Source organism: Carcharhinus amblyrhynchos, chromosome 16 (genome assembly GCF_965287045.1).
Source record: "Carcharhinus amblyrhynchos chromosome 16, sCarAmb.v2.hapA, whole genome shotgun sequence".
Taxonomy (NCBI): domain Eukaryota; kingdom Metazoa; phylum Chordata; class Chondrichthyes; order Carcharhiniformes; family Carcharhinidae; genus Carcharhinus; species Carcharhinus amblyrhynchos.
This window is the reverse complement of record NC_137339.1, coordinates 7091846-7163934: the sequence shown is the minus strand read 5'-3', so window position 1 is coordinate 7163934 and position 72089 is coordinate 7091846. Positions and strand designations below refer to the sequence as shown.

The 72089-nt window shown below is 48.7% G+C and overlaps 1 protein-coding gene across 3 annotated transcripts; it reads right to left on the bottom strand.

The window, feature by feature from the left end:
* Nucleotides 1-20928: 20928 nt before the first annotated feature.
* On the bottom strand, nt 20929-51138 carry LOC145353611 (neurensin-1-like). 3 transcript variants are annotated; one of them, XM_080204375.1, is made up of 4 exons: nt 50886-51138; nt 46904-47010; nt 34019-34204; nt 20929-21610 (listed from the first exon to the last, which is right to left on the bottom strand). In XM_080204375.1, the coding sequence occupies exons 3-4, from the start codon at nt 34193-34195 to the stop codon at nt 21215-21217; spliced, it is 573 nt and encodes a 190-aa protein (XP_080060501.1). In that variant the 5' UTR covers nt 34196-34204; nt 46904-47010; nt 50886-51138; the 3' UTR covers nt 20929-21214. The 3 variants fall into 3 exon arrangements, with proteins under 3 accessions (XP_080060501.1, XP_080060500.1, XP_080060502.1); XM_080204374.1 differs by lacking the exon at nt 46904-47010; XM_080204376.1 differs by lacking the exons at nt 46904-47010; nt 50886-51138 and adding an exon at nt 50031-50075.
* Nucleotides 51139-72089: the final 20951 nt, after the last annotated feature.

The following is a 72089-nucleotide window of genomic DNA, read 5'->3' as shown; positions in this document are numbered from 1 at the left end:
TACCCACTTACACACTTACCCCCGGATTTCTCGCTGAGATCAACAACCTGAGGTCCCTGTCTGCTTCAAGAAGATGGCCATCATCTCGATATCTAAGAAAAACCAGGCAGCATGGCCTTAATGACTATTGGCCGGTGGCTTTGACATCCATCATTATGAAGTGCTTCGAAAGGTTAGTCATGGCACGAATCAATTCCAGCCTCCCGGACTACCTGGATCCACTAACGTTAGCCTACTGCCACAACAGATCCACAGCAGACGTCATTTCTCTGGTCCTGCACTCAACCCTGGAACCTGTAGATAACAAGGATGCCTATTTCAGATTCCTATTTATTGACTACAGCTCAGCCTCCATTATTCCCACGAATCTCATCTCCAAACTCTGTGGCCTGGGCCTGGGCTCTTCCCTCGGTGACTGGATCCTGAGCTTCCTAACTCACAGACCACAATCAGTAAGGATAGGCAACAACACCTCCTCCACGGTCACCCTCAACACCTGAAGCCCCACGAGGCTGTGTTCTCAGCCCCCTACTATACTCCTTATACACGATCATGTGGTCAAACTCCCCTCCAACTCGATTTTCAAGTTTGCTGATGACACCACCATTAGTGGGTCGGATCTCAAACAGTGAAGAGACGGAGTACAGAAATGAGATAGAGAATCTGGTGAACTGGTGCGGCAACACTAATCTCTCCCTCAATGTCAACAAAACGAAGGAGATAGTCATCGACTTCAGGAAGCGTAGAGGAGAACATGCCCCTGTCTACATCGATGGGGCTGAAGTAGAAAGGGTTGAGAGCTTCAAGTTTTTACGTGTCTAGATCACCAACAATCTCTCCTGGTCCCCCCCGTGCCGACACTATAGTTAAGAAAGGCACCTGAAAGCACAGCTACGAGACTATACCTGACATATAGCTCCTTTCTGATCATACTTCCTGGGTAGAATTTTTTTTACTCTTCTCAACCTTTTATTTCTTTATTGTCTTTCTTCATTTTCCTTCCCCCCCCCAACTCTTTCCCCTTATTTCATCCCCCTCCCCTCATCTTTTCTCCCCCTTTGCTTCCCCTTTTCTACATTTTAGCTCTGTCCCATCCATTTCCCCCACCTCCCCTCCTCCCTCCCCCCTACATCTTCATCTGTGCGGAGATGAGGGGGTTAGTTTATGAGGAGGGATTAAATAGACTGGGTCTGTACTCATTAGAGTTTAGAAGGCTGAGGGGAGATCTTATAGAGACGTATAAGATAATGAAGGGGGTGGATAGGGTAGAGGTAGAGAGATTCTTTCCACTTAGAAAGGACAGCAGAACTAGAGGGCACAGCCTCAAGATAAAGGGGGGTGGGGGGGGCAGTTTGGAACAGAGTTGAGGAGGAACTTCTTCTCTCAGAGGGTAGCGAATCTCTGGAATTCTCTGCCCATTGGAGTGGTGGAGGCTGCCTCGTTGAATATGTTTAAGTCACAGGTAGACAGATTTCTGATCACTAAAGGAATTAAAGGTTATGGAGAGCAGGTGGGTAAGTGGAACTGATCCACTTCAGATCAGCCATGGTCTTATTGAATGGCGGGGCAGGCTCGAAGGGCTAGATGGCCTACTCCTGCTCCTATTTCTTCTGTTCTTATCTGTCGCAGCTTATCCTCTCATTTTAGTTTCTCTGCCGTTTGGCCATTCGCACCCTTTATTCTCTCTGTGGACAGCTATTAGCAGCCTTTTCCCCTGGTTTCTGTGTCTGTATCTCATCTTCTGTTCCCTCACCCTGAAGTATAAAGTATCTCCCACTTTCTGTGCCTTTTAGCGTTGACAAAGGGTCATCGGGACCTGGAGTGTCAGCTCTTTTCTCTCCTTCCAGATGCTGCCAGACCCGCTGAGAGACTTTCCAGCACTTTCTCTTCAGGTTTCTGAGTAGAGAGTTGGGAAATGTCACATTTCAGAGGCCAGTCCTCAATGGGACAGAATACATAAGAACATAAGAAATAGGAGCAGGAGTAGGAGTAGGAATAGTGAGTTAATGTTTGCGCTTGGGGATAGATTACAACAGAAAATTGAACTAACTCTTGAGCAATTGAAGGCTTGTAGAATTTTGCTTTCGCAGTTGAATACCACTCCTTATAATTAGGGGCGGCACAGTGATTAACGCTGCTGCCTCATAGCGCCAGGGACCTGGGTTCGATTCCCGGCTTGGGTCACTGTCTGTGCGGAGTCTGCACACTCTCCCTGTTTCTGTGTGGGTTTCCTCTGGGTGCTCTGGTTTCCTCCCACAGTCCAAAGATGTGCAGGTTGGGTGCGTTGGTCGTGTTAGCTTGCCCCTAATGTCAGGGGGATTAGCAGGGAAAACATGTGGGGTTATGGGAATAGGGCCTGGGTGGGATTGTGGCAGGGTCTATGGGCTGAATGGCCTCCTTTTCTGCACTGTAGGCATTCTGTACAAGTTTGTAACAGGATCTGGTGAAGATTTGCAAACTATTGAACAAGTTGGGGCTGATTCACCCAGTCTGTGAGGGTGAAAGAACAGAATGTATCCATCGCTGTGCTGTTGATTTCACTACTTTTGGTGTTTCTCTCTGCAGTTCAGTAGACAAGCTGTTATACCGAACCACAGCGATTTAATGTGCTCTGCACTTCCCTCTCTCTCCCCTGGTGAAAGCACTGAGTCATTGGGCCACAGTTCTCGGAGATGAGAACCTGACAAGAAGGAATCATGGGCCGCTGCATTGGACAGTGATCACCCCACACCTCACAGGATCATCAACATCTACCCAAAACAGCAAATGGTTTAGAACTCTCTCATGTGGATGTTGCTGACAAGTACAGCTGCCAACCCTCCAGGACTGGCCTGGAGTCTCCCGGAATTGAAGAACCTCCAGCACCCCGAGGGAAGAGTCACTGGGGTAGTAAATTATGGTGGCACAGTGGTTAGCACCGCTGCCTCACAGCGCCGGGGATCCGGGTTCGATTCCCCCCTCGGGGGTCACCGTCTGTGTGGAGTTTGCACATTCTCCCCATGTCTGCATGGGTTTCCTCCAGGTGCTCCCATTTCCTCCCACACTCCGAAGATATGCTGGTGAGGTTGATTGGCCATGCTAAATTGACCCGTAGTAGCAGGTGGATATGGGGATAGGGCCTGGGTGGAATGGCCTCCTTTTGCACTGTAGGGAATCTATGACAAAGAAGACTTTGTTCCTTTTATTTTTAAATACTCTCTTTCACTCTTTCCTTTTACCGGCTATACCAATGTTGAAAATGGGGGGAAAGGCAGATTGGCTAACAGTCCAGCAACATTCAATTGAGTAATGAATGTTTTAGCTTTCCAATTAGCGTAAGAAGGCAGGGTGTCACACACAGGGACAGATGTGTTGGCCAACTAATGACTGGAACATTGGCACAAGATATGTCATGAAACCTCCAGGATTACTTCTCATCAAGTGTGGCACAACCTACTGACAAAGAAGGCCAACAATTGGTGCCCATCCCTAATTGCCCTTGAACTGAGTGATTTAGTCATAGAGTCATAGAGATTTATAGCATGGGAACAGGCCCTTCGGCCCAACTTGTCCATGCCGCCCTTTTTTTTTTAAAACCCCTAAACTAATCCCAATTGCCCGCATTGGGCCCATATCCCTCTATGCCCATTGTACCCATGTAATTGTCTGAACGCTTTTTAAAAGACAAAATTGTACCCGCCTCTACTACTACCTCTGGCAGCTCGTTCCAAACACTCACATAAGAACATAAGAAATAGGAGCAGGAGTAGGCCATCTAGCCCTTCGAGCCTGCCCCGCCATTCAATAAGATCATGGCTGATCTGTCGTGGCTCAGTTCCACATTCCCGCCCTCTCCCCATAACCCTTAATCCCCTCGCTTATCAAAAACCCATCAACCCGCGTCTTAAAAATATTTAGCGAGGCAGCCTCCACCACTTCAACGGGCAGAGAATTCCAGAGATTCACCACCCTTTGAGTGAAGAGGTTCCTCCTCAACTCCGTTCTAAACCGTCCCCCCTTTATCTTGAGGTTGTGCCCCCTAGTCCTACTGTCCTTTCTGAGCGGGAAGAGTCTCTCCACCTCTATCCTATCCATCCCATTCATCATCTTATACGTCTCAATGAGATCTCCCCTCATTCTTCTAAACTCTAATGAGTACAAGCCCAGTTTATTCAGTCTCTCCTCATAGCTCAACCCCCTCAACTCCGGTATCAGCCTAGTAAACCTCCTCTGCACTCCCTCCAAGGCTAAAATATCCTTGCGTAAGTACGGCGCCCACCCTTTCGGTGAAAAAATTGCCCCTCTGAGCACTTTTGTATCTCTGCCCTCTCACCTTAAACCTACGCCCTCGAGTTTTAGACTCCCCTATCTTTGGGAAAAGATGTTGACTATCTAGCTGATCCGTGCTCTGGATTTGCCCAAACATTTCAGAGGGGCAGTTAAGGGTCAACCACGTTGCTGTGGCTCTGGAGTCACATATCGGCCAGACCGGGTAAGGACGGCAGATTTCCTTCCCTAAAGGACATTAGTGAATGAGATGGGTTTTTACAACAGTCGATGATAGTTGCCATGGTCACCATTTCTAAGGCTAACTTTCAATCCCAGGTTTTATTAATTGAATTTAAATTTCGCCAGCTGGGATTTGAACCCACGGCCCCAAGCATTCAGCCTGGGCCTCTGGATTACTGTTCCAGCAACTCCTGCCTTTTCATTCAAAAGGCGATGAGTAATTCAACACAGTTTCCCGACACACACACACCCTTTATTGTGAAGCAGAGGAAAGAGCCGTGCCTGTGGTTTACTTTCAGGCAGTCCTCAGCTCGGGACCTACAACACAGTGCGGGTAAAGTTACAGCCTTAAAAACCCCCGCTGGCTTGGATGACCTTCCCGCTCCCTCAATAAGGCAGCTCCTACTCCAGGGTGACCATGGGGAGGTCCCCTGTGGTCTTTGTGGCTACACCCCAACAGGGAGTGTCTGAAACAGCGCAGCACCGCATTGGAGGGTCAGAATTCACAACGTGCTCAGGTTTCGCGCTCTTCAAACTCAGAGGCGAGAACACCTCTGAGCTGACACACCCTGTCCACTATACCGACCCCCAGACACTGAAAGCCATGGCAGGCCTGGATACAGTTCCATAGCAAAACACCATCACATAGCAGACCCCAGGGGGCAGGGCAACCTCTTAAAAATATACGGGGAGTCCGTGTTGCTCTGATAACAATCACTTCGACAGTCTGGAGCCATGGACAGTGATGGTCAAGGCTCCAACTTTGTTTACCTTTCGGGTGGCAGGCTGGTTAGCACTCCTGCCTCACAGGGACCCTGGGTTCGATTCCCGGCTTGGGTCACTGTCTGTGCGGAGTCTGCACGTTCTCCCCGTGTCTGCACGGGTTTCCTCCGGGTGCTCCGGTTCCCTCCCACACTCCAAAGTTGTGCGGGTTAGGTGGACCGGCCATGCTAAATTAACCCTGGTGTCAGGGGTAAATGTGCGGGGTTATGGGGATAGGGCCTGGGTGGGATTGTGGTTGGTGCATTGGCCGTGCTAAATTCTCCCTCAGTGTACCCAAACAGGCAACGGAGTGTGGCGACTAGAGGATTTTCACAGCAACTTCATTGCAGTGTTAATGTAAGCCTTACTTGTGACATTAATAAGTAAATAAATGGAAATATCCTTCACGTGGTTGACTAGGTATCTCCCCCACTCCCGCTGCTTGTCATTGCTGCGTGTTGGAAGGATTTGCAGATTGATAATCTACCTGGTTGGCCTCGTTACAATATCATCCTCAGGCCATCAGGTTCTGGGGTGACATTCAAACCCTGAACGTCTAGCTCGGAGGGTGGGACACTACCCACTGCGCCATGAGAACTCCTCATCTACTGCTCTCTAATCCAACTAGAATTGTGGATTGGAGAAAAAACATCTTCAGAAAAACACTAATCATACTGCCATGTGTCGCCATTAGCAACATTTCCCACAACTAGTGCCCACAGAGATAGAACGCAAATCCTTTTATATATTGCGCACATATAATTCTCTAAATTTGCACCCCTTTATTGTGGAGGCCAAGAGATGTAGGCAAAAGTCGTAGGTAGAAGGAGGATTGGAATGAGGCACTCACTGAGTGTTAAAATGGCGGCGCGGGCTTGTAGGGCCAAAGGGCCTACTTCCTGTGCTGTTTTGTTCTTTGTTCTTCACCGCCCAGTGGATGGTGGAAGCAGATTGGATGATTAATCAGTGAAGGAAATCGGATAAATACTTGAAAGGTAAAAATGACATGGAATGGTCAGTGGGTAGAATTTAATGAATTGCTCATTCAGAGCCTTGGCACAGGAATACTGGACTAAATAACCTCTTTCTTCAACCCTTCAGCATCTCTGTGATCCTCCAATCCAAGCCTTTAAGGAACATCAGATGTTAAAATATCTAGATTGCTAGTTTCACAGTTTGAAAATGCACAGTGGTAGATTGTCCTTCTAAAAATGGGGTGATGTATAGTGAAACCACATTGGTGGCATAGTGGACAGTGAAGAAGGTTATCTCCAATTGCAATGGGATCTTGATCAATTGGGCCAGTGGGCTGGCGAATGGCAGATGGAGTTTAATTTAGGCAAATGCGAGGTGATGCATTTTAATAGATTGAACCAGGGCAGGACTTACTCAGTTAATCGTAGGGCGCTGGGGAGAGTTACAGAACAAAGTGATCTAGGGGTACAGGTTCATAGCTCCTTGAAAGTGGAATCACAGGTGGACAGTGGTGAAGAAGGCATTCGATATGCTTAGTTTCATCGGTCAGAACATTGAATACGGGAGTTGGAACGTCTTGTTGAAGTTGCACAAGGCATTGTTAAGGCCACTCTTGGAATACTGTGTGCAGTTCTGGTCACCCTACTAGAGAAAGGATATTATTAAATTAGAAAGAGTGCAGAAAAGATTTACTAGGATGCTACTGGGACTTGATGGTTTGAGTTATAAGGAGAGGCTGGATAGATTGGGACTTTTTTCTCTGGAGCGTAGGAAGCTGAGGGGTGATCTTATAGAGGTCTATAAAATAATGAGGGGCACAGATCAGCTAGATATTCAATATCTTTTCCCAAAGGTAGGGGAGTCTAAAACTAGAGGGCATAGTTTAAGATGAGAGGGGAGAGATACAAAAGTGTCCAGAGGGGCAATTTCTTCACACAGAGGGTGGTGAGTGTCTGGAACAAGCTGCCAGAGGTAGTAGTAGAGGCGGGTACAATTTTGTCTTTTACAAAGCATTTAGATAGCTATATGGATAAGGTGTGTATAAAGGGATATGAGCTAAATGCGGGCAGTTGGGATTAGCTTAGGGTTTAAAAAAGGGCAGCATGGACAAGTTGGGCCGAAGGGCCTGTTTCCATGCTGTAAACTTCTATGACTCGAGACTCTATTTGCTCTCCCAATGGTGGGCTTACTGCCTACACTGTACGTGCTCAGGAGATCCCACCATAACTTCCCTGTGTCCCTATCTGCCCCTCCTCAAAGATGTGCAGGCTAGGGTGAATTGGCCATGCTAATCTGCCCCAAGATCTGTGGGTGAGGTGAATTGGCCATGCCAAACACATGGGGTTATGGGACAGATGGGTGGGCTTGGATGGGATGCTTCTTCGAAGAGTCGGTGTAGTCTTGATGGGCTGAATGGCCACATAATGCACTATAGGGACTCTATGATTCCATGGAAGATCCTCTCTCACCGTGGATGGTACGGTGGCACAGCGGTTAGCACTGCTGCCTCACAGCGCCTGGGACCCGAGTTTGATTCCGGGTTTGGGTCACTGTTTGTGTGGAGTCTGCACGTTCTCCCCGTATCTGCGTGGGTTTCCTCCCAGCGCCCCGGTTTCCTCCCACAATCCGAAAGACGTGCCGGTTCGGTGCGTTGGCCGTGCCGAATTCTCCCTTAATTTTCCCCTGTCGGGTGGCGACTAAGGGGATTTTCACAGTAACTTCATTGCAGTGTTAACGTAAGCCTACTTGTGACACTAAATGAACTTTAAAACAAGGATTAAAATGATAATTCTTTTGTTGACTGTTTCAAAGTGTTGGGGTTAAAAGCCCCAAATTAATTCAAGCTGTCGGGTTAAAACGATTTTCAACGCTGAGGTTGTGAGGACAGATGGGGGGAGGGGGGGCAAGATAGCGATTCGCTTCCCCCTTTTCATCCAAAATTCCTGCGTTTCTCGCTCTTGTTCTGCGTTGATCCTGCAATCTCCCACGAAAAGGGAAACTGCTTTTTCTCGGTAAGGGGCACCAGAGGGGAGCAGGATGCAGCAGAAATCTCCCAGCTCAGCACCCGGCTTCTTCTGGGAACAGAGGCTCGGTTCGTGTGAAAGTCTCGCTGCAGGGTGAGAGGGGGCGGGGTCAGCTGTGTGACATGTCAAAGGTCACGGGGCTCCCGCGCGATTGGGCAACGGAGGCACCGAGAGGTTTCGGAGGGAAGGAGACGCAAGGAGCGAAGTCTCCGGGTCGGAATCACTGCTGCGCGGAAGGAGGCCGCTCTGCCCGTCAAGTCTGCGCTGACCCTCCGAAAGGTTTCAGGGTGACAATCGTGGTAGACCACGATGGGGGGGTGGTTCTCTGACCTCGCCCCCCCCCCACCCCCCCCAAACCTGCCGCAGCATCGAAACCCTGGGTGTTCAGGGGTTTGGCCGAACGGGTGCCCAACTGGCGGTGCCCAACAGCGGTGCCAAGGGAGTGGGGCCTGAATAGAAGCGATGATGATGGGGTGGGATGGGGGAGGCATGCAGGGGTGGGTCAGGTCGGGGGTCAAGATGAGAGGACGTGCCGGGGGTCGGATAGGGGAACATGTCAGGAGGGCCCTGATGCTCTGATGCCGGAGGCCAGTGTTGTGAAGGGAGAAGATGCAACGGGCGGTGGGGGGGGGGGTAGGGAGCGGGGTCTCCCCGTGCATTCTTGCAGCCGTGTGCTCTGTCGAAGGGCCTTCCAGACTCGAAATAAGAACATAAGAAATAGGAGCAGGAGTTGGCCATCTAGCCCTTCGAGCCTGCCCCGCCATTCAATAAGATCGTGGCTGATCTGAAGTGGATCAGTTTCACTTTCCCACTTTCTCCCCATAACCCTTAATTCCCCTGTCTGTCAGAAACCTATCTACCCGTGACTTAAATATATTCAGCGAGGCAGCCTCCACCACTTCAACGGGCAGAGAATTCCAGAGATTCACCACCCTTTGAGTGAAGAAGATCCTCCTCAACTCTGAGCTAAACCGCTCCTTCCCCCTCCTTATTTTGATGCTGTGCCCTCTAGTCCTGCTATCCTTTCTAAGCAGGAAGAATCTCTCTACCTCTACCCCATCCATCCCCTTCATTATCTTATATGTCTCTATAAGATCCCCCTCAGCCTTCTAAACTCCAACGAGTACAGACCCAGTCTATTTAGTCTCTCTTCATAATCCAACCCCCTCATCTCCGGTATCAGCCTAGTGAACCTCCTCTGCACCCCCTCCAAGGCCAATATATCCTTCTGTAAGTGCGGCAACCAAAACTGCACACAGTACTCCAGCTGCGGCCTCACCAGTGCCCTGTACAGCTGCAGCAAGACCTCCCTACTTTTATATTCTATCCCCCTCACTATAAAGGCCAGCATCCCGTTCGCCTTCTTGATCATCTGCTGCACCTGCAGACTGGGTTTTTGCGACTCGTGCACAAGGACCCCCAGGTCCCTCTGCACCGTAGCATGCTGCAGCTTTTCGCCTTTTAAATAATAATCCCTCCTACTATTAATGTTGGCTCTACTCTCTCCCCACAGATGCTCTTAGATCTGCTGAGATTTTCCAGCATTTTCTGTTTTGGTTTCAGATTCCAGCATCCCACAGTATTTTGCTTTTTATATTAAGTTGATCTTTCTCTACACCCTAGCTATGACTGTAACACCACATTTTACACTTTCTCCCTTCCTTCTCTATGAACAGTATGCTTTGTCCGTACAGGGCGCAAGAAACAAAACTTTTCACTGTCTACCGATACATTTGACAGTAATAAATCAAACGAACTCAAATCAAAAAATAATTTGGAGCAGTATTCCTGTTTCCCAATTTTTGCTGGTCTTGTCCTTTGGGGTGGAGCTGATGGTAACTATAGACAGAGAGAGAGTTATGCCTACCGTACTGGGTTAGAGAGTTAAGTTTGAGATTCATTGTTCATACAACACTGGACATCTGATGGCACACAGCAGGTAACAGGGGTATCAGTGTGGAAAACTAGTATAGTTCAATTTAAAATTACAAATGCATGTCTCCGCGTTACACCAAATATGTCTTGATGTAGCAATACTAACCTGGTCCAATGTCCTGACACATTTCACAGGAGCATCAGAAGCCAAAGATTGAAGACCAGCTTTAAATTCTAAGCATTGCACTCAGTGTATGTGTTGGCAAATTGTGTGGTCGAGCAGGACTTGGTCTGGGTTTGGGCTGAAGTTTATAGAGAGTTTGGAAAGCTGAAGGAACACTGGAATAGTTCACTCATCGTGCTAACGAGGAAATAATTCTTCTCGAATTAAATTCACTAATGTCCTTTCGGGAAGGAAGTCTGCTGTCCTTACCTGTCCTGGCCTACATGTGACTCTAGCCCCACTGAAATGTGGTTGACTCTTAACTGCCCTCTGAACTAAAATCATAGAATCCCTACGGCGCAGAAGGAGGCCATTTGGCCCATTGAGTCTGCGCCAATTACAATCCTACCCAAGCCCTATATCCATAAACCTGCATATTTACCCTGCTAACCCCTTGACACTAAGGGACAATTTAGCACAGCCAATCAACCTAACCCACACATCTTTGGAGTGTAGGAGGAAACCGGAGCACCCGGAGGAAACCCACACAGACATGGGGAGAATGTGCAGTCTCCGTACAGACGGTGACCCGAGGCTGGAACTGAACCCGGGTCCCTGGTGCTATGAGGCAGCAGTGCCAACCAGTGTGGCACCGTGCCATCGTACTGGAGTGAGGCCCTCAGTTCAAGGATAAGGACAATAGGGATGGGCAATAAATACTGGCAGCCAGCGACGCCCATGTCCCACAAGTAAAATAAGGAGAAAAAAAAATCATGGATTGCTGGTCCTCAATTCCAGGAAGCAGTGAATAATCCTTCAGTCAGAATCTTCTATTCATCTACTTATCGGGAATTCATACTCAGGCATTAGTAAGAACCCTCTCTTGCACAATGTTGTGAGCAAAGTCTTTATTGAGAAGCTTCTCACTAGCTCCCCCTGTGAGGCCCTTTGAGGAAATGCACCCCAATCCATCAGACTGAGTGGGCCAGGCAAACCCAGTCTGATCGCCTGTTCGTTACAATGTGGAGATGCCGGCATTGGACTGGGGTGGGCACAGTAGGAAGTCTCACGACGCCAGGTTAAAGTCCGACAGGTTTATTTGGCAGCACGAGCTTTCGGAGTGCTGCCCCTTCATCAGGTGAGTGGGAGTTGTGTTCACAGACAGGGCATACACAGACACAAACTCAATTTACAAGATAATGGTTGGAATGCGAGTCTTTACAGGTAATCAAGTCTTAAAGGTACAGACTATATGATGGGGAGAGGGTTAAGCACAGGTTAAAGAGATGTGTATTGTTTCCAGACAGGACAGTTAGTGAGATATTGCAAGTCCAGGCAAGTTGTGAGGGTTACAGATAGTGTGACATGAACCCAAGATCCTGGTTGAGACCGTCCTCATGTGTGCGGAACTTGGCTATCAGTCTCTGCTCAGCGACTCTGCGCTGTGTATCGTGAAAGCTGCCTGATCAGAGAATCACCAGGCAGGAGTGTTCCCTTCCTGTCAGGAAACACTTCAGCGATCATGGGCATTCGGTCTCTGATCTTCAGGTAAACGTTCTCCAAGGTGGCCTTCCCAACACACGACAGCACAGAATCGCTGAGCAGAGACTGATAGCCAAGTTCCGCACACATGAGGACGGCCTCAACCGAGACCTTGGGTTCATGTCACCCTATCTGTAACCCCCATAACTTGCCTGGGCTTGCAAAATCTCACTAACTGTCCCGGCTGGAGACAAAATACACATCTCCTTTAACCTATGCTTAACCCTCTCTCCATTCACATTGTCTGCACCTTTAAGACTCGATTATCTGTAAAGACTCTCATTCGAACCATTATTTTGTAAATTGAGTTTGTGTCTGTGTATGCCCTGTTTGTGAACACAACTCCCACTCACCTGAAGAAGGAGCCTGAGACTCCGAAAGCTTGTGCTGCCAAGTAAACCTGTTTGACTTTAACCTGGTGTTGTGAGACTTCTTACCGAGTTAATTATAGATACTGAAAAGAATCTCACAATAGCTGCAACCACCTCTGTTGACTTGGGGCAAAGTCAGTTTGATCTCAAAACCTCGATTGCTGTCCAGTGACTGTATGTTAGGACGGGCCCTCCTCCGAGGCATATGAAACACTCTCAGTTATGTTATGTGTGCTGAGACGTAGCCTCAGGCGAGCCTGGGTGTGAGGTGATCTGCCCGGGAACCGCCACGGGAGGGCAGTTGTAGTGTGGCGTGAGTAGACCTGCAATAAATACCCTGTCCCTGTGACACCTGCCTGTGCACTGAGTCCTTCAGGATACACCTCAGTAGTAAAGAGTGTAACAGGTTACACTGGACCATGGGAATCCCAGGGATCTTGTTGGATCCTGTGTGACAGAAACCCTGTATTACTCTGGCCCTGCCCAGGTTTTTTCAAGTTTCATTTACAAGTGTCAAAAGTCGGCTTACCTTAACACTGCAATGAAGTTACTGTGAAAATCCCCTAGTCGCCACAGTCCGGCGCCTGTTCGGGTAACACTGAGGGAGAATTTAGCACGGCCAACGCACCCTAACCAGCACGTCTTTCGGACAGTGGGAGGAAACCGGAGCGCCCGGAGGAAACCCACGGAGACACAGGGAGAAGGTGCACAGACAGTGACCCAAGCCAGGAACTGAGCCCGGCTCTCTGGCACTGTGAGGCAGCATTGCTAACCACTGTGCCACCCTGTGTCGTCATTCTGCTCTTAGTGCCAGCATGCCGCCCCCTCACAAAGAATGATGGGGCTGTGCGGAGAGCGTGGGGGAAATGGCAGTGAATTGCTCCCTCTGGGAGCCAGTACAGACCCAGGGGACCGAACGGGCCTCCTTCTGTGTTGCAACAATGTTCTGATTTTGACTCTGAGAATCCATGTTATCCCAACAACACCCAGGTTGTTATAGAGTTTGTGGTACTCAGGTGTTATGGAGGCTATTACAGACGTATCCCACCATTATTCAGGAAGTGATTGAAAGCCTGGTGCAATGATGCAGTTCACAGACCTCATTAGAAACGGTTTGTTGATAACAGGAACTGTACGGCTGCACACCTAGCCCTTTACACGTCTCCCACAAGAGAGGAGGGCTCCACCCCCTGGGGTGATTATCCACCATGAGGCCCAACTGGTCCCCCACGCCCATACTCTGCTGTGTTGCCCTGAAAGAGACAAGCGTGTTACCCTGGTACTGCCCAGTGTGTGATAGAGAGCCTGTGTTACCCTTGCATTGTACATTTTTTATCATCTTCAGATGGACGCACTTGTAAACGATGTGGAGATGCCGGCGTTGGACTGGGGTAAACACAGTAAGAAGTCTGACAACACCCGGTTTAAGTCCAACCGATTTATTTAATAGTGAGTTTACTATCCAGTAAATTGGTTGGACTTAAACCGGGTGTTGTCAGACTTCTTACTGCGTTTGAAAACGCAGCCCCTTTGCACTGATTCCTCACCCGATCCCAGATAATCTTCACCTTCACTCCTCAGCCTTGTACACTTACTCTGCAGGGACGCTATCCTCCCGCACTCCCCAAGCGCTGTGAGAGTTCAAACGCTGGACTGGTGAAGCAACTGGATAACATGGATCAGGCAGCGTCAGCCCGGCAACAATTGCACGACACCACCACCGATTGGCAAAGCAAGATTATTGCAGCGTGCGTTGCAGGGAGCCTCTGAGAAGTAAATTCGGAATGAGGTTATACAGAGTGCCTGCGGGAAGGGGAGCACAACGGGTGGAGCTTCCCATTCCAGCACCAAGTCCCACGGTGGTGTGGGGGGAGGCGGAGGGGAGTTGGGGAACGTATTTCCCGTTGCAGAGGCTAATGGAATTTTGTGCCACAAGTTAACGATGCCAGCCTATTTAATTATGCAGCCTACAGTGTTCCCTGCTATTTTAAGAGCCGGGGTGAGCTGGATGGTGTGCGTTCTGCCATCATTCCTGGGTGGCATATTGCAAAGGCACCTGGATATCATCTTGCCCGCTCTAGAAGGTGAAGATTTCTCTCCTTGATGGTCCAGGAGTGAGAAGGTCCATGTTGTAGGTGCTGCACCCACCTCACCGCTGCCCGTGCTGCCCGGGGGCTTGGTCGCTGGATGCCTCCACCTTCCCTTCCGAACTCTGCCACTTGCCCAAGCTTTCTTGCGGGTGAATATGATGCGTAGGTGTCACGTCTGTCCGGGCATGTTCAATGGCACAGAGCCTGCACAGTGGTCGGCGCTACTGCCTCGCAGCCCCAGGCACCCGGCTTCATAGCATCATAGAATGGAATCCCTACAGTGCAGGAGGCCATTCGGTCCATCAAGCCCGAACCGGCAACAATCCCACCCAGGCCCTATCCTCACGTACTTACCCTGCTCACCACCACCCCCAACACTATGGGGCAATTTAGTATGGCGAATCAAGCTAACCTGCACATTTTTGGATTGTGGGAGGAAACGGGAGCACCCAGAGGAAATCCACGCGGATGCGGGGAGAACTCGCAGGTTCCACAAAAACAGTGACCCGAGCCAGGAATCGAACCCGGGTCCCTGGCGCTGTGAGGCAGCTGTGCTAACCGCGGTGCCGCCCTGTTGAATTCCTGGCCTGGGTGACTGTCTGTGTGGAGTCTGCACGTTCTCCCCGTGTCTGCCCGGGTTTCCTCTGGGTGCTCCGGTTTCCTCTCAGACTCCAAAGATGTGCAGGTTCGATGTATTGACCAGGCTAAATTTCCCCTTCCCGTCAAGGGGGTTTAGCAGGATAAATACATGGGGTTAAGGGGATAGGGTTTGGGTGAAATTATGGTCGGTGCAGGTTTGATGGGCTGAATGGCCTCCTTCTGCACTGTGGGGATTTTAACAGGTTAGTGCGATTCAAAACATTTCACGCCAGCTTCTACAGGGAATGGCGATCGGCTGCAGGCGGATGTGTATACTGGCGGGATATCAATTTTCCAGCTTCTGTCACAGTGTTCCGACCTCCCTACCCTCCCTGGGGGGGGGGTGACTGGGAGGGGCTGGTGGAATTGGAATCAATGATTCAAATTTGGTTAAACCTTTTTCACTATATTGTCAAGAACATAAGAACGTAAGAAATAGGAGCAGGAGTAGGCCATCTAGCCCCTCGAGCCTGCCCCACCATTCAATAAGATCATGGCAGATCTGTCGTGTCTCAGTTCCACATTCCCGCCCTCTCCCCATAACCCTTAATCCCCTCTCTTATCAAAAACCCATCAACCCGCGTCTTAAAAATATTTAGCGAGGCAGCCTCCACCACTTCAACGGGCAGAGAATTCCAGAGATTCACCACCCTTTGAGTGAAGAAGTTCCTCCTCAACTCCGTTCTAAACCGCCTCCCCCTTTATCTTGAGGCTGTGCCCCCTAGTCCTACTATCCTTTCTGAGCAAGACAAGACTTGACTCCTCAGATTATGAATAGTTTCCATTGCAGATGGGCAGTCAATGTCTGTTATCTCGCTGCATTATTATGGCTACACTGTCAGCACATCAGACTGCATAGAGGGGGCTGAGAATACATTTGTAAGATTCAGCAACAACTGAGTAGTGTGTAAGCTGTCCTTCTCCCCTCCCACCCCCCCCAGGGGCCCTGGAGAGAGTCCTTATGTCACGCATCCCGTTGATATGTATACGAATCCATGCCAATATTCCTTCCAACTTACCTGGAGGTAGACTCCATTTGCTGTATTATCCCATCACTGGGGAGACCATGCAGACACTATGGCAACGGATAAATGAACACCTCTCGACAATCACCAGGCAAGAGTGTTCTCTTCCTGTTGGGGGACACTTCAGCGGTCAGGGGCATTCGGCCTCTGATCTTCAGGTAAGCGTTCTCCAAGGCGGCCTTCACAACACACGACAGCGCAGAGTCGCTGAGCAGAAACTGATAGCCAAGTTCCGCACACATGAGGATGGTCTCAACCAGGATCTGGGGTTCATGTCACACTATCTGTAACCCCCATGACTTGCCTCGACTTGCAAAATCTCACCAACTGTCCTGTCTGGAGACAATACACATCCCTTTAACCTGTGCTTAACGCTCTCTCCACTCACATTCTCTGTACCTTTAAGATTTGATTACCTTTAAAGACTCGCATTCCAATCATTATTTTGTAAATTGAGTTTGTGTCTTTATACGCCCTGTTTGTGAACAGAACCCCCACTCACCTGGCGAAGGAGCAGCGCTCCGAAAGCTAGTAGTTTGTGCTACCAAATAAACCTGTTGGACTTTAACCTGGTGTTGTAAGACTTCTCACTGTGTTTACCCCAGTCCAACACCGGCATCTCCACATCATGATTATCTCATCCTGCCAGCTCATTGCCTGACACGAACCACCCTCCCCATGTTGTTCCCCATGTTAGAATTTAATTTTCCCTGGAAAAGGAGCTTGGGGGGAGGGGCTGTGGCAGCAGGGGACAATTTCCAGGATTATTTCCCGAGTAACATGCAGTAAGTGGAGGATAGTTGTGTAATACGTATTACGGATGCAAAATCAATCCTACTCACTTACACAGTATCATGGACAGTTTCGGTTGCCCTGTCATAGGAAAGGCGTTGATAAACTGGAGACATTGCAAAGAAGATTCCGCTTAGAAAGGAAAACAGAACTAGAGGGCACAGCCTCAAAATAAGAGGTGCGGGCAGTTTAGATCGGAGTTGAGGAGGAACTTCTTCACTCAAAGGGTGGTGAATCTCTGGAATTCTCTGCCCGTTGAAGTGGTGGAGGCTGCCTCGCTGAATATATTTAAGTCACGGGTAGATAGGTTTCTGATAGACAAGGGAATTAAGGGTTATGGGGAGAAAGCGGGAAGGTGGAACTGGTCCACTTCAGATCAGCCATGATCTTATTGAATGGCGGGGCAGGCTCGAAGGGCTAGATGGCCGACTCCTGCTCCTATTTCTTATGTTCTTGAGGATGTTGCCAGGACTAGTGGGCCTGACTTATAGGGAGAGGTTGGCCAGGCAAGGATTTTATTCCTTGAAATGTAGGAGAACGAAGGGTGACCTTATTGAGATGCATAAAATCATGAGGGCCATTGATAGGATGAACACACTTAGGGCGGAATTTTCCAGACCTGCTCATCCCGAATCCTGTAAAATCCCGCCCGAGGCCAACGGATCTTTGAATGGTCCGCTCCCTGCCCGCTAAGATTCCCGCAGTTTTTTTTTCCCACCCGGGGATGGGGGCATTGGAAATCAGCGGGAGTTGGTTTAAGGTGAGAGGGGAGAGATTTAAAAGGGACCTGAGGGGCAACTTCTTCACAAGGAGGGTGGTGTGTGAATGGAAAGAACTGTCAGAGAAAGTGGTGGAGGCAGGTACAATAGCAACATTTAAAAAGCATTTGGAGAAGTACATGGGTGGGAAAGGATGAGAGGGATATGGGCCAAACGTGGGCAATTGGGATTAGCTGGGAGAGCACCATGGTTGGCCAGTTGGGCCGAAGGGCCTGTTTCCGTGCTGTATTGTTCTCTGCCTCTACAACAGCAGAGAGGTCTGAGGGTGTGACCGAGGAGGGGTTTACTCAAGTACAGATACATCTTTTATGAGCAGCACTGGAGGAAATGAAATAAAGAGTAAGTGGTAAAAAGATCTTTGAATGGCGGATGAAGAGAGAGACAGAGACATCTCAGTAAACACACAGAACATCTGTGTCGGCAACAATACATTTATTTTCATTTTATGTTCATTTTCATGAAGTTATGGGCAAGAATAATTTCCGAATGAAGGTAGCATCTGCCCATGATTGGGTTGCTTTAATATATCACCCATTGGGAAATGTGGTTTCAGGTGTATCTGAGAATCTACCGCCCTTATTGGAACAGGTCAAAGGAGGGGTGAAACTTCAAGAGGGCTGCTATGATCAGACGCACTGCAGTGGTCAGAATCCAGGGTAGCTTCCAGCCTCCAAAACATTTGTTGGATTCAAGGCAGCCCTGAAATGTCCAGGGTCTGGGGAAATGGGATACACAATGGGATTGAGCTAACTCGGGCTGCCAACTCTCCCACAATGTCCTGGAGCTCCCAGGAATTAAAGATCCAGGTCACTGCTGGGAGAAAGGAAAGCACAGGAACACGAAACCGCACTTAATAAAAAAATCAAACATTCGAATGTTTTCCTTCATTAGTTATAAAAATGTCAGGAATTCAAGGTTGTTTGGATTGATCGCAGAATCGTTCAATCGAATGATGAAGTGTCTTAAAGTCTATTTATTCCTGTCACAAGTAGAATCATAGAATCCCTACAGTGCAGAAGGAGACCATTCAGCCCATCGAGTCTGCACCGACAACAATCCCACCCCAGGTCCTATCCCACACGTTTACCCTGCCAATCCCCCTAACCTATGCATCCCAGTGCACTCAGGGAGAATTTTGCATGGCTAATCAACCTGACCCGCTCATCTTATTTACATTAACACTGCAATGAAGTTACTGTGAAAGTCCCCTAGTCGCCACACACTGGCACCTGTTCGGGTACACGGAGGGAGAATTTAGCACGGCCAACGCACCCAACCAGCACGTCTTTCGGACTGCAGGAGGAAACCGGAGCACCCGGAGGAAACCCACCCAGACACGGGGAGAACTTGCAGACTCCGCACAGGCAGTGACCCAAGCCGGGAATCGAAACTGGGTCCCCTGGAGCTGTGAGTCATCCGTTTAGATTCCTCCCTCCTCCTGCCACCCCCACAAGCTCTTTCCCCCATTGTCCTGCCAATTTCTCCTTTTCAAACAGGGATAGAATTTTACTTGACATTGGGTGGGATTTTCTGCACCCCCCCCCAACGCTCCCTCCTCTCTGCACTCTCCCCCACCCCAACCCCCCCACCTCCCCTCCCCCACCCAGGCTCCCCCCACCTCACCCCCCCACCCCCCCAACCCCGTGGAGTATTTTGCGGCAGAGATGGCCTGCTATTGGCCAGCAGAGGGATCTTCCAGTCCCACTACTGTAAATGGGGTTGTCCATTGTTCGAACCATCCCTTGCCAGAGAACCCACGGCCTGGTGGGGGAGGAGGGGGGAGGAGGTGGGGGGGGGTGGGAGTGGTGCATGCTATTGATGGGAACAGAAAATCCCACTGGTGGAAATGGCCAAAACATTCCATCCACAGAATTGGGTAGAATGTGCAACCCTTTGGCCTTCCTGGTCTCAGCTGGTGCTCATACTCCGTGCAAGCCTCTTCCCAAATCTCTGCATCTAATCTGGGGTGGCACGGTGGCACAGTGGGTTAGCACTGCTGCTTCACAGCCCCAGGGTCCTGGGTTCGATTCCCGGCTCGGGTTACTGCCTGTGTGGAGTTTGCACATTCTCCTCGTGTCTGTGTGGGTTTCCTCCGGGTGCTCCTGTTTCCTCCCACAGTCCAAAGATGTGCGGGTTAGGCTGATTGGCCGTGCTAAGAAATTGCCCCTTAGGGATGTGTAGGTTAGAGGGATTAGTGGGTATAATATGTAGGGATATGGGGATAGGGCCTGGGCGGGATTGTGGTTCGCTGCAGACTCGATGGGCCGAAGGGCCTCTTTCTGTACTGTAGGGTTCTATGACTCAATCCTATCTTGATGCTCCTTTCTATTTCTTCTGCTTATCTGAATTCCCTTTAAACCGGAGGCCATTCACCCTCAGCCTTTCACACACTAACCATCCCCTGGGGAAAGAAATTCCTCCAGAATTGGATTTATTTGTGACTCCATGATACTCATGCCCCCTTGGTTTTAGATCCCCCACCAACCCCCCCCATCCCGAGGAACGGAAACACCTTTAGAAAATGACCAGTGAGCCTGGTTCCAATTCCTTTTTTGGACAATTCACTCCAGATACTGAGAGGGCTGTTAGAGGCATAGGCTGCACGGTTACAGTGTAGCATCGCATTATCATTGCATGCCACCATTACCGTGGCTTCACGTGCCCTTCATAGCTCGGGGGAAAGAAACTTGCAGTGGAATAAACAATCAAAGTTCCCCAGCAAAAGTTGGATCGTCGATTATAAGGCTTCTTTTGTTTCATAATCCAATTGAGTTATCAAAGGGTTTGGCTCCCTTGTATGTCTCCTGGATTACCACATGGTTAGAACTTTAGCTGGCAATTAAAGAGGGTGGAGGTTTGTTAAAGAGGATGTTGTCATGCTTAACTGATTCATAAACAGGGCAGGCACTCATAGGACACTTGGCGATGTCACAACTCATCACATCATCAGGCTAGTCTTCTAATCAAAGACATCCCCCTTTATCGAATGTCTACATCGGGGAGCTAGAGAAAAGTCACTGCAACGATACAAAGTTCTACTTGTTTAGTGCCTTTGACATGGCAAAACATCTCAAGGTTCTTTATAGAGCATGAATGAAGCAAAATTTAACAAGAAGCCGGATAAGGCTGGGTAGAGATCAAGAACGTTGGCCAAAGATGTAGATCTTAGGGAGTGTCTTAAAGGAGAAGCAGAAGAATGGTTTTGGGAGAGATGCCCAGAATTTAGGGCACAGCTGGGTGAAGCCATGGCTGCCAGTAATTAAATCAGGAATGTACAAGAGGCCATAAAATACCTCACGGCAGCCTCGTTAGGTGTTAAATTGGAACATATCTGGATTGGACGTAGACAAGAAGAAATTAGATATAGCTCTTGGGGCTAAAGCGATCAAGGGATACGGGGGGGGGAAGGAGGGATCATGACATTGAATTTGATGATCAGCCATGATTATAATGAATGGCAGAGCAGGCTCGAAGGGCCAAATGGCCTACTCCTGTTTCTATGTTTCTATTTCTATGTTTAGTTTGGGGCTTGCAAAGAGGTGAGGGATAAATATTCAATTTAGCCAGGAAACTCTTCATGTTAACAAAGGATCCTGTCTTAAAGCCAATCTATGGAATTGGATTAGGACTTCACGTTGGATTTGATGTTACAGAGAAGACCTGTTCCATAAGGGCTTGGATATGGGTCCTCAGGTTCCCGTTTTGGGTTGGATACTTTGTACTCTTGACAAACTGATGGGGATTTGACTATCCCCCGGTGACCCAGTCTTTAGAACCATTTTATGCTTTGATTCGAGCGGCCCCTCCTTCAGGATTGGCGAAAACTGTCTCTCCTCATCCCTGGGTCGGTGCCTGGAGAGGGTCAGGACCAGAATGCACGCTGCAATGGCCGTCCCTCCCACGCTGAAGAGGACGGCACCCACCAGCTTGCTGACTTCCAGGGCCTCGTTGTACTCGATGGCGCGCCTGTCCACCACCAGAAAATCAGCCTCTCCGATTCCTTCGATCTTCGGGGGCACCAGGTAACCCGTAGTGACCGTTGCTAGGCCGACGAGGAAGAGGATGACTCCTGCCGACAGGCCCACCTGGAAATACAAAACAGAGAACAGTGACTGAGCCGTTGGACGCCATGTTTGTACTCCGGGGGCTTAATCCCAGATGGGACTATTCTTCCTCAATTTGATCTCCCAGTGTGGAGCTTTTCCCGCTGGGAGAAGGTTGCGGGAATTCACGTCTTGATGAATTTTTGTCCTCAGTTGATGGAGCGTTTAGGGGAGCGCGATGGGAAACATTCCCCAGTAGGCCCGACTCTGGGAATTTACGTCATTTTACCCTTCATCCGGGAATGAGTTATACAAGGAAAAGGGATGAGGGGATTCAGTTCCACTGAGGCATTTGAGAAGGTTGTCCTCCCTTGAGCACAACAAGAGGGCAGAAAAGAAAGTCAAATTCTACCCTTGGCCTCTGACGTGACCCCCCCCCCCCCCCCCCTCCAACTTACCGCCCTTCCCCTCTCGGGTGCCAGGGAGCCCCCGCTGCTGCCCCAGCAGTTGGGGAGACAGGGGTTAGGGGTGGTGAAGGTGGGGTGAGACGAGATGCCCGCTGCTTGAACGAAATCCCAGTGGCTGTGTCCTCTTGAAATGGATAATTCTACAAGTCTAAAAGTGGAGCCGATCATGGCTTCCACGCGGGAAAGGGTGGGCTCCAAGCTCTGGTGAGGTGATGTGTGAAGTTGGGGGCAGGCTTCCCCATGGCGATGATAACAGGCTCAGTGACGGGTCTGCCGATGCAGCGGGCAGTGCCGTACGCGCCAACCTTTTCCCTCCCTCAAAGTCTTCCTCTGAGCCCTCCGCAGCAGACCATGTCCGAAGTCTTGCCCTCTTGATAGGGGTCATGGGCAGGGAGGTGGTGTTGAGATGGCAGCGTGGGCTCGTTGCCCAGGCTGATTTTGTTCTTTGTTCTTTGACGTGCTCGCATCCTTACTCCCCCCGCCATGCGCTGCAGCCCACTTGTACCCTACGAGTCACCGCGTGCTGGTCCTGCCCCGAAACCTCCCCCTTAAATACCCGCAAGTTTCGGATCTAATGTTGGCGCAGCTTCACCAGTTCTCGGCTCTGGCGTGTACCGCTCAGGGAAAGGCTGCAGGGGGTGAGCGGGTAATGGGCATCTGAAAATAAAAATGCAGCAGTTGAGATCTGGGGAGACGGAGAGGGGAGGACTTGAGTGATAATGAGCAGGTCCATGCTTATTCCGTCTGTTGCTTGTGCTTCACACTAGACAGTGGGATGAGGACAAAGTGAGATTTGAGAAGGTGGGTAAGAAAATACCCCGAGTATTCTCATCAAAGTCAGGTCCAGGGTCTCAGCCCTGGTTGGTCTTGAGGAGTTTACAAGCCTTTCTGTTCCCCACCAGCCCCCTGCTGCTACACCTTCGCCGTCCTGTCCTGCCAAGAGAGAAGGAAGGGTGTCAGTGAGTGCGTTGCAATGTGCCTGGCGATGTTCCTTTCACAGCTGAATAGTGTGTGTGGAGGATGTGAGCTGTGGCTGTGAGGCTGGCAGCAGTGTGAGAGTGAGCTGGAACACACCAATGTTCAGAGTGAGTCCTGATCGCTCAAGGCTGAGCGATGGGATGTGGTGCTTTGAGCAGCGTGCGGGGCCTGCTGGCGCGATGAGTGAGGGACTGACACAATGAAGAACAGAAACAGCCCGGGAAACAGGCCCTTCGGCCTGTGAGGTCACGGGAGGTCATTGAATTTCTTGCGACACTGCAGCAAGGACCACAGGACAGTAATCATCAAGTTGATCTCCATGGCCAGGGGCTTGCATTCTCCTCGCCGTCTGTGCCTGAAGGGCCTCCTGGATCTCTCCATGCACAATCTCCCTCTCCTTCTTTCCACCTCATGGACTTAGGCCTCCAGCACCAACATACGGTACAGAATGTTTTGGGGTTGTGCAGGCGATTTGGTTAAATGCGTGGCTCCTTTAAATTATTTTGTATGGCCGCAGGACTGCAATAATTTAAAGGGACCAACTTACGAGGGAGCTTTGGGGGTTTTCTGTTCCACCAGGCAACTGAGATGGAGCATCACATCAGAGAAGGGTGACGGGGCAGCACAGTGGGTTAACACTGCTGCCTCACAGCACCAGGGACCCGTGTTCGATCCCCAGTTTGGGTGACTGTGTGTGGGGAGTTTGCACATTCTCCCTGTGTCTGTGTGGGTTTCCTCCAGGTGCTCCGGTTTCCTCCCACACTCCAAAGATGTGCTGGTTGGGTGGATTGGCCATATTAAATTGTCCCTTAGTGTCAGGGGGATTAGCAGGGTAAATGTATGGGGTTATGGGGATAGAGCCTGGGTGGGATTGCTGTCAATGTAGACTTGATAGGCCAAATGGCCTCTTTCTATACAGTAGGGATTCTATGATTCTATGAAGTTTGGAGCTCTCCCTCTCTCTCCCTCTCTTTGACCCATTACTCTAAGTTCTTCCGCGAAACAGCTCTGGATTGAAGCAGTTCTATCACCTCTGGCAGCCTGAATGCACCTTCTGTTTATAAGGTACAGGTTGCCTTTAAGTGTGGACAAATGCACGTAGACCCAGCCAGCCCAACATTACATGCTGAGCGGCATGCCGCAGTCATGGTGAGGAGCAGGCAGCATCAAGCTTGCGTATTGCCTCGACTGGGCATGAGATATTTGTGCATTACAAACCCCAGTGCCCACGAATGGACCTTATCCAATTTCTAGCCCAAAGATTCAATGGAGGAAGGCTATCCCAGAATTCATAGCTGCAGCGGAAGCCCTCTATATCGTAACTGTAGGTTAGGCTGGCTTGGAGTTGACGCATATAATTCCATTCACATATTCCATTGCAGGGCAACTGTGAAGGCAAACAAGAAGAGGAAAACGAGATAAGGAGAAGTGAAGATGAACAAAAAGAAGGTAAAAAGATAACTGCCACCTCTGGCCATCTCCTGTGGCCCGTGCATTGGTTGCAGCTTGTTGTATTTCACTGCATTTACATCCTAAACCTTGCTTACTTTCCATGCAAGAAGCAAAGGCAAAACGGAGAGACAACAAACTTTAATATAATAGAATGGTTACAGCGTAGAAGGAGGCCATTCGGCCCATTGTGTGCGCGTTGGTTCTCTATAAGAACAACTTGTGTAGTCCCACTCCCCCACCTTTTCCCCTGCCCTTATTTCTTTTTCTCTTTGGGTGCGTATCCAGTATTCTCAGAAAGACCTGATTGATCAGTCTCCACCACACTGTCAGGCAGTACATTCCAGATTACAACCACACGCCACACAAAACATTTCCCTCGTGTCGCCATTGCTTCTTTTGCAAAGCCCTCGCACCAGTAAGCTCTTGTTAACTCACCAGGTGGAGCTTGTACATCGAGCCCTGTATAAAGCAGGCCCATGAGTGGGTCCATTGTTGTATTGTCCCGGTTGGAATCTGTTTGTGTTCACCACAGGCTTGTAGTTTTTCCTTTGTTTCATTTTGTGCAATTAAATGCCTGTCCTTTATAGCCAGCTCCCGGAGTTATTATATCCAGCTTCAACAAGTGGGGGCATTTTGTCTTTATTGACTCTGTCAGGATCCCTCATGATCTTAAGCACTCCGTCATGCCTCAGTGTACCACACCTGACACCTCATATTACCAACCCTCTGGGATAGTCCCAGAACCTCCAGGAATTAATGAACAATCTCCAAAACATTGCTGTGAGTATCACAGAACAGTTACGGTGCAGAAGGCGGCCGTTTGACCAGCATGCCTGCACCAGCTCTCCAAACGAGCATTACGACTTGGTGTCACTCTCCTGCCTTTCCCCCGTACCCCCGCACGTTATTTCGATTCAGATAATCATCTAACGCCTTCTTGAGCGCCTCGATTGAACCTGCCTCCACCTTACAGGCTTTACGAAGTGAAAGGCGCTGGGTAAATCCTCATTTGTTGTTGTCATAGAGTCACAGAGGTTTACAGCACGGAAACAGGCCTTTTGGCCCAACTTGTCCATGCTGCCCCTTTTCTTTAACTACTACTCTGGTCCCAATTATCCACATTTAGCCCATATCCCTCTATACCCATCTTACCCATGTCACTGTCTAAATGCTTTTTAAAAGACAAAATTGTACCCACCTCTACCACCACCTCTGGCAGCTTGTTCCAGACACTCACCACCCTCTGTGCAAAAAAATTGCCCCTCTGGATCCTTTTGTATCTCTCCCCTCCCACCTTAAATCTATGCTCTCTAGTTTTAGACTCCCCTGAATTGGGAAAAGATATTGACTATCTAGCTGATCTGTGCCCCTCATTATTTTAAAGACCTCAATAAGATCACCCCTCAAACCCCTGCGCTCCAGGGAAAAAGGTCCCAGTCTATCCAACCTCTCCTTACAACTCAAACTATCAAGTCCCCTTAGTGCTGCTGTCTGACTCACGTCAGCAATGTGTAATGACTGTGTCTTTTGGACTCTGAGCTGGTTTCTAATTCACAGCAAGTACAATCTCCCCAGTGACATGAGTCATCGTGAGACACTGTGCATGTGAAAGTAGGGGCCCTTCAGACATGAATTGTCCCCTGTCGAGGACTCTCCTGCCTCCGGGTCCTTGGCCAGCTGAGGCCGACCTTGAACCAGACCTCACAAAGTCAAACGCGCCGCACGCATTTCCTTCTCTCTCCGTCCCCTCAGCGCTGCTCCCCTCAGCGGCAGTCCATCCCCCTCCGCCCCCCCCCCCCACCACAGAAGGTAAAAGGCTCCGTTTCCATGTCGTTGCCTAGCACCCGAGCCTGGGAGCTGACAGATCTCATTATGTGAGTTGATTTAATGGGAATTTCATCTCGTAAAAGTGCAAACAATCAGTGCGCGGCCCAAAGAGAGTTTAAAACATCATTTTGCTTAGCAGGCTCAGACTCAGGCTCAGAAATGGAGATTAGGAAGCAGCGATACAGCACAGGTAGAGGTCACGGAATGGTTTATTTCAGAAGGGTACGGAGAAAGCAGAGTCACATTTTGCCTTCTTTTTGATTTGATTTGATTGGATTTGTTATTGTCACATCTATTAGTATACAGTGAAAAATATTGTTTCTTACGTACTTTACGGACAAAGCATACCGTTCACAGAGCAGGAAAGGAGAGGGTGCAGAATGTAGTGCTACAGTCATAGCTAGGGTTAGAGAAAGATCAACTTAATGTGAGGTAGGTCCATTCACAAGTCTGACAGCAGCAGGGAAGAAGCTGTTCTTGAGTTGGTTGGTTATGTGAGCTCAGACTTTTGTATCTTTTTTCCGATGGAAGAAGGTGGAAGAGGGAATGTCCGGGGTGCGTGGGAATCCTTAATTATGCTGTCTGCTTTGCCAAGGCAGCGAGAAGTACAGACAGAGTCAATGGATGGGAGGCTGGTTTGTGTGATGGATTGGGCTACATTCATGACCTTTTGTGGTTTCTTGTGGTCTTGGGTAGACCAGGAGCCCATACCGAGCTGTGATACATCCAGAAGGAATGCATTCTATGGTGCATCTGTAAAAGTTGCTGTCTGGGTAATGGTGCGAAAGAGCAGATTTCCCACTCATTCTGGAATATTCTAGACAGTTGTCCCCATCAATTTCCACGTGCAAAATTTATATAAGGCGGACATCCTTTGCTCCCCAGGATTGCAGAGCCCAGATTGAAAACAATAATCCACTCCATTGTAATCACTAATCTAAAGCCTGTACACTTGCTCAGGACTGGACGTCTCGTGGCGCAGTGGGTACTGCCCTCATCTCTGAGCGAGAAGCTCTGGGTTCGAGTCCCACCCCAGGACTTGATGCCTCAGGAAGGTTCATTCACAACGCGATCAGACAGATTGAATATCAACCTGCAAATCTCTCCAACACAGCGATGTCTCGCGATGGGAGCAGGAGATGTTAATCTCTGGTCAATGATGTCATTAATGTCATCATTTGTATTCAGGGAGACTGGAGATAGGTGTTTGAACACATGACAGCTGGGACACTGGGCATGTGGGAGGAGACATGAGTTAATAAACACTCCTAATGGGGCATGGTGCATGGTGGCACAGTGATTAGCACTGCTGTCTTACAGTGCCAGGGATCTGGGTTCAATTCCCGGACTTGGGTCACTGTCTATGTGCTCTTCCCGGTCTATGTGGGTTTCCTCTGGGTGCTCCAGTTTCCCCTCACACTCCAAAGATGTGCTGGTTAGGTTGGGTTGGCCGTGTTAAATTGCTCCTTAGTGTCAGGTGGTCTAAGGAGGGTAAATATGTGGGGTTACTGTGATAGGACCTGGAGTTGTTGTCAGTGCAAGCTCAATGGACCGAATGGCCTCCTTCTGCACTGTAGGGTTCTCTGATTCTCTACCTCTGCTATCACTATCCATAGCTCCAGGCTATAAGTAGGCTTGCCAACTCCGATTAAGTGCAATCCTGGAGGTTTCATCACATGACTTGTCCCACACCCTCCAGCCATTGGTTGGCCAACACTCCATCCTTGTGATGCATGGCCTTCCTACACCAATCGGAAAGCAAAAAGCCTCATTATCTAATTGGATGATGCTTGACCGTTAGCAAAAAGCCTCATTATCTAATTGGACGATGCTTGACCGTTAGTTTGCCTGCTTATCCTCTCCCCATTTTCAATGTTTTTATATCTGTTCAAAAAAAATTTTTAAAAAGCCAATCCATTTTAGTGTCCCTGTGACTTTTTTCTCCAGCGTTGCACAGAGCTGTGACCTGGAGATTGACTTTTAATTCCAGGAGACTCCAGGCCAATCTTGGAGGGTTGGCAACCCTAACTAGTGGCGTTTACTACCAAATAAACCTGTTCGACGTTGACCTGGTGTTGTGAGACTTCTTACTTGTGTTAACCCTAACTACAACAGACATGTAACAGCTGAGTCTCCCTGGGTGAAGGGTAATGCCCCACCCTGCACTCCTACCCAGAGAGACTGGCCTTGGTGAGGCGGGCACATTCACTCTGGCACACTGGCAGCATTGTGCTGGAGCTGAGATACGCTGGGAACTCACCTTACAATACGCGCCAGGGGAATGCCTGATACAAACACTGATTTCTTCAGTTAGGCAAGTGTTTCTTTGCCCACAAGGAATAATTCCTCACTTTGATGAGTAACAAACAAGGAGTAATTTCCCAGAAACTCAATACAAATCTGTCTGTAACACGATTCACAGCAGTGGATGTGGGAGAGCTTTCACCGATTGCCATCTCAAACAGGAATCAAAATCATTCAACACACACTCACTCTCACTCACACTTACACTCTCACACTCACACAATCACAATCTCACTCACACTCTCTCACTCTCACTCCTCACTCTCACACTCACGCTCTCACAGTCACACTCACACTCACTGTCTCACTCTCTCACTCACACACTCTTACTCTCACTCTCACTCACACGCACACACACTCTCACACTCTCACACTCTCATTCACACATTCTCAGTGTCACACTCACGCTCTCACTCTCACACCCTCACACTCTCATTCACACGTTCTCAGTGTCACACTCACGCTCTCACTCTCACACTCTCACACTCTCATTCACACGTTCTCAGTGTCACACTCACGCTCTCACTCTCACACTCTCACACTCTCATTCACACGTTCTCAGTGTCACACTCACACTCTCACTCTCACACTCTCATTCACACGTTCTCAGTGTCACACTCACGCTCTCACTCTCACTCTCACACTCTCACACTCTCATTCACACGTTCTCAGTGTCACACTCACGCTCTCACTCTCACACCCTCACACTCTCATTCACACATTCTCAGTGTCACACTCACGCTCTCACTCTCACACTCTCATTCACACATTCTCAGTGTCACACTCACGCTCTCACTCTCACACTCTCACACTCTCATTCACACATTCTCAGTGTCACACTCACACTCTCACTCTCACACTCTCACACTCTCATTCACACGTTCTCAGTGTCACACTCACACTCTCACTCTCACTCTCACACTCTCATTCACACATTCTCAGTGTCACACTCACGCTCTCACGCTCACACTCACTCTTACACTCTCACTCTCACACTGATGGTGGTCACCCCATTACTCTCCCACCTCCTGATTAAGGCCCATGATTGGCTTTCCTGCCCTGTCACTAATTGAGGCCCTTGAGTGGGTAACTAGTGCCCGCCTACGGGTATCACTCCATAGCTTAAAGCAGCAGAGGACAGGAGGAGTCACCGCCCTGGAATGCGAGAAGCAAATTCTGAAGGGTTAATTGCCATGTCCCAAGGGAAGGGGGGTGGGGGGGCAGTGCAGGGGGTTATCTTGTAAAAGGCACACACTGCCTATTTGAGGAACCTAATATTGGGAAAGAGAGAGGCCACTGAGAGCCTCTCCTCTGCTATTGCTGTCAATTCCTCACACCACACCTGGGAGACCCCCCACCCTGCCACCGCTCACCTGTGGCCTGGGCTGATCCACATTCATAAGCCTCAGGCAAGTGTCATACCAGCAGCAACCACCATCTCCCAGTGGCGCTGCTGTTCACTAGCTCTGCCAGCCTCTGATTGGTCAGCAGCTCTTAGCGAGTGGTACTTCTGTCCTGGGGTCCTGGATCTCAGAGAAGGTTCACCACTGTCCTTCAGAGTTCCTGAGTGAGAACCTCCTGACCTCCATGAGAAAACTGTGTGAAACTTGTAAATAAGCACCACCGTTCACTCTTAGCCTGTAAACACACTCTCTCACTCACACACTAACTCACTGCCCACACTCACTCACACTCACATACAGTCTCATTCTCATCGATCGCCCACACATGATTTTCCTGTCAATCAACCTAATTAAACCCTACTCTGAAAACTCCAGGGGAAAACACTAAAAATAACAAAACTGCATTCGCCCAGATTAAGAACATAAGAACATAAGAAATAGGAGCAGGAGTAGGCCATCTAGCCCTTCGAGCCTGCCCCGCCATTCAATAAGATCATGGCTGATCTGTCGTGGCTCAGTTCCACTTTCCCGCCCTCTCCCCATAACCCTTAATCCCCTCTCTTATCAAAAACCCATCAACCCGCGTCTTAAAAATATTTAGCGAGGCAGCCTCCACCACTTCAACGGGCAGAGAATTCCAGAGATTCACCACCCTTTGAGTGAAGAAGTTCTTCCTCAACTCCGTTCTAAACCGCCCCCCCTTTATCTTGAGGCTGTGCCTCCTAGTCCTACTGTCCTTTCTGAGCGGGAAGAGTCTCTCCACCTCTATCCTATCCATCCCATTCATCATCTTATACGTCTCAATGAGATCTCCCCTCATTCTTCTAAACTCTAACGAGTACAAGCCTAGTTTATTCAGCCTCTCCTCATAGCTCAACCCCCTCAACTCCGGCATCAGCCTAGTAAACCTCCTCTGCACTCCCTCCAAGGCTAAAATATCCTTGCGTAAGTACGGCGCCCAAAACTGCACACAGTACTCCAGCTGCGGCCTCACCAATGCCCTATACAGCCGCAGCAAGACCTCCCTACTTTTATATTCAATCCCCCTCGTGATGAAGGCCATTAAAACAAACTCTCCAACAATTTGGATCAATTACTCTTCTGTACACTGAGCATGTGGGCTGCCAGCTATAGACAAAACAATACCAGGTAAATAGAACTGACTTGAAACAAAATACTGCACAAGAAACATGACACAAATATATTTCTTCAAGGTACAGTATCGTCACATTCTTTTCTCAAAATTTAAGGAGTTGGAGATTTAAATGATTTGTCAGCTTGACACTGCCACAGACATTTTCCACTTTCTAATTTATATCTCTTAACAATGCCAAAACATAATGATCATCCGTACCCCTCCCCCACCCCCCCCCACCCCTGCAAAGGGTACCTGAACTGCCCAAAGAACTCTAATAGGTTTAGACCTTTTCCTCAAATGGTTAAAGACCATATGTTGCGTTTGGGTCATCCCGATAATAAGAATTGCCTCGGCTTGAAGGCAGCTGCAAATTTAAACTCGCTGCTGCCTCTGTGAGCTGTGGATGTGTGAAATACAACCCCCACCCCTGTCCCCGTTCTGCCCCAGTGGTGAAAACGGTGTCCGCCCAGTTAAGGGGTAGGACTTTCAAATTTGGGTTCAGGCGTCATTTTGATAAGGCACAGAGCATTTCTTACTCTGAAAATCCAGGCTACAGACTGACATGGACAATGTATGGCGATGGCCTAGTGGTATAATCGCTAGACTATTAATCCAGAAACTCAGCTAATGTTCTGGGTACCCGGGTTCGAATCCCATCACAGCAGATGGTGGAATTTGAATTCAATAAAAAATATCTGGAATTAAGAGTCTACTGATGACCATGAAATCATTCTCGATTGTCAGGAAAACCCGCCTGGTTCACTAATGTTCTTTAGGGAAGGCAATCTGCTGTCCTTATCTGGTCTGGCCTACATGTGACTCCAGAGCCACAGCAATGTGGTTGACTCTCAACTACCCTCCATGGGCAACTAGGGATGGGCAATAAATACTGGCCCAGCCAGTGACACCCATGTCCCATGAATGAATAAAAAAAACTTCACACACACACTCACACGCATATAGTCTAGCACGCATACATACACACACTTGCACATACATCCTCACACATGCACTCTCATGCACATACATACTTGCCTACACACACTCGTGTAGAAACTCGCATGCATGCACACATGCATACTCATGCAGACACGCACAAAAGCACACACACTCATGCAGACACACATGCACACTCACACACAAATGGACATCCATGTGCAGACGCACATACACAAACAAACACGCGTATACTTGCATACACATTGTCGTGTGAATACATACACTTGTGCACATATGGGCACATATGCACAGATAAGCGCACATGTGAACACACACACACACACACAGACATACACACACACAGTCATACACACACACAGACATACACACACACAGTCATACACACACACACAGACATACACACACACACAGTCACACACACACAGAGAGACAGACATACACACACACAGTCATACACACACACAGACATACACACACACACAGTCACACACACACAGAGAGACAGACATACACACACACAGTCATACACACACACACACACACACAGTCACACACACACACAGAGACAGACATACACACACACAGTCATACACACACACACACAGACATACACACACACAGTCATACACAGACACACAGACATACACACACACACACACATACACACACACACATACACAGTGACCTGCTGTCACGGTGACTATTGCTGTAGGTGTCATCATGGGTGGCAATTCCTGCCTCTATACAGAGGAGCATCGGGAGAAGGTGTGCCCAAAATCCTGGAATCTAATCCAATAAACCAGGAATAACCTCCCCAGGAAATCAGACTCCCAGAATCATGCCTCTTTCCGGGAATGATAAATGTTGCAGATTTGGAGATGTCTGATCGTTTCTCCAGGCTGTATTTTTCTGCTGGGGTTTATTTGCCAGACAGTTTATGAAGATTAAATGATTTAACAGGCAATGTTCCGCAGTGTTCTGAAATAGAACCAACTAGGAGACAGCCCACTAAACTGCAGCAGTGCCGGAGATAAGAAAGAATGGCAAACAACAACAACCTGCTTTGATATAGCGCCTTGAACAGAGTAAAACATTCTAAGGCATGTCACAGAAGCAATTATCTCTGTGTGTATGTGCGCCTAAGCCCCAGAATAGAATTCAGACAGTAACAGTTCCTGTTCAGACTTGAACTCGCTCACCCGTCTCCCCAGTGACAGCAAAACATCTTCCTTTTCTAACTGGCCATGGGTCCAGGGGTAGGTCAGAAGTGGTTTCTGGAACATTATCAAAACACTGAGACATTCACAAGGGCAACTGAACACACTCTGGGCAACGATTTACATTCCAAGCAGCGTCTGTTCACTTTCACACTCCCGATTTAAATGTAAGTAGGCTTACATTAACACTGCAATGAAGTTACTGTGAAAATCCCCTAGTCGCCGCACTCCGGCGCCTGTTCGGGTACACTGAGGGGCAATTTAGCACGGCCAATGCACCCTAACCAGCACGTCTTTCGGACTGTGGGAGGAAAATGGAATGCCTGGAGGAAACCCACGCAGACATGGGGAGAACGTGCAAACTCCACATAGACAGTGACCCAAGCCGGGAATCAGACTTGGGCCCCTGGTGCTGTGAGGCGTGACCATGAACCACTGTGCCGCCCCTACGCCACTGGTGGACGTCTTTTTGGCAACCAAGACTCTGAAACTTTGGAATTCCCTTAACCTCTCCGCCACAGGATCGCTCTCTCCTCCTCTTTGACCAAGCTTTTGCTAACCTGTCCTAATCTGATTCAATTCTGTTTCAACCGTGCTTCTGTGGGACACCTTGGAAGGCTCCACAGTGCGACGGGGAAACAGTAGATGTTGTTATCCTTGCTGTCTCTGGGTAGAAGGGCACACATTCTCACGGAGGTTCCTACCTTCCAGAGGACAGAGCGACACCCACTGGAGGAGCGCTGCCTGTTCAGCTCATCTGTCTCATCATCTTCCAGCATTGAACCAGTGCAGTCCTCGTAGAACAGGTGGAGGTAGGAGCGCACTCCGTACCGCTGCTCTCCCCTCGACTGGCTCATGCAGAAATCCGAACAGCCCGCCATGGGGGTCGCCTGGGGAGAAAGGAGAATCCAGAACAAACCCTTCGACTCCACACAGCGATCATGGGAAAGGAAAGAGAGAGTGAAAGAAAGAAATGCCTGTTCAGATAATCACACCCACTCCTTCTAGACAACGTCTACAATCAGCTCCAACATTGACTCTCCCCGTCCCACCTATTTAATTGTGCGAGGGAACACTCCAGAGAATTCCTCCCTCGTTATCCGAGGAAAGTCCTGAAATACTCACCCATCCAAACATTTCCACTACGCACACACACACACACACACACAGTCTCACACACACACACACGCACACACTCACATGCATACACACAGTCACATACACACTCACACACACACACACAGTCACACACACACTCACACACACACACACACAGTCACACACACACTCACACACAGTCACACACACATGCACACACTCACACACACACAGTCACACACACACTCACTCACTCACACACACACTCACACTCACTCACACACTCACACACACACACACACACATACACACACTCACACACACACTCACACTCACTCACACACACACTCACACACACACGCACACACACACACTCACACACACAGTCACACACAGTCACACACACACATACTCACTCACACTCACACACATTCACACTCAGACGTACACACTCACACATACAAAAACACACACACACTCACATACTCACAAATACACACAAACTCAAACACAGACACAAACACACTCACATACACATTTACACATTTGCACACGCACTCACACGCACACACACTCACACACACATTTACACACTCACACAAACACACTCACACACATTTACTCACACACACACGCTCACACACACATTTACACATTTGCACACACACTCACACACACATTTACACACACACACACACAAACACACTCACACACACATTTACACACTCACACACACAAAAACACACACTCACACACACACGCTCACACACACATTTACACACTCACACACACACTCACACTCACACAACCGCACACAGACACACACACACACACACAGCCTCTCACAATTTCTGTCTAAACCATTAACCCGGAACACAAATCCCACAGTAGGAAGTCTTACCAGGTTAAATTTCAACAAGAGTCACCACTAAAGGAGCAGCGCTCTGCAAGCTTGTGATCCCAGTAAACCTATAGGACTTTAACCTGGTGTTGTGAGATTCTTACTGTGCCCACTCCAATCCAAAGCTGGCAACTCCAGGTCACAAATCCCACAGTTTTGTTCCAAATATCCTCCATTCTAACTGATATCCAAAGAGCATCCATTGGTTATAGACAGTGTAGCCACTGGAAGAAATCTGCTCTTATCAACATTACCTTTTCATCGCTTCCCACCCCATTACAGTAAACCAGCAATTCTTTCCCACTTCCTCACACCAGGCGACCTCTGGTTGAACCTCTGCAGCTTCCTCTCAAGAAGCTCAATGTCTTCCCTATAATGTGGAGCTCATAGTTCGCACATGGGGTTGAGGTGGAAGATCGACCTGATCATATTGAATGGGTGAAAGGATTCGAGGACAGTGTGCACTGCTCCTGCTCCTAGTTCCTTCTTCATACTTGCAATTTGGTCCAAAGTGATTGGGCGCAGTTGGCACATGAGTGCTGCTAACTTGATAGTTCTCTGCACCACTGAGTTCCTGCATTTCCCCTGCAACAAGTGATTCTGATCCTCATTGTACCCAAAGTTCATTCTGTCGAGGTGTCCATCAATGTCCATCATTAAAGACATTTACTTTTGACACCATTGAGCAGCTATCTCTGCAGCTCATCGTTTCAACTCATCTTGTTCTGAAATTTACGCCCATCATTTGGTTACCGTTGTTGATAAGGGTGCATTCTTGTCTGGTTTTCCCAATCTCCCGCCTTCAGCGCATCCAAGGATCCATACCCTAACTTGCACCGATCCTGTCCATACATTGCCCGACTGCACCCATTGGTTCAACAAGGTCCGCGCCACGCACTAGAATTCAAACATAATGAGGCAATATTTCGGCACGTGGCGGCATATCTTTGTGGGTGCTGGACTCATACACCCAGGGCTGACACCTCAGTGAGCTGCGGCCAGCCTTTCCTAGCCCCGGCTGCATTTTCTCGATGGTAAATTTTGCATTTTAGACCATACGTAACCCTCCTTGGAACGCTTAGTAATAAAAGGCTGCAGAGAAGAAGCCAGCCGGAGATTACTTGGTGTGATAATCACGGACACTTGCATCATAAACACATCAGAAGCCACTTTGCCCGTTCTTAGATTCGAGACGTTATTGTGTTTAATTCCTGACCAACAAACATCAATTTAATTTACCACAACGGATCTTCAAAATTAGTCATCGCTACGTGCTCATTTTAAAACTAATTTTAGCACCGAGTGCAATTGACCTTGTTGCATGAGCTGGGTGGCGGCATTTTAATTCTGCCCAGGAACGTTCTACATCTTTGTCAAGCAGTGGGGGGTGTGAATGAAAGTTTGCAGTCAGAGCTAAGATGTTCCATCCATCAGGGAGGAGGCTTTTCTCAAGACAACAGAAGAATGAGAGCTGACCTCATCTTTAAAATTATTAAGGGTTTTTAATCGGATAGACAAAGCGACAATGTATTTACCCTGGGCAGCACGGGGGCACAGTGGTTGGCGCTGCTGCCTCACTGCGCCAGGGTCCATTCCTGGGCTTGGGTCACTGTCTGTGCGAGGTCTGCACATTCTCCCCGTGTCTGCGTGGGTTTACTCTGAGCGCTCTGGTTTGCCTCCCACAGGCTGAAAGACGTGCTGGTTGGCGTGCATTGACCCGAATAGGTGCCGGGGTGTGGCGATCGGGCGAATTTCACAGTAACTTCAGCGCAGTGTTAATGTAAGCCTAACTTGTGACAGTAATAAATAAACTCTTTTCTGGCAGACAGCAAAAGCAGAGTACGCAAACGTACGATAGTCGTGAATGAATCCAAGAAGCCAGTGAGGGAAATCCTCTTTACTTCTCAGTGCAGGGACTTTGGTAGGAATTTTCCCATCCCGCCCGCCACGGGAATTTCAGCCTGGGGGATGGGGCTGTGTAAACGTCCCGTGACCTCGGGAGGGATCTCCTGGCCTTGGGGTGAGCGCAGCCGGAAAATCCTGCCCTGAGGGTTGGATTTTCATCAATGATCCAGATATTCCCAATCCTGCAATCCCATCTCCATCTTGAAGGAGCCCAGAAACCCTGTTTCAGAGAATCATAGAATCCCTACAGTGCAGAAGGAGGCTATTCGGCCAGTCGAAACTGCACCCACCACAATCCAAACCCAGGCCCTACCCCGTAACCCCCTGTGTATTTAATCCTCTTGAAGCTAAGGGAGAATTTAGCATGGCCAATCCACCTAACCTGCACACTTTTAGGCGGCACAGTAGCGCAGTGGGTTAGCACTGCTGCTTCACAGCTCCAGGGTCCTGGGTTCGATTCCCGGCTCGGGTCACTGCCTGTGTGGAGTTTTCACATTCTCCTCGCGTCTGCGTGGGTTTGCTCCAGGTACTCCGGTTTCCTCCCATAGTCCAAAGATGTGCAGGGTGGGTTGATTGGCTGTGCTAAATTGTCCCTTAGTGTCCAGGGATGCGTAGCTTAGAGGGATTAGTGGGTATAATATGTAGGGATATGGGGATATGGGGGTAGGGCCTGGGTGGGATTGTGTTTGGTGCAGACTCGATGGGCTGAAGGGCCTCTTTCTGCACTGTAGGGTTCTATGATTCTATGATCTTTCGGATTGCAGAGGAAACCCACGCAGACACAGGGAGAACGTGCAGACTCTGCACAGGCAGTGACCCAAGCCAGGAATTGAACCCGGGTTCCTGGCGCTGTGGGGCAGCAGTGCTAACCACTGTGCCACCGTGCCACCCTAAATTTCCACATATAGTAGAACCAGCTATGGATGGGAGATAGGGCAACCACATCTGGTGGTAGACCAGATGAGGCAACAGAGGTGGGTAGAGAACAAGGCCAGCAGGCTCGCAGTCCTGTCTCCATTTACTAAAGAATGAGCTTGGTTGTAACCACGACTGTTAGACCTTTAGGTCTTATTTCCCACCTACTTGCATGCCAGCATTATGCCTCCTCATAACCTCTCCATATCCCCATTGCCCCCTCAGCATCACCTCCCATCCCCTCCATGTCCCTTTCCATATCCCCATGCCCCCTCAGCACCACCTTCCCATCCCCTCCATGTCCCTTTCCATATCCCCATGCCTCCATACCCACAATTTCAGTGGTTACTAATCACAGAACCTGTGAGACATTGGCAAGTCTGGTAGGTCTTTGAAATGCTCTTGAAACTGACATCATAAGCAAGCAGACTCTGAATACCTCCTTTGAAACAATATGTTCACCTTACAGCCTCATGAAAGTATAAATCATACAGACCAGTCATTGAATCAATGACAAAAAAATTCCAATCCAATTCACATCTCTCAATCATACGGGAAAAAAAGAACACTGACATTGAAAAATAACTCTTGAAAGAAAGATCAGGTTATTTCAAAATAACACAAAGGTCAGTCAAACAAGATGAGCTCTCTCCTGCCATGTGTGCCAACATTGCCTGTAGAGTTGCGTCCATTAGCCATTCTTGGAGCTCAGCCAAGCATTCATAAAAGGGCAACTGGAAAATATGGATATCTGGCATAAACTTAACCTGCATTTTATTGATACAGTTGTCAGAAGGCCTCATTTTGAATGCTTGGCTGAATTCTAAAACTGATTAATGGGCTCAGCCCTCTCGGCAATGTTGGTACATTTTGCAGGGGAGTGATAACTTGGTTTGATTGACATATTTATTACCTTGCAATAACCTGACCTTCCTTAAGAGAGATTTTTGAATGCCTGTGCGTTTGTTTAGCTGGGTATGATTAAGAGGAGTGCAGTGGATTGAAGGCTGCTTCAGTTTTGACTTCCACTGACTGTGATTGATTGACAGGATTGTGGGATGGTTAGAGGGGAAAATTCTCCAAAGGGAATATTTGTGCGTAGTTCTGGACTTGTGACTAGGGCTGTTCTGTGGGTCACCACTCCTCTGGGCAAATCTATCAACCAAATGGATTCAACTCTATTATAAAGCTGGGGTGGAGGGATTGGGGGGGGGGGTTGAAATTCCCACAATGGAGTTGGCCAGGTGGGAGTGATGAGTATGGGCACGCTGCCTGCACATTATCCTGCGTCAGCAAGAATTCATGATGTGGATGTGCTGGCGTTGGACTGGGGTAAACACAGTAAAAAGTCTGACAACATCAGGTTTAAGTCCAACCGATTTATTTGGTAGTAAACTCACAAGCTTTCGGGTTTGTCCCTTTGTCAGGTGAATGGAGGGTTCTGGCCTCAGACAGAGCATATAAAGCACAGACAGTTTACAGATTACTGATTAGAATGCAAACCTTTACACCTAACCTGCTGTTCAAGTCCTAAAGTGGCTGACAATGTGTGTGGAAGGAGCACTGATCACAGTTTAAAGAGATGTGTATTGTCTCCAGACAGTACAGTAAGTGATGTTTTGCAAACCCAGGCAAGTCATGGGGGTTACAGATAGTGCGACATGAACCCAAGATCCCTGTTGAGACCGTCCTCATGTGTGCGGAACTTGGCTATCAGTCTCTGTTCAGCGACTCTGCGCTGTCGTGTGTTGTGAAGGCCGCCTTGGAGAATGCTTACCCGAAGGTCAGAGGCTGAATGCCCGTGATGCACCGTGACCACACAGCGACAACGGATGAATGAACATCGCTCGACAGTCACCAGGCAAGACTGTTCCCTTCCTGTTGGCGAACACTTCAGTGGTCACGGGCATTCAGCCTCTGACCTTCGGGTAAGCATTCTCCAAGGCGGCCTTCACAACACACGACAGCGCAGAGTCGCTGAACAGAGACTGATAGCCAAGTTCCGCACACATGAGGACGGTCTCAACAGGGATCTTGGGTTCATGTCGCACTATCTGTCACCACCGTGACTTGCCTGGGTTTGCAAAACCTCACTTACTGTACTGTCTGGAGACAATACACATCTCTTTAACCTGTGATCAGTGCTCCTTCTGCACACATTGTTGGCCACTTCAGGACTTGAACAGCAGGTTAGGTATAAGGATTCGCATTCTAATCAGCAATCTGTAAACTGTCTGTGCTTTATATGCTCTGTCTGAGGCCAGAACTCCCCATTCACCTGACGAAGGGGCTAACCCCGAAAGCTTGTGAGTTTACTACCAAATAAATCGGTCGGACTTAAACCTGGTGTTGTCAGACTTTTCACTCAGCGAGAATTGCCAGAAATGGGAGTGGGAATTGGTGCAGCAATGCTGGGATCGGGTTCCCACCCGCCATTTTTAAAGGCCCCCCAACAGGGGCCCAATTTCACAAACCTTTCATTCCAACATCCCAGGGAGGCCGGGATTTTATCAGCCTGCCTGCCCAAGGCTCGTTAAGACGGCACGTGAGGCCTTCTGCCAGTCTCCTTTGCCCCCAAACCAGGGGTGTCAGTAAAATCCCTGGAGCTGGGAGGCAGCAGTGCGAGCCACCGTGTCGCCGTGCATTGTCCAACTCCAGATAAATTAGTTCATCCTCCTCCCCCCACCCCACCCCCCCCCCCCCCCCCCCCTACACACCCGCGTTACGAAATGTATTTGTTGCTTCAGAAAGCTGGGCAGTAGGATGAGGAGACTGTATCACACTAATCACACAATTCAGACTGTCCAACTGCTCTGAGAGTGAGTCACTGGTTCAGTTTTACTGTACAGTGCGTGCGTGAGACTCCCCTGCTGTTCTCCGCAGCTGTGTTAGTCAGTGCAGCTGACTACAGCCAGTAGCCCAGGGCATAATTCATCTTAAATACGCTTAATTGCTCCATTGGTGGTGTCTTTGGATGCCAGGTTTCTAAGCTCTTGAATTCCCTCCCTAATCCTAGCCTCCTCGCTCCTTTATCTCTCCCTGTAGGAACTGAAAGCTATCTTTTGCTCCTCATAGAATCCCTACAGTGCAGAAGGAGGCCATTTGGCCCATCTAGTCTGCACTGACAACAATCCCACCCAGGCCCTGTCCCCATAAATTCACATATTTGCTCCCCTAATTCCTCTAATCTGTGCATCCCAGGACACTAAGAGGCAATTTATCATGGCCAATCAACCTAACCCGCACATCTTTGGACTGTGGGAGGAAACCAGGGCACCCGGAGGAAACCCACACAGACTCGGGGAGAATGTGCAAACTCCACGCAGACAGTGACCCGAGCCGGGAATCGAACCCAGGTCCCTGGAGTTGTGGGGGAGCAGTGCTAAACACTGTGTCACCATGTCGCTCCTCATCCTAATGTCCCCTTACATTGCTCTGTGACAAGTGTACTTCGCTGTACATGCAGAACAGAAACAGGCCATTCAGCCCCACGGGGTTCATGCTATCGTTGATGTTCCACGTGCGTTTCCTCCCACCCTCATCCAGTTCAGCCTTTCAGCCCGCTAACCCTTTCTCTCCCTAATGTTTCTTAAAACTTATTAGTGTCACAAGTCAGCTTACATTAACATTGCAATGAAGTTACTGTGACAATGCCTTAGTTGCCACACTCTGGTGCCTATTTGGGTAGACTGAGGGATGCGTCTGTGTGGGTTTCCTCCGGGTGCTCCAATTTCCTCCCACAGTCCAAAGATGTGCAGGTTAGGTGAAGTGGCCATGCTAAATTGCACTTTAGTGTCCAAAGATGGAGTATAATGTTAGCAAGTGTGAGGTTATCCACTTTGGCAGAAATAATAGTAGGAGGGGTTATTATTTAAAAGGCGAAAAGCTGCAGCATGCTACGGTGCAGAGGGACCTGGGGGTCCTTGTGCATGAGTCGCAAAAACCCAGTCTGCAGGTGCAGCAGGTGGTCAGGAAGGCGAATGGAATGTTGGCCTTTATAGCGAGGGGGATAGAATATAAAAGCAGGGAGGTCTTGCTGCAACTGTACAGGGCACTGGTGAGGCCGCAGCTGGAGTACTGTGTGCAGTTTTGGTCGCCACACTTGCACAAGGATATATTGGCCTTGAAGGGGGTGCAGAGGAGGTTCACTAGGCTGATACCGGAGATGAGGGAGTTGGAATATGAAGAGAGACTAAATAGACCGGGTCTGTACTTGCTGGAGTTTAGAAGACTGAGGGGGGATCTTATAGAGACATATAAGATAATGAAGGGGATGGATGGGGTAGAGGTAGAGAGATTCTTTCCGCTTAGAAAGGATAGCAGGACTAGAGGGCACAGCCTCAAGATAAGGGGGGGGCAGTTTAGATCAGAGTTGAGGAGGAAGTTCTTCACTCAAAGGGTGGTGAATCTCTGGAATTCTCTGCCCGTTGAAGTGGTGGAGGCTGCCTCACTAAATATATTTAAATCACGGGTAGATCGGTTTCTGATAGACAAGGAAATTAAGGGTTATGGGGAGAAAGCGGGAAAGTGGAACTGATCCACTTCAGATCAGCCATGATCTTATTGAATGGCGGGGCAGGCTCGAAGGGCGAGATGGCCTACTCCTGCTCCTATTTCTTATGTTGTTATGTTCTTAAAGATGTTGTAAGTTAGGGGGAGTAGTGGGGTAAATACTTGGAGTTACATGGATAAAAATAAGATAATAATAAATAAGAGAAAAAAGGTGATTCGGTGCAGACTTGATGGGCCGAATGGCCTTCTTCTGCACTGTAAGGATTCTATGATTGTATAAAAGTACAGTCACTGTTGTGATGTCAAAAATTTGCAGTCAGCAAGATGCCATAAACAGCAGTGAGAAAATGACTGGGGAATCTCTATCAGTGAAACTGCTGGAAGTATGGATATTGATCCCAGAGAACTTGTTCAGTACAATGCTCAGTCTAAGCTTCGACCTTTGATTAGCAAGGGTTATGGTGACAGGCAGGAAGGTGGAGTTAGGATCCTTATTGCATTGTTGTCAAATAGGAGGCAGAGAGTGGGGGTCAATAGGTGCTATTCGGATTGGCGGATGGTGACTAGTGGAGTGCCCCAGGGGTCGGTGCTGGGGCCTTAGCTATTTACCATTTATATAGATGATCTGGAGGAGGGAACCGAGTGTATGGTGTCGAAATTTGCTGATGACACCAAGATTGGTGGAACGGCAAATTGCGCGGAGGGTGTGGAGAGTCTGCAGAAGGATCTAGATAGGCTGGGCGAATGGGCCAGGAACTGGCAAATGGGATTTAATGTTGGCAAGTGCGAGGTGGTCCACTTTGGTAGGAATAATGGTAGGAAGGATTATTACTTACGTGGCAAAAAACTGCAGCATGCGACGGTGCAGAGGGACCTCGGGGTCCTTGTGCATGAGTCGCAAAAACCCAGCCTGCAGGTGCAGCAGGTGGTCAGGAAAGCGAATGGGATGCTGGCCTTCATAGCGAGGGGGATTGAATATAAAAGCAGGGAGGTCTTGCTGCAGCTGTGTAGGGCATTGGTGAGGCCGCAGCTGGAGTACTGTGTGCAGTTTTGGGCACCGTACTTACGCAAGGATATTTTGGCCTTGGAGGGAGTGCAGAGGAGGTTTACTAGGCTGATACCGGAGTTGAGGGGGTTGAGCTATGAGGAGAGGCTGAATAAACTAGGCTTGTACTCGTTAGAGTTTAGAAGAATGAGGGGAGATCTCATTGAGACGTATAAGATGATGAATGGGATGGATAGGATAGAGGTGGAGAGACTCTTCCCGCTCAGAAAGGACAGTAGGACTAGGGGGCACAGCCTCAAGATAAAGGGGGGGCGGTTTAGATCGGAGTTGAGGAAGAACTTCTTCACTCAAAGGGTGGTGAATCTCTGGAATTCTCTGCCCGTTGAAGTGGTGGAGGCTGCCTCGCTAAATATTTTTAAGACGCGGGTTGATGGGTTTTTGGTAAGAGAGGGGATTAAGGGTTATGGGGAGAGGGTGGGAATGTGGAACTGAGCAGCGACAGATCAGCCATGATCTTATTGAATGGCGGGGCAGGCTCGAAGGGCTAGATGGCCTACTCCTGCTCCTATTTCTTATGTTCTTATGAAAGGTGGAACAGGCTCGATGGGCTGAATGGCCTCCTCCTGCTCCTGATCTTATAAAGGCGCCACATCAAGGCAAGTTATTACTGCTAACTTGAAAGAAATAATCTCCCAGGAGATGACGTTGTCCTTGTTATGTTTTCTGTTTGTTGTCACTATAAGGTTGGCACACTTCGATCAACTGGAGAAAGAGTTTGATCTTTCTCTTGGCCAGACACAAGGGCGAACTTAAACCTTCCAGCTTACCTCGAGTGTATCTGAACCCTCAGTAGGGTGGGTGCTTGGACTGAGGTGGACAGTTTGTCACCCTCTGAGGACCGGCACTTTCTCCAACCCGAGACCCAGGGGCAGCCGTACAAAGTGTGCCCGGTGGGGTAAAGCAGATAATGTGCGGAGCGCCGTACACCTCAATCTTCATGGTTACCAACCTCGATGGACTGACCCACAGCTGCCCACTCCTGCAGGAGCTGAGTCTTGCTGGGGTATGGTTTAACACCAGGACTCCCTTCCCCACCTCCCTGCCCACCCCCTGTGCCTTCCAACCCTCCTCAGGCTGACGTGAATTACTGGACAGTGGACATTGGATAGTTGGGTTTGGGGGGGTGGGGATGCTATTCAACCAGAGAGGGCATCAGAACAAACCCAATTCTGCTCCACTCCATGGATCAAGTCCATCTCTACAGGCCACAGAGATAGGGAGGAGGTGGAGGCCATGGTGAGGCAGGGGGCTGGGGGGGGGGGGGGTGTAGGATTTGCAAACAATGTTGAGAATTTAATAATTGGGACGTTGACTGGGAGCAAATGTAAGTTGGTGAGCACAGCAGCGATAAGGAAATGGGGCTTGCTACAGCTGAGGATATAGACAGAGGAGTATCACATGAATTAAGGAGCTGGTTACACATTGCCGGGGGGGTGGGGTCAGTGCGCTCAGAGCCCAAGCGCCAACACCCTCAGCAGAAAGACAGTCGAGGAGAGATGGGAGAGATTCTTGAAAAGGTAGAGGGTGGATGGCTCTCAAAAGAGAGAGATAGAATCCCTACAGTGCAGAAGGAGGTTCCTTGGCCTATCAGTTCTGCACCAATCACAATCTTACCCAGGCCCCATTCCCACAATCCCATGCATGTACCCTGGTTAGCCTCCCGACACTAAGGGGCAATTTTAGCACGGCCAGTCCACCTAACCCGCACATCTTTGGACTGTGGGAAGCCACGCAGATGTGGGGAGAACGTGCAAACTCCACACAGACAGTGACCCGAGCTGGGAATCAAACCCGGGTCCCTGATTCTGTGAGGCAGCAGTGCTAACCACTGTGCCGCCGTGCCTCATTCGAAAGGGCGTGGGATAAAGAGAGAGAGGATATTAGAGGAGAGACATCCTCTCAGGTCAGGTACAGCAGAGGTTAGGTGCAGAGTAAATCTCCCTCGATACTGCCTCATTAAGTATTTCCAGAATTGGGACAGGACTGGTTAGTTGCAGGGTAAATATCCCCCCTGTGATAAAATACTCAGCGGATCAGACCAAACAGGCTCTCCCTTGAACCTTACCCTTATTGTGACGTGTGTTTATGGGTCAGCTTTCAATCCTCTGACACTTACTCTGGTTCCTCACGTTCCCTTCCTTGATAGGCCAGATGCTAACAGTTTTCTTGGATATGCTTCTGTTTTTTTTGGGAGTTATTCCACATTCTAATTCTGCGCTATCTTTATCCTGGTTTCTTGACAGCAGCTAAAAATAAAGCCGAAATGTTCCCTTCTTTCTTTGCGGAGTATTTATTACTCCTGAGCTTTAGTGTTTGCTGAGCTAGAAATACACCTAGTTACGCTGATGTCAAAGTGCCTCAGTTACCCTGCCCTCTTCCATCAACACCTCCAAATGGAGGGGCTGTAGCTCGAGGGATCATAGTTGAAGTTTAGTTTATTTATTAGTGTCACAAGTTGCTTTACCTTAACACTGCAATGAAGTTGCTGTGAAATTCCCGAGTCGACACACTCCAGTGCCTGTTCAAGTCAATGCATCGAACCAGCACGTCTTTCAAATTGTGGGGGGAAACCAGAGCACCTGGAGGTAACACAGGTTTCTGCAAAAATCCCTCAGTCGCCACACTCCGGCGCCTGTTCGGGTACGCTGAGGGTGTATTTAGTACGGCCAACGCACCTAACCAGCACGTCTTTCGGGTTGTGGGAGGAAACCGGAGCACCCGGAGGAATCCTACACAGTCGCAGGGAGAACGTGCAGACTCCACACAGAGAGTGACCCCCAAGCCGGGAATCAAACCTGGGTCCCTGGCGCTGTGAGGCAGCAGTGCTAACCACCGTGCCGCCCATATACACGTACAGTACTACAGGCTGCAATGTGAATCCTGTCTGGTACACACCATAGAGACAAGTCCTGATATTATTCAGGTGAGTCTGCACGTTCTCCCCGTGTCTGCGTGGGTTTCCTCTGGGTGTTCCCGTTTCCTAGCACAATCCAAAGATGTGCAGGTTAGGTTGATGAGTGGGGTAAGCACGTGGGCTAACAGGCATAGGGTCTGGGCAAGTTGCTATTTCAGAGAGTCAGTGCAGACTAAATGGGCCGAATAGCCTGCTTTGGCCCTGTGATTCTTTCTATTCTATGATACTGCCACTACCATCTGCTGTACGGACAATGGAGTGATGAATGGAGTGATTACCTGGCTGTTAGTTCAGATTTATAAAGGTGGCCAGCTTGTCTTGAAGCAGTTGTTCCGCAATGGTGATATTCGGAGGGTGCCTGTATTCACATCAATACGGTAGCTTCCTGCAGATGAAGCCATTAATACGCAGATTCGCAAAGAAGGTTTGTGTGCGGTAGATGCAGATAGCCCACAGTGGCTGGAAGTTAACATTATACATGCATCTGGCACTGTTGTAGGCTATGTGGATCTGTGGTAATGTCACATAATTGGGGGCATGTTGTGTGTCAGTAATAACAGAGACTTGGTAGTACTGGGGATAAAAGACTGATTATTTAACCCAAACTCTACAGAACACACACAAGGTGTAGCCATAAAAAGGAAATTGAAATATATCACATCCCCACAACATTCCACAATGCTTTACATTGTTCACTTTTGTCTCTGCGAAAGTTAAAGTTGAAGTTTATTTATTAGTGTCACAAGTAAGGCTGACATTAACACTGCAATGAAGTTACTGTGAAAATCCCCTAGTCGCCACAGTCCGGCACCTGTCTGGGTACACTGAGGGAGAATTTAGCCTGGCCAATGCACCCTAACCAGCACGTCTTTCGGACTGTGGGAGGAAACCGGAGCACCGGGAGGAAACCCACGCAGACACGGGGAGAATGTGCAGACTCCACACAGACAGTGACTGAGGTTGGGAATCGAACCCGGGTCCCTGGCGCTGCGAGGCAGCTGCGCTAACCACTGCGCTGCCGTGGGGAGCGCAGTCAGCAATTTGAACTTTTTGTTTTGCGTGAAAATGAATCGAGGGATAAATATTGGGCAGGAAACCGGGGGGGAGAACTTCCTTACTCTTCTTTCAAACCGTGCTGTGGTATTTTCTATTCACCTGAGAGACCCTTGGTTTGGCATATCAGCCAATCGTTAGCAATTCCTCAGTGGGGCTGGAGGTCGGGGGCTGCGGGGGGTGGTGGGTGGGTGGGTCAGCTACGGTTCTGCGGGAGGGGTGAGGTGGGGTGGTGGTGGTGTAGGGAGGTTGAAGCCTCTGAGTTGGACCCAGGACCCTCTCTGACTCCCAGGGGGTAAAAAGGTGTTAGTTACCCCTGTGTACCACAGCTGACAATGCCTCGCAGAGGGGACAGACACGGCTCCTGTGTGGCATGTGCCTGGTTCTGCCCCACTGCCAAGTTTTGAAAGGTGGAGGCGGCGAGGGTTAAATGGACAGAACACCGTGAGGCTGAGAAAGATGATGACTCCATTTAAACACCCGGAGCTGCTGGTGACTCTAAAGGGGATGAAATCCGGACGTCACTGGCGCAAGGTGACATTTTTTTCTCTGTTGTTTTCTGCATGGCGATTGAAGAGGGAAAATCTCATTGCCAAAACATTGGAAGAAAATTATCCTGCGAATGAGTCAGACTTAACAGCCTGAGATAAATACACTGAGATAGACATGTTGAGTTAAAGATACAGACAGATAATTATATTTCTGTTATGTATATATTAATAATACACACACACACAAGTGTACAGATACACACACACAATGTTATATATATAACCCAATCTTGAAGAATGAGTTCTTTGAATACGATTAGTTCTAAGCCGGCAGCTTTTCTCTATAATTCTCACACTGACTGAAGGCATTAGTTGACAACTTTCTACTATTTGGGATTGTGTTTAACAGAGAGAGAGAGAGTGGAAGAAGTGGGATAGCCAGAGAAGGACGATAGTTGGGGTCAGCTCACACCATTAAGACAGAAATACTGAAGGAACAGATTAGCGTAAATATAATCAAAAATCTTAACTGGGAAACCATTGTAAGGGAGCGATCGAATAACTAGCTGGTGAAAATGTGTGGAGTTGGAGACAGACAATGATCCATGCAGCAGAGTACAGGGACAGAACGTGCAAACACTGATCAGATTTAACTGTTGCTGGGTTACACTGGCTGGCAGGCTAGCCCTTGTTCATTACCTCCTGCCATAGCAGCAATTCTTCATAGAATCCCTACAATGCAGAAAGAGGACATTCAGCCCATCGAGCCTGTACCGAACATAATCCCACCCAAGTCTTATTCCCGCAACACCGCACATTTACCCTGCTAACCCCCCCCTGCCTGGACAGTAAGGGGCAATTTATCATGGCCAATCCACCTAACCCGCACATCTTTGGGAGGAAACCGGAGCACCTGGAGGAAACCCATGCAGACACGAGGAGAATGTGCAAACTCCACACAGACAGTGACCCAAGGCCAGAATTGAACCCGGGTCCCTGGCGCTGTGAGATAGCAGTGCTGACCACTGTGCCCCGCCTTGTTCAGCTGTTCTTTAATTTTCCAGGATACGCTTCATGAGTGAAGATGCTTAAGAGTTCATGGAGCTATAGAATCCGTATAGTGCAGAAAGAGGCCATTTGGCCCATTAAGTCAGCACCGACTCTCTGAAAGAACATCCTATCCAGGCCCCGCCCTATTCCCGTAACTCAGCGAATTTACAATGATCAATCCCCCTAAACTACACATCTTTGGGCTGTGGGAGGAAACCAGAGCACCCGGAGGAAACCCACACAGACATGGGGTGAACGTGCAAACCACACCCAGTCATCTGGGGGCTGGAATTGAACCTGAGTCCCCGGTGCTGTGAGGCAGCGATGCTAACCACCGTGCCACTGCACCACCTTTACAACTGAACAGCGAAAATCATCTTTCTCAAAGACCTGAATTGAATGCAATAGAGGCACAGGAGGAGGCCATTCATCCCTTTGAGTTTCTTAACTCAGTCTCTTAACTCCATTAAGCTGCCTTGGTTCTGAACTCCTTACTTGCCCAATAAAAATCTATTGAACTCAGCTATGAAATTTTTAATCGAGCCCCCCACTTCCACCCCTATTCCATCCCTATCTTCCCCCCCTAGATTTTTTTTGGGGGGGGGGGGTGGATGAGAGAATTCCAGATTTCCTTTTGTGTGAAGAAGTGCCTCCTGGCATCACCCCAAAGCATCTATTTTAAATGTTAGACCACCTCCCCCCCCCCCATTCCCACCCACCTGCAACCCCCCCCAACCTCTGACCATCTGCCCCTCTGTTTTGGCCTCCGATCTCCTCCCCACCCCTCCCTCCCTCCTCCTCCATCACTCACCAGCCGGGCAAACAGGTCATTTTTCTCCAACCTGCTGTCACCTTCGTACATCATCTTAATTGGATCAAATCTCCAGCCTCCATCCTCAAGGGAAAATGACTCTTAGTCTGTGTGGCCCCATCCTCACAATTCAATCTGTCCAAACCCCGAGATCATTCCGCACCTCCTCCAAGGTCAATTTACCCTGGGGAGGCTGAGGGTGGAAAGGGAAAGGAAGGAGGGAAGGAGAGAGAGAGAGATGTGAGGAGAGGAGGGGGAATCAACGGATGAGAAAGAGTTTGAATAGAAACAGAGAGAGAGAGAGTTATAAATGAGAGAGAATGATGTGGAGTGGAGAGGCGGAGGGGGTTGGTTAGAGAAAAATAATTTAAACAAAAGCAGCAGGGGAAAAGCTTCCAGAGAACAATATATTAAAAAAAACCTTCGGACAATTAAACAATTTAAAATAATATCAAGGGCAGCTAATTGCAGAAAACTAGAAGCTTTCAAATCCTATTGTTGAAGACTAAAGTGGATAGAAAGAACAAAAGGCACTGGGAGAAGTGAAATCAGATTAAAAGAGTAGAGAAATCTCAGACATCAGTCCACAAGAGTTGTCCATCTCTTATTCTTTCTATATTTTAATGGCTTCACCTTCAAGCACAGACTGTAATCAAAAGAAATGTGATGCAGAGAGGTGTATCTCTGACATCTAGTCTGCCTCAGATACAAAGATCACAATTAGTAGTTTTACATTTTGACTGCCGGTGCTATAAAGTGACAGAGACAGACAGAAGATCATGTAGAGAGGCAGAAAATCAGAGAGAGAGAGAGAGAGAGAGATGGGTCCAGCGCTCACTCTCCTGCATGTTTTACCTGTTGCAGAACAGATCCTTAACACTGCTCCCCACACGGCAGTTCCATCCACCAGCCCCGGTCGCCAGATAAGGATTAATCTCTGCTCTGAAGCCTAGTTGGCGATGGATTATGTTGTGGCGGGCTGCACCTGCTGACTGGCAGCTTCACACTGTATGCACACATTTGCATCCGTGCACTCACTCACTCACTCACACACACAGACTCACAGGCTCTCACACACACTCACTCACTCACTCACTCACACACTGAGCAGCTGATCTCCACTGTCCACTTCAACCTTGAGAACCGTGCAGACGTACAGGAAGCACCATAGCTAATTAGATTATGCAATTCCTGTCCCTGATATTGCCTTCTCTCCTTCCACACACACACACACACACACACAGAGCCAGGCGTGCTTGTTGGAAAATGATGTGCTAATCTCTCAGGCCTTCTGTCAGAACCCGAAACAACGAGGAATGGATTATTCTGCTCCAGATTAAACTGGGATCTGGCAAAATGGGAGAATTAAACAGGGCAGGATTGTAACTGATCTGGTGTTTTCCCTCCCTGATATTTGCGCTTGCTCTCTCACTGCTGGATCAATAACAGGCTTCATCTTGTTGTATTGCACTCGTCATTTTTATTTCATTATCCCGGGAAAGTCTAATTTTGATGCAGTAGGAATCTTTACAGTGTATCATATATCAGTTATTCCAAGTACAGCACGGTGGCACAGTGGTTAGCACTGCTGCCTCACAGCATCAGGGACCCAGCTTTGATTCCCGGCTTGGGGGTCACTGTCTGTGTGGTGTTCGCACATTCTCCCCGTGTCTGTGTGGGTTTCCTCTGGTTTTCTCCCACATTCGGAAAGACGTGCTGGTTAGGGTGCAGCGTCCCCAACAGGCGCCGGAGTGTGGCAACTAGGGGAATTTCACAGTGACTTCATTACGGTGTTAATGTAAGCCTTACTTGTGACTAATAAATAAATTTTAACTTTTAATGCAGTTTTGTTTTATCTAACGCAGAATATAATGACTTTATGGCAGCATGCTACACTCTGCGATGTACATTCAATGAAGGATGCGTTTATGTATCCCCTTTTACAACTTTAGAATATCCCAAAGTGCTTCTCTGACAACGAAAGTCTTTTAAAGTGTTGTCACCTCTGCAATGTCGGAATAGGGACAACTGGTTTGTGCACAGCAAGATCCCACTGGGAGAAACAGGGTAATGACCAGGTCATACACAGTTGCCCTTTTCCAAGAACCTGTCCAACATCAGTCTCTTTCCCTTCCCCCCCCGTTGAAGCTCTGCTAATTTTACCAACATCAGCACTTGATTAAGACTCACAGCTCAGCACCGTGCATGTCATTCCAGCACCATTCACACAACATAGATCGGGACACAGATCAGCTAGGTAGCCAATATCTTTTCCCAAAGGTAGGGGGGTCTAAAACTAGAGGGCATAGGTTTCAGCTGAGAGGAGACAGATACAAAAGGGTCCAGAATTTTTTCACATAGAAGGTGATGAATGTCTGGACCGAGCTGCCAGAGGCAGTAGTAGAGGCGGGTACAATTTTATCTTTTGAAAAGCATTTAGACAGTTACACGGATACGATGGGGTAGAGGGATATGGGCCAAATGTGGGCAATTGGGGCTAGCTTATTGGTTCAAAAAAGGGTGGTATGGACGATTTGGGCTGAAGGGCCTATTGCCATGCTGTAAACTTCTATGACTCTATAACACCAACAACTTAGATTTATATAGCACCTTTAACATCACAAGGTACCGCAAAGTGCAAAACAAGATCTTTCTAAAGGTGACTTCCAGCCAAAGAAGGAGGCATTAGGTCAGATCACCAAAAGCTGGGTCAAAGAGTGAGGAGGAGTGAGAGGTAGAAACCTGAGGAGTGTCTTAAAAGAGGAACTGAGAGGTAGGGAGGCAGGAAGGAGGGTCTTCCAGAGGGGGGGGGGCCTAGGTAACCGAAAGCACAGCCCGTAATGGCAGAGCAAGAACAACAGGGGATCTTCAGGAGGACAGACCAAGTTGTGGGGCTGGAGGAGAGTAGAGAGACGGGGCCGGAATTCCATCGCCTCACCCTCCACTGTGCGGGCGAGAGGGGAATGCCAGGAAAGGCCCGTGGGCCTCGGGTGGGAATTTCCGTTCTTGCTTGTGCGAGGCCGTAAAATCCCGCCCAGCGAGCGGGGCAGGGTGGCGGGGGGTGGAGGGGAGTGTGCGGGGTTGGTGGGGGTGAGGGGGGTGTGCATTGTGGTAAGACTCTGGGAGGGATTTAATAACAAGTCTGAGAACTTTAAAATCAAGTCATTGATTGACTGGGAGGCCATGGCCTAGTGGTATTATCGCTAGACTATTAATCCAGAAACTCAGCTAATGTTCTGGGGACCTGGGTTCGAATCCTGCCACGGCAGCTGGTGGAATTTGAATTCAATAGATAAAAAATATCCGGAATTAAGAAATTACTGATGACCATGAAACTATTGTCGGAAAAGCTCATCCGGTTCACTAATGCCCTTTAGGGAAGGAAATCTAATGTCCTTACCTGGTCTGGTCCTACATGTGACTCCAGAGTCACAGCAACATTGTTGACCCTCAACTGCCCTCTGAAATGGCCAGACAAGCCACTCAGTTCAAGGGCAACTAAGGATGGGCAATAAACGCTGGCCAGCCAGTGACGCCCATGTCCCATGAATGAATAAAAGAAATGTGAGTCAGCGAGTATAGGAGTAATCGAGGAATGGGACTTGTTGCCAGTTAAGACACACACAGCTGTGTTTTAGATGGTCTCCTGTTTCCAGGAGGGTGGAGACCAGCCAGGAGTGTCTTGGAATAATTAAGTCTGGGGGTATTGAAGGCTTGAATGTGGGTTTCAGCAGCAGATGAGCCGACAGGGCTGGAGTTGGGCCATCCTGCAGAGCTGAAATAGACAGTGATGGGGTCAGAGGAAAAGCTCATCTGGGCCGTAAACCGACTGGCTGAACCTCAGACTGTTGCCGGGGAGAGGGATGGAGTTGGTAACTCGGGAACAGAGTTTGCAGCTGGACTGAGAACACGTGGTTTGCGTTTTCCCAATATTTAACTGGAGGCAGTTTCTAATCCGGCACGGCGGCACTGTGGTTAGCACTGCTGATTCACAGCATCGGGGACCCGAGTTCGATTCCCAGCTTGGGAAGAGTGCAGAGTCTGCACATTCTCCCCGTGTCTGCGTGGGTTTCCTCCGGGTGCTCCAGTTTCCTCCCACAGTCTGAAAGACGTGCTGGTTATCTTTATTGACCCGAACCGGCGCCGGAGTGTGGCGACTAGGGGTTTTTCAGAGTAACTTCATTGCGGTGTTAATGTAAACCTGACTTGTGACACTAATAAATAAACTTTAATCCGGAACTGGATATTAGATGAAAAGTTTGACATCGATATCCTCATTACGGTGGCGTGGCCAAGGCCCCTGCTTGGCCAACCCCCACAGAGCGAGCATTAGTGCCAGCCCCCTATGTGCCTGTGGGAGGGAGCAGACCCTGAACCACATCACACAAGAGTGTCCAGTACACAGACTCAGCCGAGTTCTATTCACATTCAGTGGAACAAACTGCCTGCCTTCATTAACTAATTCATTCATTAAATAAATAAACGGTGGCGCAATTAAACCCATTTCAATAGGCCCAATCCTCATTACAATAGGATCTTGATTACACCCGTCATTCCATTTCCCACTAAGTGTGAAGAGCTTTTATTATGCAGCATAAGAGGGGCAGTACGGTGGCACAGTGGTTAGCACTGCTGCCTCACAGTGTGAGGGACCTGAATTCAATTCCCACTTTGGTTCACTGTCTGTCTGTGCAGACTCTGCACATTCTCCCCGTGCCTGGGTGGGTTTCCTCCAGTTCCCTCCCACAGTCGAAAGACATGCCGGTTAGGTGCATTGGCCGTGCTAAGTTCTCCTTCAGAGTACCCGAACAGGTGCCGGACAGTGGCAACTAGGGGATTTTCACTGTAACTTCATTGCAGTGTTAAGGTAAGCCAACTTCTGAAACGAATAAATAAACTAAACTTTAATCACGATCCCTCGAGCTACAGCCCCTCCATTTGGAGGTGTTGAGGGAACATAGAAACATAGAAAAACTACAGCACAAACAGGCCCTTCGGCCCACAAGTTGCGCCGATGATATCCACACCTACTAGGCTTACCTATAACCCTCAATTCTATTAAATCCCATGTACTCATCCAGAAGTCTCTTGAAAGACCCTATCGAATTTGCCTCCACCACCACCTCCAACGGCAGCCGATTCCACTCACCCACCACCCTCTGAGTGAAAAACTTACCCCTGACATCTCCTCTGTACCTACTCCCCAGCACCTTAAACCTGTGTCCTCTTGTGGCAACCGTTTCAGCCCTGGGAAAAAGCCTCTGAGAATCCACCTGATCAATACCTCTCATCATCTTATACACCTCTATCAGGTCCCCTCTCGTCCTTCGTCTCTCCAAGGAGAAAAGACCCAGCTCCCTCAACCTATCCTCATAAGGCATGCCACCCAATCCAATTTGATGGAAGAGGGCAGGATAACTGAGGCACTTTGACATCAGCGTAACTAGGTGTATTTCTAGCTCAGCAAACACTAAAGCTCAGGAGTAATAAATACTGCACAAAGAAAGAAGGGAACATTTCGGCTTTATTTTTAGCTGCTGTCAAGAAACCAGGATAAAGATAGCACAGAATTAGAATGTGGAATAACTCCCAAAAAAAACAGAAGCAGCTCCAAGAAAACTGTTAGCATCCGGCCTATCAAGGAAGGGAACGTGAGGAACCAGAGTAAGTGTCAGAGGATTGAAAGCTGACCCATAAACACATGTCACAATAAGGGTAATGTTCAAGAGAGAGCCTGTTTGGTCTGACCTGCTGAGTATTTTATCGCAGGGGGGATATTTACCCTGCAACTAACCAGTCCTGTCCCAATTCTGGAAATACTTAATGAGGCAGCGAGGAGGGAGGTTTACTCTGCACCTAACCTCTGCTGTACCTGACCTGAGAGGGTGAAACAGTCGCCGGAATTTTACCGTCACGCCCACCTCGATTCTGGAGGCGGTAAAATTCAGCCCAGTGATGTTTTCCCCTCCAATGTCCTCTCTCTTGTTATCCCACGCTCTTTCTGATGCGCACGGTGGCACAGCAGGTAGCACTGCTGCCTCACAGCGCCAGGGACCCCGGGTTCAATTCCCGGCTTGGGCCACCGTCTGTGAGGAGTTTGCACATTCTCCCCGTGTCTGCATGGGTTTCCTCCGTGTGCTCCGGTTTCCTCCCACAGTCCGAAAGACTCTGTCTTTATCCCACACTGATGCTCTCTCTCCCCTCTCTTTTGCAGTGTTAATGTACACCTACTTGTGACACTGATAAATAAACTTTAAACAACAAAAGGAACTGGAGCAGGAGAAGGCCATTTGGCCCCTCGAGCCTGCTCCACCATCCAGCATGTTCATGGCTGGTGATCCCACTTGTTGCCAGATCTTCAGAATGTTTTTTGATCAAATATCAGCAGCAATTTGACGGACACACTTAATGCAGGAAAACATCCCAAGATTCTTCACTAGAGGGTTATCAAACCCAATTAGACATTTGCCATTTCCTCCATTACACCATGCCATCACCCTCCCCATTACAATGCTACTGTAATGATTGGCATTTATTAAATCTTTCCGCCCAATGAGATTGACGGTAATTACAACCCTAGAATCATCGAATCCCAACGGTGCAGAAGGAGGCCATTTGGCCCATCAAACCCACACTGACCACAATCCCACACAGGCCTTATCCCCATGTATTTACCCTGCTAACGCTGCCTGACACTAAGGGGCAATTTAGAACAAAGCAAATTTCAGCACAGGAACAGGCCCTTCGGCCCTCCAAGCCTGCACCAACCATGCTGCCCAACTGAACTAAAACCTCCTACCCTTCTGGGGACTATATCCCTCTATTCCCATCCTATTCATGTGTTTGTCAAGACGTCCCTTAAAAGCCACTTTAGCATGGACAACCCACCTAACCCGCACATCTTTGAACTGTGGGAGGAATTGGAAACCCATGCAGACACGGGGACAACATGCAGACGCTACACGGGCCCAAGCCGGGAATTGAACCTGTGTCCCTGGCGCTGTGAGGCAGCAGTGCTAACCACTGCGCCGCCGTGCCACCAAGATCAGAATTAGATCTTCTTTCACTTTGGACCATCGCTGCCTTTGGAATACCTTTGAGAAATTCCCGTTTTTCATTGGCTGATCCCAGCCGATCCACACCTCAGCAATGTAGCTGACCTTTAACCCCAAATGGGGGAACTTTGCGTTAAACGTACAACTGAACTGATTGACAATTGAATTCACCAATGGTGTTACCATGGCAGCTTACTCAATCTGGATGTCTGGCCTGTGTGCATCATGGAACAGTCTTTGGCTCAATGTTTAGCATTCCTAACTCTTGGACAGGAGATTCCCACTCCTGGATAAGAGGGAGCCCAGAGCTCCAGCTCTGAATCCGGCTTGGCATCCAGTGGGATATCTGCATCTGGTGAGGTGTCCTCCTACTGTTTGGGACATGTGAGCCTGTTTACCTCCTCCCCCCCAGCCCCCTTCCAACCACCCCCCAACACCCCTCCCCCCACCCAGCTTGATGGGACTAACTGCTCCATTCCCACTGCCTCCCAATGAACATAGAACATAGAACATAGAACATTACAGCGCAGAACAGGCCCTTCGGCCCACGATGTTGCGCCGACCAGTTACAAAAACAATGACCCACTAGCCTATACCAATCCCTTTTCGTCCATAAACCTATCCAGAGATCTCTTAAACGCCCCCAAACTAGACGCATTTACAACTGCAGCAGGCAGGGCATTCCAATCCCTCACCACCCGCTGGGTAAAGAACCTACCCCTGACATCCGTCCTGTAGCTACCCCCCCTTAATTTAAAGCCATGCCCCCTCGTGCTAGCTTTCTCCATCCGAGGAAAAAGGCTATCACTATCCACCCTATCTAAACCTCTAATCATCTTATATGTTTCAATAAGATCCCCTCTTAGCCGCCTTCTTTCCAACGAAAACAACCCTAGATCCCTCAGTCTCTCCTCATAGGACCTCCCCACCATACCAGGCAACATCCTAGTAAACCTCCTCTGCACCCTCTCCAACGCCTCCACATCCTTCTTGTAATGCGGGGACCAGAACTGCACACAGTACTCCAAGTGCGGCCGCACTAGAGTAGTGTACAGTTGCAACATTACACTGCGACTCCTAAATTCAATCCCCCTACCAATAAACGCCAAGACACCGTACGCCTTCTTGACAACCTTATCTACTTGATTCCCAACTTTCAGGGATCTATGTACACACACACCTAGATCCCTCTGTTCATCCACACTATTCAAAGTCCTCCCGTTAGCCCTATACTCGACACATCTGTTGCTCCTACCAAAGTGAATTACCTCACACTTCTCCGCATTAAATTCCATCCGCCACCTCTCGGCCCAGCTCTGCAACCTATCTAAGTCTCCCTGCAGACTATGACACCCTTCCTCACAATCTACCACACCTCCAACTTTGGTGTCATCAGCAAATTTACTAATCCACCCAACTATACCCTCATCCAGATCATTAATAAAAATTACAAACAACAGTGGCCCCAAAACAGATCCCTGAGGCACACCACTCGTAACTGCACTCCATGATGAATATTTACCATCCACCACCACCCTCTGTCTCCTATCTGATAGCCAATTCCTGATCCAACTTCCTAGATTACCCACAATCCCATACATCTGCATTTTCTGCAGAAGCCTACCATGGTGAACCTTATCGAACGCCTTACTAAAATGAGGTGTTAGGGAAGTGCTCGCATCGAGTGGGGCCTGTTCCTTCCAAACAGATCACTTGAGATCAATGAAGTGTTTGCGTTCCAGCCTGTCAGACTGTTTGTCATCCACTTCCATGACTTCCCATTATTCTCTCCGAGATGAGGGCATGGCAATAGGTGAGGTTGGCACCATGTTGCCATCTGCTGGAGCTCCTGTTGGTTCCTCCTGAGATTGTGTGACTATTCCCCAAGCATAACCTGGAACATCCTGGAAGATCCTTTCGCTTCTGAGCAAATTTCGATTTGCCAGTAAAGATTTGACCAGATTATCAATTTCTACGGGAAGTGATAGATTCTCTCCCCCTCCCCACACCCCACAGCTGCAGAGTGGGGCTGTGAACCACCCCTGAACCCCCTGGGACCTCCAAGACGTGACTGCCTGCAACTCCGTGGCGTTTTAGTGGGGCAGCAAGGCGGCACAGTGATTAGCACTGCTGCCTCACAGCGCCAGGGACCCGGGTTCAAATCCGGCCTCAGGTCACTGTCTGTGTGGAGTTTGCACATTCTCCCCGTGTCTGCGTGGGTTTCCTCCAGGTGCTCAGGTTTTCTCCCACAGTCCAAAGATGTGCGGGTTAGATAGATTGTCCATACTAAATTGCCCCTTAGTGTCAGGGGATTAGCAGGGGGTCACATGCGGTTAGGGGGATAGGGTCTGGGCGGGACTGTAGTCGGTGCAGACTCGATGGGCTGAAAGGCCCCCCACCCCTGCACTATAGGGATTCTAGAAATGTTATGAAAGTGAAGGAAAATGAGGGGCAAGAGGTCCTGTTAGGAAAGTTCCAGGAATACATTCAGCCAAGAGATAGCAACCTCCCCCCTACAAAAGCCAGATACCTACGATATGCCAATGCACATTGAAATAAATGCACAAAACAAATGATGCATTCTCATGCTACCCACGATCCGGTTTCCTCCCACACCCCAAAGATGTGCTATTAGGCTGATTGGTGTAACAAATTGTCCCTAAATTAGTCTTCCCTCAATGTGGAATGCCATAAACATAGACAAGGGTCATGGGTGGAGAGGGGGACTCATAATGTTAAAATGGCGGCGTGGGCTCGTTGGGCCAAAGGGCCTGTTTCCTGGGCTGTTTTGTCCTTTGTTCTTTGATCAGGTTCAGAGGTCACTGGCCAGGCGTGACCTCTGGCCTCCCACTGACCTGGGGACAGCAGGATCGCAGTCCAATGATGGTTCTCTCACAGCTCAAAGAGTGAGGCTGGCGCTCTCTAAGAAGGAACTGCATTGCTCCAAATCAATCAACACCACTCCAACTGCTGTCTGCTGCTGGCATGTCCTTGGACTTTCCAGGAAAAGCCCGTGTGGCCGGCAGCCAAGATCTGCCTCGAAGGTTTCCAGCCTCAGCCTCCCGACATCTTCATTAACAACAGCCAACGGCCTGAGTCGCAATCGTCTTTTCAAAATGACGCCCCACCGCCCCCACCCAGCAGGACTAAGCAATTGCTCACCCTGCCCAGGCCAAGAAACGCTTGGGATTCCCCAATCTTGTTTGTTCCAGCCACTGTTGCCAGCGAGGGTGGAGAATTTGGCACTCAGCTAAAACTCCATTCACTGCAGCGGGACTGGAGAATCCCAGCCATAGGCGAGGTCAGAAATTTCCAGCGTCGACCTGCAAGTGGTTGCCATGGTACATAGGACCATAGAATCCCCACAATGCAGAAGGAGGCCATCCTGCCCATCGAGTCTGCACCGACCACAATGCCATCCAGGCCCTATCCTCATAACCCCATGCATTTACCCTAGCTAATCCCCCGCACACTAAGTGACAATTCAGCATGGTCAATCCACCTAACCCACACGTAAGACATAGGAGCAGAATTAATCCACTTGGCCCAAAGATTCTGCTCCACCTCCTTTGGACTGTGAGCAGAAACTGGAGAACCTGGCGGAAACCTAGACAGACACAGGGAGAACGTGCAGACTAATGGCCAATCAACCTAACCCGCACATCTTTGGACTGTGGGAGGAAACCGGAGCACCCGGAGGAAACCCAAGCAGACACGGGGAGAATGTACAAACTCCACCCCGTCAGTGACCCAAGGCTGGAATTGAACCCGGGTTCCCTGGTGCTGTGAGGCAGCAGTGCTAACCACTGTGCCACTGTACCATCCCACATTGCAAATAAACTCTGTATTGGTTGTCTAACAGGAGTTGTCAAACAAAGGATCCACCTATGTGTCCATTTCTTCTCTCAGTGGTTACTGGACCCCAGGAGTTGTACAGGTCATTTCTAACACGTGCTGCCCACGTGAATATTTTAATCGGAGCATAAAAATGCAATGATTGGTCCTCTTTACTGGACCACAAGTTTTTAGCTGTGTGGTGAAGTTAAACTTGGCGCAGTTATACCATATCGTACATGATCAGTCTTACACCCTAACACTACGAAACCCCGAGCTCGCCCCAAGACTGGAGCATCCCGCCAGTGGTCAAAGGCGCTTTGCATGGTGGCAACCCCCGTGGCGGGCAAGGATGGGAAAATTCCTCCCCGTGTTTACAAGTGTACACAGCTTTCAATGGCAGAATGATCAAAACCGGGGTGGCACGGTGGCACAGTGGTTAGCGCTGCTGTCTCACAGCTCCAGGGACAAGGTTCGATTCCCAGCTTGGGTGACTGTCTTTGCGCAGTCTCCCTGTGCCTGTATGGGTTTCCTCCGGGTGCTCCGGTTTCCTCCCACAGACCGCTGGCTAGAGTGCATTGGCCGTGCTAAATCCTCCCTCAGTGTAGCCAAACAGATGCCGGAGTGTGGCGACTAGAGGATTTTCACAGTGACTTCATCGCAGCGTTAATGTAAGCCGACTTGTGACACTGTTAAAGAAACCATCTCTAGATGTATTTGTTTAACAGTGTCAGTATGTCCTCACCCTGCCAGTCAAAGACGGCACAGCTGAAAGTATCACAGTTATGGTTTACCACTAGTCAGGATATCGGAGGTTTGATGAATTATATGTAAGTTATGAAGAGAACTTGGGTAGGTTTGGGTTGTCTTCATTGGAGCAGGGAAGACCTGATCACGGTGTATGAGATTATGAGAGGCATGGACAGAGTGGATAAGGAGCAGCTGTTCCCCTGGGTCAGTCATGAGGGGACATAGGTTCAAGATGAGGGGCAGGATGTTCAGGAGGGATGTGAGGGAAACTACTTAGAGGATGGTGACGGTCTGAATTGTGCTGCCTGGGAGGGGGGTAGAGGTAGATGGCCTCACAACCTTTAAGCATAGAATCATAGAGTCTTACAGTCAGAAGGAGGCCATTTGGCCCATCGAGTCTGCACCGTTCACAATCCCATCCCGTCCCATCCCCATAACCCCAAGCATTCGCCCTAGCTAGCCCTCCTTGGCACTGAGGGACAATTTAGCATGGCCAATCAACCTATCCCACACATCTTTTGCACTGTGGCGGAGCACCCGGAGGAAACCCACGCAGATACGGGGAGAACGTGCAGAGCCCACACAGGGCAGGAAGCCAAGATGGGAATCAAACCCGGGTCCCTGGCGCTGGGAGAGCAGCAGGGCTAACCACTGTGGCGCCGGGCCTGGATAAGCACTCAGAACAGCATAACATTCAGGGCTGTGAGTCAGGGGCTGGTAAATGGGATTAGGTGTGAGGTCAGTGGAGACTCGATGGGCTGAAGGGCCTCTTCTGCACGGTAAGGATTCTATGATTCTACATTGGGGGGGGAACCTCCCATTTAATGCGATGCTGGGGAGGATTATTTTTTCTCTCAGAGGCTAAGTAATCTCCTGGGTCAGAGACTGGCAGGCTGAGTCACTGAAGATATTCACTGCTGCCTTTGACATATTTTTTGATCTGCAGGAGAGAGGGCAGTCAGCACAGCGGAGGAAAGGTCACAAGCAGAGCAGCCATTGTCCTACTGAACGCAGAGCAGACCTGATGGGCTGAATGGCCTTCAATATCATAGACTTCACGTTGCCCTAGCCTGCTGCTCCCAGTAAGGCTGGAGGCTAGTGTTTGAAATCAGCTCTCGCTCAGGTTACTCAGAGCTGTGCAACCTAAAAACCCCCCAGCAGATTTCTTTCCTCTGTTCCCAACTTCGCAGTCCATGTGCGAGAACAAGGGATTAATGCGCATGGTTTCTATGGTTACGCAGTGAATGACGCCTATGACTCATGCCAATGGCTCAGGGAACGATGTGATGGGAATAGCAGTGTTTATGAGCAGGAGAGATGAGTTTCTGTGCAGTTCAGATGGTGCTGGATGATGCTGGAGTGCGTGAAACCAAGAGGCAGAAAATTCAATATCCTGATCCCGCCTTTTCCCCCCATATCCATTGATCCCTTTCGCCTCAAGAGCTACAACTATCTTGAAATCCAGACAATGCTTTGGCCTCAATTACTTTCTGTGTAGTGAATTCCACACATTCACCACCCTCTGGGTAAAAAAAAATTCTCCTCATCTCAGTCTTAAAATATTTACCCCTTATTTTCAAACTAATAGCCCTAGTTGTGGACTCCCCTACCATCGGAACATTATTTCTGAATCTACCCTGTCTAATCTCATTAGAATTTTATAAGTTTCTATGAGATCCCCTCTTACTCTTCTAAACTCCAGTAAATATAATCCTAACCAACTTAGTCTCTCCTCATATGACAGACTTGCCATCCCAGGAATCAGCCTGGTAAACCTCCACTGTGCTCCCTCTATAGCAAGGACATCCTTCCTCAGATAAGGACACCAAAACTGTACACAATACTCCAGATGTGGCCTCACCAATGCCCTCTACAATTGCAGTAAAACATCCCTATCCCTATACTCAAATCCTCTCGCTATGATTTGTCTCCTTTACCTCCTGTTATAACTGCGCACTTACTTCCAGTGACTGATATATAAGGACACCAAGCTTTCATTTGGTACCCACCTCGCTCAATTTGCACCCATTGAAATAATAATCTGCCTTCCTATTATTGCTACTGAAGTGGACAATATCACGTTTATCCACATTGTACTGCAACTGCCATGCAGATACCCACTCACTCAGCCTGTCCAAATCCTCCTCACAGCTCACCCTCCCACCCATTTGTAAATTTAAAGGTAATACATTTAGTTCCCCTTTCCAAATCATTAATAAATTTCCTCTTCTAATCCTGTGAGTCTATTCCATGAAAGTCCCATTTACAAATTTCAAACAAGTGTAATTTTAAGCCCCTTTACATCTGGATCATCAGCTGATACCAGCATGAGATGGCAAACAGGGTCCCATGTGATGAATCTGTGGAACTCTTTGCCGCAGAAGGCTGTGGAGGCCAGGTCATTGAGTGTCTTTAAGACAGAGATAGATAGGTTCTTGATTAACAAGGGGATCAGGAGTTATGGGGAAAAGGCAGGAGAATGGGGATGAGAAAGAGAAATCAGCCATGACTGAATGGCGGAGCAGACTCGATGGCCCGAGTGGCCTAATTTTGCTCCTATGTCTTTTGGTCTTATGTATATTATTTGACGCACCACTGCCTATGGGATCCTGCTGTGTGCATATCGGACGCTGTCTTTCTTAATGTTTTGTTCCAGTGACTTCCGTACCAAAGTGCTTCATTGGCTGTGAAGTGCTTTGAGTTAGAGACCTTAACTCAAGGTTTTATTTCTTTATACAAAAACAATATATTGTAGAAGCTGGGAATCCAGAATTGGGAATACTCAGCAGGTCAGGCAGCATCTGTGGAGAAAGAAACAGGATTAATGTTTCAGGTTGGTGACTGAAACTGTACATCCACCTAAAACATTAACTCCTTTCCTCTGTCCACAGGTTCTTCCTGACCTGCCGAGTCCAGCATCTTGGCACAATCCCCGAGATCACAGAATTGTTACTGTGCAGAAGGAGGCCATTTGGCCCATCATGTCTACACCAGCTCTCCAAACGAGCAGCATGACTTAGTGCCATTCCCGTGTCTTTTCCCTATATCCCTGCACATTGTTTCTATTCAAGTGATCATCTAACACTCTCTTGAATGTCTCAATTGAATCTGCCTCCACCACACATCTAGGCAGCGCATTCTAGACCCCAACCACTTGCTGGGTCAAAAGGTTTTTCTCACGTCACATTTGGTTCTTTTGCAAATCACTTCAAATCTGTGCCTTCTTGTTCTTGATCCTTTTGCAAGTGAGAACAGTTTCTCCCTGTCCACCCTGTCCAGTGCTATTATGATTTTAAACATTTCTATTAAATCTCCTCTTCTCTCCGAGGAGAACAGCCCCACCCTCTCCAATCTATACTAATAATTGAAGTTTCTTATCCCTGGAACCATTCTGGTAAACCTCTTCTGCACTCTCTCCAATGTGTTCTCATCTTTCCTACAGTGCGGCACCCAGAACTGTACACAATATTCCAGCTGAGGTATAACTAGTGTCTTCTGTAAGTTCAGCATTACTTCCTTGCTCTTGTACTCGATTAATAATAGTTTTATTAACCGCTTTCTCCCGCCATCTTCAATGATCTGTGCACAGATACACACAGCTCCCCCAGCTCCTGTGCCCCTTTAAGAATTTCACCTCTTATTCTGTATTGTCTCTCTATGTTCTTCCTACCAGAATGCATCACCTCACTCTTAACCACATTGAACTTCATTGGCCATCGATCTGCCCACCCCACCAACTTTGTCTGTTGTTCTTTTGACGTTCCACACTGTCCTCTTCAAGGTTTAACAATATTAGCCAGCAGGGCTTTGCATGGTTGACAGGGGCTATTTTAGCTTTGTCTTTCCCGCTGGTTGCTGGGTCAGCCTTGTTCCTTTTCATTGTCTTTGTAGCGGTCGGCTTGCCAGTTCATTTCGGAGGACATTTGAGACTCAGCCACATTGCTGTGGATCTGGAGTCTCATGTTGGCCAGACCAGGTAAAGACAGCAGGTGCCTTGGGAAGTTGTTATTGAGTTAAAGATGCTATGTAAATGCGATTTGTTGTTGTGTGAGAGAAAATCTTTGCCAGTTGAAAGGGGATTTAATCAAGGTACATAAAATTGTAAAAGGATTAATAAAGTAAATATAGACCAAATGTATCCCCCCGTGGGGCAACCTAGAACAAGAGGTCACAGATATTGAATCATAGAATCCCTACAGTGCAAAAGAAGGCCATTCGGCCCATCAAATCTGCATCAACCATAATCCCACCCAGGCCCTATTCCTGTAACTCCACATATTTACCCATCAATCCCCCCGATACTAGGGTCAATTTAGCTTGGACAATCCACCTAACGCGGACATCTTTGGACTGTGGGAGGAAACTGGAGCACCTGGAGGAAACCCACGCAGACACGGGGAGAACACCCGCACAGACAGTGACCTGGGACCAGAATCAAACCCGGGCCCCAGGCACTGTGAGGCAGCAATGCTAACCACTGTGAGAGGCAACAGAATTAAAACTGAGATGAGAATGAATTACTTCTCTCAGAGGGTGGGTGAATTTGTGGAACTCGTTACCCCACAGCACGGTGGAGTCTGAATCATTGAATGGTTTCAAGAAGGAGGTAGATATATTTCTGATTAAGAACATAAGAACATAAGAAATAGGAGCAGGAGTAGGCCACCTTCGAGCCTGCCTCGCCATTCAATAAGATCATGGCTGATCTGTCGTGGCTCAGTTCCACTTTCCCGCCCTCTCCCCATAACCCTTAATCCCCTCTCTTATCAAAAACCCATCAACCCGCGTCTTAAAAATACTTAGCGAGGCAGCCTCCACCACTTCAACGGGCAGAGAATTCCAGAGATTCACCACCCTTTGAGTGAAGAAGTTCCTCCTCAACTCCGTTCTAAACCGCCCCCCCTTTATCTTGAGGCTGTGCCCCCTAGTCCTACTGTCCTTTCTGAGCGGGAAGAGTCTCTCCACCTCTATCCTATCCATCCCATTCATCATCTTATACGTCTCAATGAGATCTCCCCTCATTCTTCTAAACTCTAACGAGTACAAGCCCAGTTTATTCAGCCTCTCCTCATAGCTCAACCCCCTCAACTCCGGTATCAGCCTAGTAAACCTCCTCTGCACTCCCTCCAAAGCCAAAATATCTTGCGTAAGTGCGGCGACCAAAACTGCACGCAGTACTCCAGCTGTGGCCTCACCAATGCCCTGTACAGTTGCAGCAAGACCTCCCTACTTTTATATTCAATCCCCCTCGCTATGAAGGCCAGCATCCCATTCGCCTTCCTGACCACCTGCTGCACCTGCAGGCTGGGTTTTTGCGACTCATGCACAAGGACCCCGAGGTCCCTCTGCACCGTCGCCTGCTGCAGTTTTTCTCCACGTAAGTAATAGTCCTTCCTACCATTCTTCCTACCAAAGTGGACCACCTCGCACTTGCCAACATTAAATTCCATTTGCCAGTTCCTGGTCCATTCGCCCAGCCTATCTAGATCCTTCTGCAGAAATGAGTTAAGAAATGGGTTAAAGGGATATGGGGAACAGATGGGGAGGTGGATGTGAGATCAGGGAGAGATAGATCAACCATGATCGGATTGAGTAGCGGAGCAGGCTCAAAGGGTTGAATTTGCCGACTTCTGCGCCTCGTTCCCTTGTTCCTATGTTCCTAATTCCTATAATGAAATTGTAGTTTGGCAATTTCAATCCCCTGTGCCAGCCTCACTCGATCCCAGCTGCCTTGTTGAGTTCCTGTAAGTGGCAGGTATCAATCTTATTTGTAACACGTCCCCTCTCGGCTCAAACTGGGATCAGTTGAAGGAGCGTCCGTGCCAAAAACGGGTTGTCCCCATCTAGCCCGATTGTGAGTCTGGGCACTATAGCGAATACTCAGGGAAAACAGATAACGTTGGAAAGATGCTGACTGTATCCCAGAAACTGTGATTTCTCTCTGCCAGATTGTTCTCTTGGGGACCTGGTCAAATCAATAAAAAAGAATTGAGTTAGGTTTTTTTTTTCACATTATCGCAGCAGCTGAACATCTTTTGGATGATAGTGTTGATGCTATGAAGTTGCACAGAAACTGTGCACTTTATCTCGCTCCCCTGTCCAATCTTTATTGCTGTAATTAGATTTCTTTCCCTTTTATGTTGCTAGGCAATTAAAAGAAAATTAGTGATTTTTCAATAATAAATCCGGATTTTGTTGTGTGCAGAATTGGGCCATTCATAAAAATGCAGCCTCGAACTGTCCCTCTATCACCCCGTAACTAAATTATTCACTCCACTCTCTATACTCCTTTTAAGCAACCTCATTTCATCCAGTGGCCACTGCTTTGACTTCAGCTCTTTAGACAGCGCGGAGGTACGTTACTGAACAAATTCACAGGAGTCTGCTGATAAATGTTTAACACACAGAATAAAACATTTATTACATTTTTAAAAAATGAACTATAGTACGCCAGACAAAAAGGCTGGAAAGATTTCAATACAAGAACAGGAAAATAATTCAAACTCACATCATTATTTTGCCACAGCTATCTCTTTAAAGCACATACAAATTTGGAAAGATAAAATAATTTACTATGTCTACCTTATATGTTAATGTTCAGGGAAAATATGTGGCAAATGTGAATTAACAGGTGAACTGTGGACAGATACACCATGAGCCAAAATAAATGACAGATGTGATAAAAGCAGATTCTATGGATTTCTCAATAACCCTCCCAGATGCTTGTGACACCGTGAGCCAACCAACCTCACTGACATTCTGCCTTTCTCACAAGGCTTTCCAATATCCACATTAAAAGAACCCACCTCGGAATTCTCTCCGAACGTTGCTCACATTCAGATGGTTTCAACAAGAATCCACCTCCAGGGTTTCGATTTCACCTTCCAAGGATCCTTTCCTCTGGGTCGTGTACTTCACCTTCCAAACACAATTTCCAGTCTTCAGCCATCCCAGGCAGGACACCATTGGTCCAAAAGGGCACCTTTGGCCTTATGGCCTGTGGTATGGAGTCACCAACCTTTGGCTGCCCTCCTGGATTTTCAGGTCATCACTTTGCTTCATCTGCTTCCCGCAGCTCCCTCTATAAGTTAGAGCCTATTGCTTTGCCCCTAATCTCAATTTTGCTTAGCAGGATCTGTTTCTGATCTCTGTCCTTGTCCCACTGTCTTCTGGGCCCTGTTACTGATGCCTAGCTGGTCTCTGCGTTGGGCCTCTTTCTGTCCTACACTCTGGTTTAAGATTTTCTTCTTGGATTGAGGCCTTCTTCCTGTCCCCCATATCTTGCTCCTTGGGACACCTTCTCTTGAATGACACTCTGGTTAATGGACACCTAATCTGCAATTTCGCGCTGATTCACCTCATTGCTTTCTTTCCTTCTGCAAATGTGCACAGGCCCAGTTCCCGATCTAAAAATCGACAAACTGCTCACACATAGAACTCCTCAGGCCCACCAGGAACTGCAGTCCCGGAATTCCGACCGCATATCAGACGACATATCGGATTCAGTTATGATTGGAGGAGTTGGAAATGTATTCTTTGGTGACATAAAGAGGAGATTTCATCAAAGTTTTCAAAATCGTGAGGAGTCTGGATAAAGGGGAAAGGGGAAAAACTCTTTCCTTTGGCCTGGAGGTCGAGCCCCAAAGGGAATCAGGACTGGTTCAGGAATCTCTTAAGGTTAACGTGCAAGTTCAGTTGGAATTAGGAAGCCAAATTTAATGCCAGCATTTATTTCTAGAGGGCTAGATTACGAGAGCAGGGATGTACTGCTGAGGCTGTATAAGGCTCCGGTCAGAACCCATCTGGAGTATTGTGAGCAGTTTTGGGCCTCATTATCTAAGGAAGAATGCGCTGGCCTTCGAAAGGGTCCAGAGGAGGCTCCCAAGAATGATCCCAGGTACAACGGGCTTATTATATGAGGAATGGTTTAGGAGTCCGGGTCTGTACTCGGTGGAGTTTAGAAAGATGAGAGCAGATCCAATTGAAACTGACAGGATACTGCAAGGCCTGGATAGAGTGGATGTGAAGAGGATGTTTCCACTGGTAGGAGAGACTAGAACTGGAGGGCACAGTCTCAGAATAAAGGGGTGAGCATTTAGCACTGAGATAAGGAAGAATTTCTTCAGTCAGAGAGTGGGGAATCTGTGGAACTCTTTGCCGCAGAAGGCTGTGGAGGTCAGGTCATTGAACATAGAACATTACAGCGCAGTACAGGCCCTTCGGCCCTCGATGTTGCGCCGACCAGTGGAACCAATCTAATGACCCTCTAACCTAAACTATTCCAACTAACCTAAACTACTGAGTGTCTTTAAGACAGAGAGAGATAGGTTCTTGTTTGATAAGGGGATCAAGGGCTATGGGGAAAAGGCAGGAGAAGGAGGATGAGAAAAGTATCAGCCACGATGGAATGGCAGAGCAGATTTGATGGATGGAGTGGCCTAATTCTGCTCCTATATCTTATGGTCTTCTGGTCTTAACATTAAGGAAAACCTTTACACACAGCGGGGTGGTTATGCTCTGATATGCACTGTGTGGTGCAGGCAGAACTAATCGTGGCTCTCCACACAAGGAATCGGGTAATTCTCTGAAGAGAAAACATTTGCAGGGTAAGGAGGACAAGGTGGGAGAGTGGGTCTTGCTGCATTGCTCTTGCAGAGAGTGGGCACGCACTCGATGGGCTGAATCACCTCCTGCTCCTCTGTAACCGCTCTATAATACTACAGAAAGGGGAAAAGCCCGATATCCCATCAAATCGCAGGAGCAAGTGGGGATGGAGAGGGTGGAAAGAGATTGAAGAGTGTTGAGGTTCTGAGAATGAATGTAAGAGAGAGGAAGCGATGCTTGTGTTTATATAAAACCTTTCACAGCCTCAGGGGAGGCAGAGTGTTCTCATTCTTTAGCTCAACTCAGCTGGGAAAGTAAGAATGAGGAGCAGTGGAGAATCGAAAGGGAAATATTGAAAGGAATACTGATCATTGAAAAGTAGAGGGAGTGAGAAAGGAGTGGAGAGGGAGAGATCGGTGGCTTCAGTAGAGATAATGATTCTCAGAGTGACGTCCACGCACAGTAGGAGAAGAAAGGTGTTTCATCCCCAGGAAGCTTTGAAAGTCCTTTAATGAGTTACGTGACCACTTGCACCACTTCCATCTCAGCTTTAAATTATTGATAGCTTAGCTCAGATGAAGCGGAAGTCCAGTTAAGCAGCACAGTTTTTCTGATGCTTCTTTTAGGTTACAGCAGGGCTCTCTCTCAAAAGAAAGAGTGCTGTCTGAAGCTCTCGCCATACAGTATCCGACAGGTTTATAGTATCCTTCCTTGCAGAAGGAGGCCGTTCAGCCCATTGAGTTTGCCCCGACCACAACCAAGGCCTTATCTCTATAATCCTGTGCATTTGCCCCAGCTGGTTCCCCTGACACAAAGGAGTAATTTAGCACGGCCAACCCACCTAACCCATACATCTTTGGACTGTGGGAGGAAATCGGAGCACCCGGAGGAAACCCACGCAGACACGGGGAGAATGTGCAAACTCCACACAGACAGTGACCTGAGCCGGGAATCGAACCCAGGTCCCTAGTGCTGTGAGGCAGCAGTGCTAACAACTGCGCCACTGTGCCGCCCATACATTCTTTCCTGATAAGACCAGAAGACTATAAGACATAGGAGCAGATTTAGGCCACTCGGCCCATCGAGTCTGCCCTGCCATTCAATCGTGGCTGTTTTTTTCTCATCCCCATTCTCCTGCCTCTTCCCCATAACTCCTGATCCCCTTATTAATGAAGAACCTATCGATCTCTGTCTTAAAGACACTCAGTGACCCGACTGCCACAGCCTTCTGCGCCAAAGAGTTCCACAGATTCCCCACTCTCTGGCTGAAGAAATTCCTCCTCATCTCTGGCAAGCCTAGCTGTACGCTTACTGGAGTGTGTACACACAGAATGGCCCTATCATACTAACCTCTCCTGGATTCAAGAACCCTCCTTCCAGATGTGAGTGTACAACCTGGGCTGGCGCGCTCAGGGCCGTGCGGAGGGAGTGCCGTGCTGTCAGGAGCGCTGCCTTTCAGGTGAGATGTTAAACTGAGGCCCAGGGTTTAAAATGATCCTGCGGTTGTTAGTCAAGGGGGTGGGGGGTGGGGTTGGGGGGTGGGGGGAGGGTTCCCTGCCTCCGCCCTGATCAATATTTATCCCTTAACCGATCGCACTGAAGATAACAGATGACTTGATCAAGATCGCAGCGCTGTCTGTGGGATCTTGCTGTGCACAAGGCTCTGGCTGCACGCTCACAACGCCGACGACACTTCAGAAAGTGCTTCGTTAAAGCGCTTTGGGCCATCCAGAAAACGGCTCAGCACCGAAGGAAGATGTTCGGCCCATCGAGTCCGCCCCAGCCCTTCGGAAGAACATTCCAGGTGGTTCTACTC

Excerpts from the sequence above, each read along its gene's own strand:
- LOC145353611 (XM_080204375.1), bottom strand. The coding sequence starts at position 34,195 with ATGGCGGGCTGTTCGGATTTCTGCATGAGCCAGTCGAGGGGAGAGCAG. Across the intron at positions 21,611-34,018 it reads GTCGCTCTGTCCTCTGGAAG|GTGGGCCTGTCGGCAGGAGT; the intron begins GTAGGAACCTCC and ends TTGTATTTCCAG.